Raw genomic sequence first — 61,135 nt, forward strand, 5'->3', positions numbered from 1 at the left:
TTTGGCGCATCACAAGGTCACGGTGATGGTGACGGCCGGACACCCTGCCTCGCTCCCTGCGGGCCACGGGGCTTCATGTGCGGGAACAGTAACTGTGTCAGTGGGCTACTTCAGCCTGGAGCTCGCCGGATATTAACCATCTGTGCAAACACCAAAAATGAGATGTTTTCCGGGAGGATGAATGAAAAATAAAGGATCAGGACACATTTTGCGAGAGAAAATACACCTCGGGCTGGATGGCATGATTCTGGAGAGGGGAGATTCAGACAGAAATGTTCCCACAGGCTTGTGATTGAAATGTAGGCTGAGAAGAAGCTGCACGGGCGCCTGAAATGCGCATAAGGTTCACACCCAGAGCTCCGAGGTGGAAACACGCGCAGACTGTCAGTTTATTCCCTGCAAAAGAATGAAACTAAGAGAAAACTGCAGGAAATCAGCTGTTAGAGAGGACGTCTGACTCTGTTACCTTTGTTTTTATGCACCTTGCCCTTTTCACATCCTCATGTAAGGTGTGCACTGTGTGTGTGTGTGTGTGTGTGTGTGTGTGTGTGTGTGTGTGTGTGTGTGTGTGTGTGTGTGTGTGTGTGTGAGGGGTGGAGGGTGTTCCAGAGAGAGACCTAGAGGATTTAGGATCTGATTTTCACTGCTCCACAGGAAGAGACCGTGATAACTGAAGAGGGGTGAAAAAATGGAAATAACCACCAAGGTGAGATGTGTGTGTGTGTGTGTGTGTGTGTGTGTGTGTGTGTGTGTGTGTGTGTGTGTGTGTGTGTGTGTGTGTGTGTGTGATGGATTGCTGGTTCTGTCATCTCAACCAGGCCTGTAGATTAAAAAACTGTATGGTGCAGCATGTGTGATGAATTTAATATGGGTTTATTGATGTGATGTCAATGAGGGAGTACTACCACAATAATAAAAAAATACTTGTAAAGAATCCAGAAAATATTCATTATGCAAAATGGTTCCATTGAGAGTGGTACATTTATAATATATTATTATGATATTACTACTAATCTTGACTAATCTTGTAAACAGCGTAGTAGTATTTTAAGTGCTGCCAAGAGGGAACTTCAGTGTTTGGTGAAATGCATATTTTACAGAATGATCACATGTTTTGTGTATTAAATCTTGATCAGAGACACAAATACAGCATTTGCAATGAAAAGCTTCTTATAATCCAGAGACAAAAAGATAAATAACAGCACAGTTGCAGTGGATACGAGGCCACAGGTCTCTGATGTGTCACTTTAGGTCCCAGGATATGAATATTTAAAGAGTGATATCATAAATATGACATATAATAGGTGAGCATACTATAGCTCACTTATTGATCACTACGTGTCCCTGAGGTAAATATTGTCTCTTGAATCATGACTTTTTCTTGATTCAGTGAGGATAATGCAGAGCGACGGGATTGTGAAGACATGAGCACAGCGAACAGATGTCGATGGAGTCCTCTTTCAACGCCGTAGAGCTCCGGGAGCTGCGGGGCGGAGGAAGCCGGCGAGGAGAGTCTCCGACGCCAGCCTCAGCGCCCTGGACAGTGGCCACAGCGGGCTGCGCCGGCCGGGGCTTCGAGAACGCCTCCTACCAGCAGGACGAGGAGCAGGGCCACCAACAGCAGGGGGCGCCAGTGTCCGCAGGTTGTCAACCCTCAACTTCAGGCAATGGCAAGGTGAGTTTAGTCTTTGTTTGGCGGTGACCAATTGTGTTTTATCACTGAATTTTGTTCAGCCCCCTCATCTGGTTCATCCATTTGGTCATTTGTAATGAAAGTGGCCTCGTTTTACGTTACACAGACTTAATGTACCGTTCCAGCGAAGAAAGAAGGAGAAGAAGAAGAAGAAGGAGGAGGGCAGGGCACGTCCGAAGGACTAGCATGCTAATGCTAGTAGCTAGCAACCTAAAAAATAAGCCAGCAGAAATATGATTTGACACGTAACGCTAATTCTTTACGTAACCCAGGAACAATATGAAAACAAGTGGAATTCAAACATTTTTTTGTGTGTCGTGATCAGCTTCCGGCTGAACTGAGTACTTCTTCATCACTGGAAAATGCCTCCATTGCTCATAAATGACATTCACGAGTGTTTCATGAGGAATTACCATTACTACTATCATGAGCCATAATATCGAGTTAAGCACACAGTAATTAAAGTTTGGCCACATTACGCTATAGAAACGTCTCATTTTTCTGCCTGAAGAATTGTAGCAGAGCATATTGTGTGTCGTGAACATGTAGACTGAAAACGGATTTAGTTTCAGGGGCTGATTTAACTGTCGGTTTATGTTAATATACAATAAAACATCCAAAGCCATCATTAGAAAGATAAACAAAGCACGACGGACAAGATGAACAGGACAGAAGCAGATTGTGACGCTAACGTGTCACCGACAAGCTCTCGAGGCCCAAATCGACTGAAGTCTTTATGCCACCGAAGTGGTGATTTACAACCAAAGAGGAGCACCTGAAGGGTTACACAGGGATGTCATGACATGTCAGAGGAGTCTGCGTACACAATGAGAGATTAACCTTTGGAAAAGCCTCTCACTGTGGATATTTTCATGTCTATTTAATTCTGCTGTGGTTCATTTCTCTGGAATCATTCTGTGGCACTTAACAAATGCTATTTGCAAACAAACCTTTTTTCTGTTTGCATGTTTTGTGTCTTTGGCAGCCGCTGTGGACCAGACTGTTGGCCTGATGCCACTTCACTGAGATGTTTGCTTACTTACATTATTTAAAATGTGACTGACGCTAACTGACTTGAGCTTTCACATCTCTTCTTCGTGTGTTTGTGCTTGGGTTTATTCTTGGTCATATGCTGATCTCATTTAGTCTTCTTTCAGGGTGACCAGCTGCATCAGGAGCTCCCTCCGCAGCCCTACGATGAAGAGGAGGGAGGTGGAGGGCAGGAGGATAGCCAGGACTTCACTGAGTTCAACCCCGCCGACGACCATTCTGCGGACTACGGCTTCATCTTCGCTCTGGTGTTCCTGGTGAGCGGAATCGTCCTGGTGGTCATCGCCTACACCATCCCCCGAGAGGCCAAAGTCAACCCGGACTCCGTGTCAGCCCGCCAGATGGAGAAGCTGGAGATGTACTACGCTCAGCTGGGCTCCCACCTGGACAAGTGCATCATCGCGGGCCTGGGCCTGCTGACCCTGGGGGGGATGTTCCTGTCTGTGCTGCTCATGGTGTCCATCTGCCGGGGCGAGATGTACCGACGCAGGGCGGCATTTGTTCGACCCAAGAGGACTTACGGCTCCATCAACCTGAGGATGAAGCAGCTGGCGACTGGAGAGGCAGGAGGAGGCGAAGGCGGGGATGGAGGTGAGGAGTTTTTGGTAGAACATGCAGAAATGCGGAGTAATACGCAGCCAGATCCAAGCCAGGACTCCAAATCAGAACCAGGACCAAGCAGGCGTCCTCCTCCAGCTGCTTCCTCCTCCTCTTCTTCAGCTGCCGCACATGGAGTCGACTAGCCAGTCTTTGCTGTCACTCTGCAACTGTTTTGCCTTCCTCTGAGTGAGCGCCCAGTTGCGAAATGGGGATGCAGAATGGTGCAGGTCACCCATTTGTGCTGACGGGAGAAGCACATCTTGAGCACAAGGCTCTCTGCTGGAGCGACCCAGCTTTAACCCAGCGTTTCTGGGATGGACATGATCCAAGTTTATGGGATATTTATTCTAACCAATCATAAGGGATGTATTACTCAACAAAAGAGGGCTCGACTCGGCAGAAGAAGAGAGGTAAGCCTATGCCGTTTTGGAAAAGAGCACATTTGGAGATGAATGGTTGTATATCAAAGATTACAGATCCAATATAAATTCTAGTGTGTTGATCAGAGACTGAGTTTCACAAAGAAAAGAAAGCACATGGTGTCCGACAGCCCTGGAGGTTGGTCGCCACCACGGAAAGCAAAACGAACACTTTATTTATGAAGTCCAGTGTTGATACTCGTCCATCAGGTGACCAGAAGATGTTGAACAGCCATATTTTAAACATCAAGACTCACCTTAACACAGACATCCAAAGCTGTGAATGTGACTGGCATCGGACAGGAAATGTCTTTCTGGACTGTCTAAATAAAGTATCATGGAAAGTGAGATGCTAGCTCTCGCACAAACAAACAGAGGCAACATTTTTGAAAGTAATATTTCTGGTGTGACGTTTACAGCCACCACCAGCATCATTAATATGACGGACGACAGCAGTGCAGAAGATGAAGCAGAACATAATCCTAAAGCTGACCCTCAGCAACCCGCAGGAGAGGAAATAAAAGGCAAAAGAGGATGTTCACCTTAAACCTGCATTAAGCAAAAAATGACTAAAGAACGAAAGAATGACTAAAGAACCACTGAGAACATCAAACCCTGAAGAAACTGGAGGCTCTCATGTGGTTCTCAATGCGGCCTTTTCTTCATATTATTGTGACTTTAATCTCTAAATTTTATGCCCTTTTCTCAAAAATATTGTGACACTTTCTAAATGGAAAAAATATTATTAAAATGAAAAACATTTCAATCTCGATATCATTATTTTTTTTCCAAAACGTCGCTTCATTCGTTGCTCTATTTCGAAAAATCGTTGCTAAAGAGGTTTTTAAAAGTCACCAAATCTAGAGAGAAAGTCGTGGAGCTGTGGATGTTTGGAGTTTTATTCTCCCCCTTGTGGTCAAAAATTGCTTAATGCAGCTTTAACGTTTCACATTTTGAGATATTTAGCTGTTTTACCTGATGAATGCGGCAGCGTGATCAGCCCTAACTCACCACAAAGGACGAAGGTGCACAATGAGACAGACTGTAAGGAAACACAATAAGAGAGCGGTGCAGAAGTGATATGAGTCACTGTTAAGAGGCTGACGCACATTACCCAGAAAGCATTGCAGCAGCAGTTCAAGAGCCCTCTGCACTCGCCTGATTTGATGTTGTTAGTCAGTAATCATTTCTATGCTCTGCCTGAAGTTCTTTTGTGTTTTTTCCTCCCCAATACGTCTGACTCGACAGAGATTGTGTCACTGCGTCTTGGTTGCAAATCAATTCTGTTTTCATCACAGTGGAAACGAGATGAAACGAGCGGTTTTCATCACAGGAGCGTCTCAACAACAAGGCCAAATCCATTTTTCAGCAGCTGCGTCGGGTCATTTCGTTGGAATTGCACATGTGTTTGAAGGCGATTCTCACACAGCTGGAAAATGTTTAAGTGCAAAACCGGACAAGAAAATCTGTGAAGTGAAGGTGTGAAATTCTCACCTGACAGAGTTATTCAGCGTCTTCACTGCTGGTGGCTGAATGTGAAATGTTGCTTTCAATGAACCCGTAACCATGACACACATATCCAACGTCTCGTGCTGCATCATCCAAAACTGTTGCCTCGTGTTTACTAATCAGCATTTTGTGCTAGCATCACTTTCCACAGCATCAGAGGAGTTTTTCTACCAGGCCGCAGGTGAACATCCACGATCAGCAGCTCCTTTAGAATCAGTATGAATGACATTTATCTGACATTTAAACGTCCTGAATGTTTAGTGGACAATAAAACTAGCCAGTGCTACCTGCTAGTCGTAGCCGCGGTAAGAAAACCCTACAGTGACTTTCTGGTTTCATTGAATTGAAAGTTAAAATGAACAAATCATAATAACAATAATAATAATAATAATAATAATAATTCAAAACTGCGCTTGACAGCAAATGCAGCTGAGAAAAACAAACATCAAGGTGTCTTCTGAGTCTTTTTCTATCTGACTGCAGCTTTTACTGTGGAGGAGAAGCTGGTTTGGACTGGAACGAACCTTTAGTGACACAGCGCCTGCTCATTTGTATTATATGTAAACAGATGTTATTTATGTCATGTAAGGATACAATATGCCTTAACGAGTAAACACAGACACTGTAAATTGTGTGTACGCAAATATTATTATGCTAATGTATTAAGGTCTGTGTAGTGAGGCGATTAGCCAAGGGTAATGTAGCCCCACACACACACACACACACACACACACACACACACACACACACACACACGCACATCAAAATATAGATTGTCCTCATAAGTCAGGTGTTCTCTGCGGCTCTGTACTTGTGAGAACGTCTTGATATCCATACAAACTGACACACTACTCTGAAGCTGTCTATTAAAATATGTACCACACTTTTATTTTACAGTAAAAATACTCTGTAAATACTTCACTTAGACATGTCGGATGTAGAGGACCAGCAGGAGCTAAGGCTCAGAAACCAAATACGCAACACAGGCATGCAAAATTGGAAAAACTCATCACAATCGGACCAATTTCATTCTTTCCGTTGGCAGCATAATAAACAAAGCGGCTTCTCAACGACCGTTTGACCAAAACAAAGAAAACCCAACTCTGATCAGAGAAACTGAGCCCATGATTGACAGCTGTGCTTCAGTATCGAACATTTAGATTAATTAAAGGACCAGTGTGTAAGAGTTGGTGGATCTGTTGGCAGAAATGAAATACAGCATTCATAAAAAAATAAGAATAATTGTGTTTTTCGTTACCTTAGAATGAGCCTTTATCTCTGCAGAGGGAGCAGGTCCTCTTCTTCATGTTTCTACAGGAGCCCAGAACGGACAAACCAAACACTGGTTTTAGAAAGCGCCTTTTGTGTTTTTGTCGTCTCTGCAGGTTCTTCTTCACTCTGCAGCCTCACCACTAGATGGCACTAAATCCGACACGCTGGTCTTTCTAATAACAAACAACCTGTATGAACAAATAGTAGATCTAAAGGCTGCAGCTTACAATTATTTCCATTATTGTTTAATCTAGGGCTGAATCTGATGATTTTTTTTTTCATTTCAGATTTATTGTTTGATCCATGAAATGCCAGAAAATAGTTAAATCTTTCCCAATGCTCAAGTCCATGTAGTTAAATTGCTTGTTTTGTCAGACCAACAGTCCAAAAACAGAGAAAATCAGCAAATGTCCCCATTTAAGTTGCAGGAACTGGTGAATTTCTGGCTTTTTTTGCTTTAAAAAATGACACAAACAAATACTTAATAGTTGCAGATTATTTAATTAATAAATTGACCCATCGTTGAAACGCTACTCGATTTCCAGTAAATAAAATGCAAACTGTAAATGGAAATTGATGATTTAAAGAAGATATTCCTTATATTACATTAAAAACACGTGACAGTGACAACAGACATGTCTGTTAAGATATTTAAGAAGTGTAGAGAAATCCATATTGATCAGTTCTATAATCTCTGGTGCAGCAGTGATTTTTTTAAAGACTGTCCTGTTAGTGGACATGTTCGGTCCCTGCTCCTGTCTGTCTCTGCCGAGGTGTCCTTGAGCAAAGAAAAGCCTCATCAGGCTAATGTTCGGGGTCCTGTTTGGACTTTAACGCTGACAGCTGCAGGCAGGAAGTCTGCAGTCTGCCCTCTAGTGGCCTCCTGTCCATCAGAAAGTCACATGACGTTATTTTCGAGCCACAAGGTCCACACAGATTGGCCAGATGTTTGCTGGTTGTTGCTTGCTCCACCACAGCTCCATCCAGGTTTACTCCACTTTACACAAATGTGGATTTTCTGACTCAGCAAATCCGAACCGACATGAACGAGCAGTGAATCCAAATAAGACTTTAAGGACCTGCGAGTGCTGCGTCCATGTTTTTATTCATGTCTTTTTATGCTGAGCAACAGCAGTAACACAAAGCACAGGAACATCTGGATGGAAATGCTGCTTCAGTTTTAAGAGGATGAATGCAGAGTGATGTATAACGAGCCCTGCAGGAGGATTTGCTTCAGTTTGTGCATCAGCAGTTTAAAGCGTCCAAAGCTCGAACAGTGTCTGTGATTTCAGTGTGATTGAAGCCTTGTAAGAAGGGAGAGATTTCGGTGTGAGCGAGGGAGATAAAAGGATGTGAGAGAGCTGATAGGATGCGGCGGAGATGCTGGATGACGTGAGGTGATTCTTGAAGAGATGGGTTTTCAGCTCGCGGGGGAAGACGGGGAATGACTCTGCATGAAGCTAAATATCTTCAGCGACACATTCAAGTTCACCAGAATCAAAAAGACGGGAATAAACAGCCGGGCCCGAGGTTTTAACAAGCATGAAAAAGCAATCTGACGCTGCTGCTCGTGGAGAGACGGAGAGATTAGGTCCTCATTAGTGGGGGAAACAACACAGCAGCAGAAGCAGGAGATGATAGAGGGAATGATTGTTGTTGCTGGTTGGCTTCACACAGGTTGGATGCAGAGAGCTGGAAGCAAAGAGGTTTGAAAGGGTTTTAGAGTGAGTTTAATTACACGCAGGGGCAGATGGAATCAGGTCAGGAGGAAGCAGACAGAAGGGCTGCAGATTGCTTTTGTGGAAGAACTCTGCGCTGCCTGTACAGGCCAATATAAGCCTTAAATTAAGCCTTTAGTGTCTCCAGAGGGAGCTGTCTGAAGTCTGCTGAATGTCCTCAAGTGCTGTCGTGAGTCAGTGTCGGTCTGAAGCAGATCCACAAGAATCCATCTTAGCAGGCTCGAAGTTATGCATTTGTGGCTAAACTGCAGTCTTTTTGGACCAATCAGCATCCTCTGAGGAACTACTCTCTGCGACAGGCGGCGATGTTTGTACACAAACAGCCATGGCGTCTCCCGAAGAGGTTAGAGAAGATGCTGAAAGAAGAGCAAAGAACAACACAGAAAGATGTTTTCATGAGTCCTACTGCACCACAGGTATGTCGATCCGATTGGTTGACAGTGACAGACAGAGGGTTCGTCCAATCCCCTTTCCAAACTGTTTCCAAGGACGCGTCAGGTTATCTGAAGACTATAAGTTTGAAAATGAAACAGTCAGTTGGTGTGGAGTTCGAAGGATGTGTTTACAGTCCGCTGCTCATCTGTGCTGCAGGCTGGAGGCTCCAGGCTACATTAGCTGCTACTAGCTTAGCACACCCAGGGCTGTGTTCATAAAGCTTCCCAATGCAAAGAGTTGTTGGCTCTTTAGTCCGCAGCTCGCTGAGAGGACTCTCTGAATGTTTGTGAAAACGACCCCAGAATCTCTGGCTGAACCGCCGGGGTCGAGTTGCACTGTGGGTAATGTAGGAGCCAAGTTTTAACAAGAAGAACAGTGAGTGAAATAGAAAAGATGAAATTTATTCTGATGTGCAATAACTGATCTGTGCTCCTTGAAGAATGTCCAGTATATACTATATTTATTTCAGATGAATATCAAAGGGCAGGTCAGTCACTTGTCTGAGTATGCTAAACAGTATTTCTTCATTTTATTCTGAAGCTTATTTTAAACACAAAGGCAGCTCATATGCTTTCCATGAGGGGAAGAAACACATTAAACATCTTTACTGTTTAACTGCAGTGATTTATGCTAGTTAGTGACACACTGCAAAAGAAAGTCTTCACCCTCAAAATACGATTTTTCACAGTTTTATTTCCAACCATGTTCCTGTTCCTCTGTGACGTCTTTGAATGTCAAGAGCGAATACGAGCACCTTGGCCAAAGACAGAGAAAATCAATCTTTATTCTGCCGGCAGCGCGGTGGCTCTGTTACCATAGAAAGAGTCTATTTATGTCAAGGACTGATGGTGGAGCAGTTCTCAGATGTCATGGAAAGTCCTTGTGAGGACGCGACAGAGGAGACGACGTTAGAAAAAAACCTCTGATTGTCCCCCCGATGAGGGAAATCTATAAACCAGAGGAGCCGTCGTGGGAATAAATCAGACATTTTAGCACAAATCTTGTGTTGGTGGAAGTTTTCCAAAAAGCTTTAATTCACAGCAGAGCAACATTTAGCCGAGCAGTCGGAACTTAATGCTGGAAATAATGAGGACAAAGCAGACAGACGGCCCCGCTGTGCTAAAGAGTAAAACCTCAGCATGTGAGTCAGATCTGTAAGGAGAGGAGACGCCAGAGTCCACTCATGTTCTTCACTTGTTAACATGTAAATAAGTTAGTTAGTGTGTGCGATGTGTGAATCTGAACAGGCAAATATCTGTATGACTGAACTGAGCTACAGGAATATTAGAACTGTGTTTATGGAACATTGTGATGTATATTTATAGTGTAACTATGACACATATTCACGTTAGCACAGATTCAGTGACTTACTGTGGGCTTGAGTTTCTTTTTCTCGTAGCCTCTTTTGGCTAATTGGCACCATTAAAGATGTGCCGAATCAGCTGTTAGCAGCTGCTGTTAGCAGTGTGCACACGGACGTACGGACAAGTGTGACTGAAATACTTTGATACTGAAGCAAACTCAGAAATGTGATGATTCTCAGGCGTTCTGGAGTTACAACAAGCATCTTTTTTCTAAGTGAATTTGTGGAAAATGAGTCCCTGGAAGTCGCATAGAATCTAAAAATATGTGCACCAAGTCTGTGTGTTCAGGTTTGACTGCGTGTGTCGCAGTCTGTCGGTGCTGATAAGCAGCCAAATCAGCAGCCGGACACAATGACTAACTTCCTGTCGTTTCCAGAACACCTGCATGCACCTGTCCCGTTCACCTCACGCTGTGTCCTCGCTTCACGCGCGGTCGCTCCAGTAATGAGTGTCCTCTGCATAAACGTTCCCCACAGCGAGGGGTCAGAGGTCGGAGGCTGCAGAGCGCTGTTCCCGCGACTGCTTACAATTCAGTACTTTACTCAAGGACACTTCAGCAGAGTGCAGGGTCTCGACCCAGAGTTCAGCCTCATTAATCACTACGCGTCACGCTGCTGCAGGAAATGACCAGAGAAGGTTGCCGCGCTGTGAAAACAAGCTCCAGGTAAAACATAACCTCACACACGCAGCTGTTTACACCTCAAAGCCTCCAAACCGCCCACCGAAAACAGCCAGGCTCAAAGGTCCGTCCTCCTCGCAGGCTGGAGCTGGAAGCTTCCCTTTATGTACAGATATAATATGCACAAATGTAACACACAGCAGTAGCATTTCACTCAGAGACTCAATGAATGTACAAATTAATGCTGTAACGCGCCATCGCAGCAGTGTCACGCAATATGTCACAATACCTGTCGGTCACGCGGTTCACATGTGAAACAGTTTGGCGTCGACGGTCACATGATCTCAGCGCAGCCGCCTCGGAAACACCACTGTATAAACATTCCTGCTCCTCGTTTTTATTCTGTCTTTGACAAACACAGATGAGAGATGTATATTTAACGGGGTGAAGCGATATTTCACTCAGGTGGAACATTTGAGGCTAAAGCAGAAGTCTCCAAATATTCACACAGCCGAGACATCAGGCTCTTTAATCTGTCAATTTAAAGCGGGAGACAAGTAATCTGAGACTTTATGGACCTCGACTGGTCACCAGTACTAAAGCAACAACATCTTCAGAGCGACAAATGTCTCCAGTCCAGTTCTGCCTTTATGAAGTCCATGAACTGCAGCTGGAGTTTCCTGCCCTTGCAGTCTTATTACTGTTATTAGACAATATTCAACCACACAACTGGACTGCAAGCTGCCAGTTCACCATGAAAAGTACTGGTAAGAAACCCACAGCTGAAATGATCCAGTTTGGCTGCAGCAGCTGCAATAATCAAGCTGGTATCTTTACTGGGAAATGAGATGAGGTTTTCCAGGAAATACCAGAATATAAACTCCCAGCATTCAACCTTAAACCAGTAATCATCACCAGTGTGACTTGTGTGATTTAGGCCAGTCTGCACTCTTCATTAATTCTGTATTGTGGTCTTATTGGCCCTTTAGCTTGTTAATATTTATCGATCCCAGCAGGCCGTGCAGTCTCATCTGCTCCTGTTTTAATAAATAAGTCGATATTGAGACCTTTAACCACAAATGTCCTGTTTGAGGTCACATTGCCCAAAGGCATGTGCTGGCAGCACTGTCACATTTTTCGCCTTCAAAATAAAAGCAGGAAGAAGAAAGCGACAGATGCCTCGGGGCAGTCTGTGTCAGCGGCTGACGTTTCTGACTTGAAATGCAGAATAAAACGCTTCCATCCCGGTGAAATATCGCTTTAAGAAACCAGAAACGATGGATGTTTTTAAAGTCTATGAAATGTATGAAAAGAATGAAAAAAAAAACTTTGTGGCCTCAGAAAGAAGTTGTGTGTCTGTTTGTGAATCCAAGATGTGAATCTTTTACAATCAATATATGACAATGAAAGTAATATTTAGCACAGAAAAATGGTGAATTAAAGGGATATATCATGTGTATTTTGAAGTGTTTGTCTACATTAGTTAGACTGTCAGCAGAGTTGCTATAAGGAAACTGATTTCCACTCAGCAGCAGAGAAAACAGAATTAGCATCTGTCGTTATTTTATCTAATGTACAGTGTCCATTGTGATATTATCCCTTTAATCTGAGTGAAAACCAGGGTCGCTACAATGTTATAAAGCATAATATAAATATCATAATTTGACTGAGCATCAGCTGTTGATTTTGTTGATTACTATGGGGGAAACTCGAGCAGCTTGTTTGCTTTTTCGTCCCATTTTCTCTTCACATTTTGGCTAAAATACAATATAAAAGTGGTGAAATGAGCCTGAAATGTTTGATTCAGAAGTCCCGTCTGTTCAGACTGTCCACCGGATATAAGTAAAGAACAGTACAGTAACTTGTGTACATTGTCTAACTGCAGTGTGTTGTTAAAATCACACATATCATAATTGGATATTTGTGATAATTATTCATCACCATTTTATGATGTTTTTAAAATCCTGCTCCTCTTCAGACATTCTTCTTTAAAACCATCTAATCTGAAATCAAAGAAGCAAATAAGGACGTTTGGACTTTAAATGTTCTGTAACTGAACTGAAATATGTTCTCACCATATTCTCATATGTATAAATGTGTCTTCATTTGGATAAACGGGCCCAGCTGCTCTCTTTGGTCCCCTCTCAGCTGAAAAAGTGCTGCTTGGTGTGCTTCAGGAGGCCAGTTGATCTGCATGTTATTAGTGTGTGACGCTGTAAAGGTCCGATGCCTTGTATCTGTACATACTGACGAGCTGGAAGCTGTCTGTAACGACGATGCTGATTTTTAAGTATGATTTTGTTAACGTGACCAATAAACTTTCTGTTTTGCTGTTGTTTTTAATCCAGCGTGCTGGCCGCGTGTCTGACTGCTCCCTGGTTGTTTCGCTCTGTTCAAACTCAGCTGAACCTCATTTGCATTTAAGCAGATTCACAGGTGAGGAAACATCTGGATCTGCAGCTGAGGTCAGGTAGCATCCGGTCAGGAGGAGTCCAGGAGCTCCATCAGTGAGGTGTCCTGCTGTGTTTCACCTGCTGGCTGCTCGCATGTGACCGTATCTCCTCTGTGGATTCACATGTAAGCAAACTGACTCCATGTCTCTGTTTCCCAGCTTTGCTCCTCTGTCATGGCGCTGAAGACACACCCAGACAGCAGTCATGCTAGCATCTCTGTGTAGCGTCACTGCAGTGCTTTGAACTAAATGCTAATAGCAGCATGCTAACATGCACAAAACAGCCGTGTTTACATTTATTGTGAAGTGAATATAAGTGAAAAATTGCCCCCCCCCAAAAAAAACAAACAAAAAAAAAAACAAAACATAGAAAATGTTTGCATAAACTGGTTTGGCGGGAATAAACTGGGCTAAGCAAAGTGTAATTTCATCAGAACTAGGTGTAATAAGCTACGTCATGCATGGGGATAATAAAGAGAATAGAAGAAGAACGTTTGAGAGTATTTGACCGTAAACCAAAGAAGTGGACAAATTGTACAAGTTTGACCTGATGATGGTGCTCGATGGAGGTCAGAGGGTCATCAAAGAGATGGTGGTTCATCCTGAGGTGACCACCCTGAGGAGTGCTGGTGATGTCACTGCGGACAGACGTCCTGTAATTGATCTCCAGCGTCTCCGTGTCTCCGCTACAGTACAGACGTGTCTCAAAGGTGAACATCTCTGCAGAGAGCCGACGAGATTTATTATTATACTCTGTTATCTTTGCTCTGTATGACTGTGTGTGTGTGTGTGTGTGTGGCTGCTGTAAAATGACCACAATGCTACGTGTGTGACACTGTTTTCGTGTGTGTGTGTGTGTGTGTGTGTGTGTGTGTGTGTGTGTGTGTGTGTGTGTGTGCGCGAGTTTGTTTCTCTTTTCCATAATAATATTAAAGTGTGTTTGAGGACAACAATAATCCAGTTGGGCTTAACACACACACACACACACACACACACACACACACACACACACACACAGCTGGAGGATAATACAGGTGTCCCTCTGTCCATCTGTCAGATTCATCTGTCCGTTTTTCTTTTATTTTATTCCTTTTTTTTTTATTCCTTCCTTATTCTTTTATTTTATTCTCGTCGCTCTGTCGTCTTGTTTTCATGCTTCATTTTTCTTTATTGTTCTTTTCCTTGTTCTTTCTTTATTTGCTTCCCTATCAGTCACTGAACTCCTTAAGGGTACTCTGTGTAAGAACCGCTCACCTGTCGAAGGTCATGTCAAACAGACGGGGCAGCATGTCTTCAGAGTGACGGCTAACTGTAGCCACTAGCTGCTGTTAGCCGGTTAGCTCAGTTAGCAGTGCGAACACCCAGCAACAGCACAGCATCAGCAGAGTCTCTGAACACCAACCACTGCAGACAGAAAACTTTATTTAAACAACACAAAGTGCTTCACAGGGCAGAACCAGGGCTGCTGGGTTGGTCCAGTTCGTCAAATCAGAGAATTAAGAAAAATACAAACTGAAGAGTTAAGACGTACTGGAAATAAACCAGTGTGCTCTGGTATTCATAAAGTTTTGAGAAGTGATTTAAAAGATGTCACTCACTCTGCAGCCTCCTGGACCAGACCACCTGAAACACCACAAACTGAAGGATTTTTCCCTCTTTTTTTTTTGTCTTTACTTAAATATTTGTTGTTGTTGTTGTTGTTTTTAACTTCATTTTACTTTCATTTTTTACTTTACTTTCCTTTATCTCATCTTTCTTCTCTAAATAACCGAGAGGACTGAAATTAGGTTACTTGAACTCACTTGAACCACAAAAGTCACTAATGACTAATGTTCCAGGAACCATAGAAGACCTGAGCAACCACAAACCAACATGTCCTACTGGCCCAGATATATAAAACCACCTTGATTACAGGAAAATCCACTCAAGGTTCAGCTTCATTGCCAAAACAATCCAGGATTTGACAATGAAATGCAAATCCTGACTCTTTGGTCCAGTTATGTACATGTTTACTGCATACAGAGGAAACTGTGCAGCAGTGATGCCTTCAGAGCCTCCAGGCTGTTTTTTAGACACTCTGGTAGCACATATTATTTCATGTGATGCATCTGTTGTGCCGCTGACCTTCAGATGTCTCTGAGGGCTCCCGCTGTGTGGATTTATTTTTAGTTTTTTTCTCACTCTTCTCGTCTTCAGCTTCATATCCTGTTTTCTCTCTGTTTTTGTCTCCGTCTCATTGTGATCGCTGTCAGTCCTTTGGCAGATTTAGTGCCTCCACGTCTCTCCTTGTCTCCCTCCCTCCGAGTCTTATCATTGCTTGTTTTTATTCATTATTTCTCTCGCTGTCTTTCTTTAATAAGCGCTGCTGTCCTGGTGCCACAGTCGGGGAGACAAAACGAGATCCCTGCTTCTCTTTCCACTCAGGAAAATTAGCTGCAACCACCTGCTGAACGTGAGTAAGATCAGTTCTTTTAAAGCTCCCACAGACACGTCAGCATGCCTCCGGCAGAACCTCTAATTAAGTTTGACAGGAAACATGTCAGGTGAGTCTCTCTGAGCTGCGAATTTAGATTTTCCAGAACATTATTTACATCCCCATCGCTGCCACGCATCTCACCCTCTGCCTCCCGGCGAAGTAAAACAAAAAAAATGACTGCGACTGTTTGGAAATTCAGATTGTCTTGTGCTGTGTTGTTCGATGTCCCGGAGCATAAAAAGATGTTAATGAATAAAGAACGGCTCGGCTCAGAGGCCGAGCCTGAATAAAGAGGCAGATTCCCCCGAGGAAATGAACAGAAGAGTCCGAAACGGCAGATTCACATTTCCCTCTGCGGATTTCAAAAGAAAAGCTCAGAGCAACATGTCACATCGTCTGACTTCTGATGAATAAATATCAACGTGCAGAACACGCAGAGGAGAAACGTCCCCCCTCCTGCTGGCTGTGATTAACACACATTTATCAGGTGCAATGTTGATCCTCCGTCCTGGCTTTTCTGGAAGTTGATCCAGACTCTCCGCCTCACGCTGCGACCTGAGCATCAACCACCTGTGGTGTCTGCTGCTATATTTATCCCTCAGCAGTCCCCGCGACAAAGAAAGAGAATTGGAAATGGCTTTTTGTCACCTGCCTCGAGGGAACAGAACAGCTTGTTGAGCTGAGAGTAATGAGAGGAGACATGTAAATAAAAGGAGAGAGAAGGAGGCAGGTTGGAGGAAAATAGAGGCTGTGAAAGCATTTAAGAAACGGATGCTTGAAGGGGAAGTTAGCAGCGTTCTTCTGTGGAGAACAGAAGGCAAATTTAGAGAATTAAGGCCAAGGTCAGAGACAGAAAGAGAGACGGAGTTCAGAGAAAAAAGAAAAGCAGGGATCAGAGGAAGATCAGAGAACACGAGGAAGGAGAGGAAGAACAAGAAGTGAGGAAGAAAGAAGGGAAGACAAGAGGAGGATGAATGAGGGGAACATCAGAGAAGAGAGGAGGGGAGAGTGATAGAAAGAGATGGAGAAGAGGCAGAGGGGAAGATATAGAGATGGAAATAAAGGGAGAAACAAGGAGAGGAGAAGGAGAGATGGAGGAGGGAAAGATGACAAGCAGGAAAAAAGAAGGAATGTGATGGAGGAGGTGAAGGAACACATTTAAAGGAGGAGAGGAAGGAGAAATGAGGAACGGAAAGGTGGAGGAGGAACGATGGAGGCTGAGGGTAAAGAAAGATGGAGGCGGAAGAGGAGGAGAAAAGAGAGATGGATGAGAGAGAAAGAGAAGAAGAGCTGTGGAGGACAGGGAGAGCATCTTCACTCTGATCTGAATGAGGATGAGGCCACACAGCCAACACACACCTCCAGGTTCACGCACGCACGCGCACACACACACACACGCACGCACACACACACACGTCACGTCTGATGTCCCACCCGAGTAAAAGCAGGAAAACAGACCAACAGTTAGTCAGAATCTTTTATTAGAGTTTTTTTCATCACTTGATTATTAAATCATTAACAACCCAAACGAAGAGTAAAGAATCATTTTTCAAGCTTCTCTAATGTATCCACAACAGAAATACAAGAACTTCTGATGAATAAATTACTACCAGATGCAGTTTGATGGGAACAGAAGCTGTTACCCCCCAGCTTCACAATAATAAAGCTTAAATATTTCAGAAGAGATCTTCAGATGCTGGTAAACAAGACAACATGTGAGTTAATGATGAAGGAGGACACGAGTCGGCGGATTCCAGCGCGAGCGTCTCCATCACGTCCTCAACTGTCCGAAATCAACCAGCTTTTCCTCTCATCTCCTTTGACCTCGAGACGTGTGTTATTGCAAACTGATCGGGCGACTTGCTGATCGATATGTGACACCAGCTTCACGCCAAGAGTCGGCGCTTCCACACGAGTTCTACATGAGTTATATGAAATGAAGGATTAGAAAACAAACTCTCTTGACGAACGGGATAAAAAGGCAGACATTTTATTCTCGGGCGGCTCGACCAGATCAAACCCAACGACCCTCAGAGAGGTGAAGAACTTTGCCTCTGGCTCCGATTGGCTGGAGGACAGGATGCAGCAAACAGGAAGTAGAAACGCAGGAAACACTGCTGGGTACTACATGAACATGTCATCGTAGCCGGGCGGGGGCATGTGGTCTGGATCGGGCCTGAAAGCACAGACACGTCGTCAGAGTCCAAACAGGCCAAAACCACCGGGACGGAGGAGGTTTTCTGTGTCCTCCACAACAGCTGACAGGGTTATTGTCTTTATGAAGTAAGACAGACAAACTTAAAGGAAATGCAGAGAGAGTAGAGACGTCCCGCAGTGATCATCAGAGCTCATCTGGACAGTCTGAGGACTCGTATCAGATCAAATAAATCAGATTTCTTGACTGATCTCTGCTGTCTCATCACCTCAGCCTGTCCTGCCCTGCCCTGTCCTATCCTGTCCTTTCCTGTCCTGTCCTGCACTGTCCTGCCCTGCCCTGTCCAGTCCTGTCTTGTCCTGTCTCGCCCTGTCCTCTCCTGTCCCACAGCAGGTCTCTGCAGAGCAGCATTTGACTGCACATGAGGGTTTGTGACGTGAGCTTCTGCACATCTGTCCTCTGCTGTTAGCTCAGATCAGCGTACAGAACGTTTAGCTAGCAGCTTCTCGTCTCGATTCTCCAGATAAAATGACAAACGGCGTCGGCAGCGCGTCACGCCAGCTGTCGCTAATTAACGTGAATTCTGTGTGCAGCTTGATGGGGCTGAGGCTTCAGATGAGGAATCGATTTGTACACAGAAAGATGACTATTAACAAGAACAGGACGAGCGGATGTACGAAAGCTGTCCTTTAAGAGGACACACAGAGAGGGGTGTGTGTGTGTGTGTGTGTGTGTGTGTGTGTGTGTGTGTGTGTCTCACCCTGGTCTGCGCTGTCCGATTGGTCCAAACGGGTCGAAACGAGCCCCCGGGGGAACAGCTCCGGGAGGCAGAATGTCTGGGATGCCGCTGGAGGGGTCAAAACCGGAGCGAGGATACCCCGACCTCAACGGGTCGACTATCATCCCGCCGCCGCCGCGAGACCTGAGGAGGGCGAGACGGAAAAGAGCGAAGGACATGTGAGACGGAAAAGTGCATTTTACCTCCTCTTTCCTCAAAAGCTCGGACCAGTTTAACTTAAGTTACTTGGTTTTTATTTTTGGCTTAATTAGCAGCAGTTTGACATAAAAATACATAAGAGATAACACACAACCAAAACACTTGACTTAAACTGTGTAATTCTCCATCCAGTCAGTCTTTGTGAGCGCAAACAAACGATCCATCTAACGGGCAGCCTGGTGCAGGACACTTTAATGTGGACGCTCTACTGGAGGACAATAAAACAAAAGCTGAGGCTGATGTAAGATCAGCGCTGAGCCTCAGCACAGACTCGCTTTGGTATTTTCCTCACAGCTCATCCTGAAGCTTTAAGGTTAAGAGCTTCACATTCAGGAGTCTGGACGGGCGCCAGTAATCCTCTGCTGTCGGTCTGTCGCTGCATAGACGGACCGTTTGTCCCCAAAATCCCAGATTAGAACAAAAGCACACGCTGATGCTTCAGTTCAAAGCTGAAAACGCATTTCCACAAAAACAATTTGAGGGATTTGTGACGAGGGAGAGGAGGACTCACCCGAAGGGATCCAGGTCTGCTCCACCGGCTCCGAACGGAGGAAGCATGGGGTCGGGCCTGGAACACACACACACGCACGCGCACACACACGCACGCACGCACGCACGCACACACACACACACACACACGCACACACACACACACACATTTAGAAGCTTTTCCCCCTCATGTCTTAAAATGACTTGGATGTAACTACACCTTTGCCTTCATTCAGTGGGTGTGGATCCAAACAATCTCCACCTCGACCTCCACCCACCTCTCCGCCGCCCACCTGCAGCTCGAGCGCACCTGCTCACCTTCGACTAAGGTTGTTTTCTGTTTTGCTAATGACTGTACGCTTCACGATAGCAAGTGATGATACACGAGTAATTGAGCCAAACACGTTTGAACCAGAAACCGACTGTACAGGAGAAGAAGAAGAAGAAGAAGAAGAAGAAGGAGGAGGAGGAGGAGGAGGAGGAGGAGGAGGAGAGGACTGCTTATGTCGCTCATGATAGGTCTTGTGGAATATAAAAACACCATGCAGACACATTAACAAGGTTAAGAACTCAATTGTCATTGGAGGGCGTCTTTAATTGATTACTTATTGAGCAGAAAATGAAGAGAAAACAATTCTGATTGATCGTTTACGCTTTTCTAAAACAAAATTGCTACTTTTATGAATATTTCAAGCTTCTTAAATGTGAATATTTGCTGTTTTTCTGAACTGTTGGTCAAACAAAACAATCAATTTCATATCATTTTCTAGACCAATCAGGTGACAGGGGATCATAAACAGCACCAATCCGCTGAACATTCAGACGTGAGGAGTCAGAACGATGACTGCTCTGTTTTTAGCTGAGGAACTGATGAATGTGATGTTTTTCCTGCAGAACTTTCAGCGTCACCGTTCTTTTATTGACCACACGATTCGCTGCAGAAAGATGAATCGTTAATGAAGACCCTCGTCATTTGCGGCCCTTTGATTTGATTCATTGACCCAGAATCCACACAGAGCCTTAAAATGTAACGTCAGCTCGACATTACACATCACTCGTCCCACTCGTGATCCCAGTGATCCCATTAATAATTAGGATTATTCACGGTGAGTGAATGGAGTCTGCTTCATGGAGGCAAAGGTCTCTCTGATGCCTCTGAATTATGAATCCAACCTTCAGCTGTTCTGGATCATTCCCATCCTTCCATCTTCCCTACACGCACTCTCATCTTTCCAACCTCCTCCTCCTCCTCTCTGTCTCGCTCGTCCAACGCTTCCTGCTCTTGACTCTGTTTTTGCTTTCTCATTCATTGTCTTTCTTCATCTCTTTCATTCTCTCACACTTTCTGTCTCTCGTCTCTCTCAGTTTACGTCTTTTCTCTCTCTCACATTTTGCTTCACTTTCTCTCCATCTGTCATTGTTTTGATCTCATCCTTATCTCCCTCCCTCCTCCGTCTCCCCCCTCCCTCCCCTCTCTGGGGACAACGAGGCGACAGCAGCGAGGTCGATAAAGTGCTGACATCATCTCGCATCTCATCAGATCGGGTCACAGCTAAGAGAGCGGGGGGGGTGGGTGGGGGGGCACTGCCGATGAATCTGTCCTACCACACACACACACACACACGCACACACGCACACGCACACACACACACACACACAGACACACACTGCCCTCATTCACTCTGCTGTAGTCGACCAGCAGCTCCTCTGTCTAGACTTTCTACAAGGCACAAACTCAGCACATCCAAAGTGTGTGTGTGTGTGTGTGTGTGTGTGTGTGTTTGTGTTTGGGTTACACACAGCAGCCTATATCAAAGTCACATCCTTCATTATGTTTGCTGTGTTCTTGCTGACTGCTTCGATCGACCTGACAGGTTCGCTCGTCAGGAACCGAACGGCTCGACGACGTTGCGGTGGATGGCGTGGACGATAACCGACGCAGCGTCTGGACGCCCCCACAGGAAGACGAGCGTGTTGGATTTTCTTTGCCTCCTCTCGCAGCACAGCCAAACGTTGACCAATGGGAGCACAGAACGCTCTTCACCTGAGGAAACGTCATGGTCTGTCTTCTTCTAGGCTTTTTTCAAACACAACACAGGCGGCGTCGCTCACGGCGCCATTGTTTGTTTATGTTCTTGCTCCTGGAAGTCAGTCCTGACGCTGTGCTGTGACTGGTCGGGGACCAACGTGTTGTCACTGCATGAATTTCTGACTCTACAATCGCCTGATCTGACACGGTGACCATCTGTTATCTGAACCCAGTACTGATCACATGACATTTAAAGGGACAGTCTACCCAAAAACAGAATTTCAGATTGTTTAAAACAATCATTATCGTCAGCTCTGGTTCAGCTCACCATCACACAAAGCAAAGACTCAACTGAAAAATCAGAATCCATTAAATTTTCGTCTTGCTCGATTTGGTGGCACTTGTGGTTACCACGGTAACAGCAGATGTGGTTCGACACTGCAGCAAACGGCGCCGAGCAGCTGCTTCGACGGCAGAGGTCCAGCTGGTGTTTACAGAGCAGCCAAACAAACATCGATCTGATGAACAAGTCAGCCGGCGATAATTACAACCGTGATCTGAATTCACGCTGCACGCGGCGGGACAAGTTTCCCAGAAGACAGCAGGGCACGGCGAGGTTCGTTATCACGCTGAGGCATTCTTCTTCTGCTGCTTCCTGCAGTGTTTAAAACGCTCACAAACAAGACCGAGCGCCACGTCAGCGGCACAGCGGTGCAAGCTAACATGCTAATGATAAGCAGGTTAACGTTCATTTAGCCTGTTAGCATGCTAGCATTGTGAAGTGGGGGCAGATGAGAGTGTCATTAGTTATTTAGTGTTTGATGATGAAAACAGCTGCAGATCGATTTTCTTTATCGACTGATCATTTCAGCTCTTCAGCGTTCAAACAGACTTTGGTCAAATCTGCACTTTTCAGAAGGCTCAACTTGAGTTTTCGTCACCAGATTTATTAAAATTTAATGACAGTTTGGAAGCACGTAGAAATTTCATCCTGGAAAAGCGTAACATCAGTTTTGATGCTGTGATTAAAACTTAGATACTGTTGAAAAATGTAATGAAGACTATTCAAAGCTTAGATTTATGCCAGCACACTTAACAGCTTCTAAAAAACATCCCCATCATTGGGGCTCCATGTGACCTCACCCTGGACTGTTTTTTTGGCCAAAATACGCCTGCATGAGTAACGTGACGACAGATTTTACGCATCAGATTTCCTCCGGTGTGAATGCCTGCATTCTGCACGGACGGACAGCTTCCTGTCGTCACCTACCAGTGTGGCGGCGCTCCCTGTCGGGGATTTCTGTTGGGGATGCGGAGGGGGTCGCGGTCCTCTCCTCTTCGTCTCTGCTCCTCCTCCTTCTCCCTCCGACTCCTCGGCTCTGCCCTCTGTCCTGCCGGTCTGTCCTGGGAGGGCAGCAGCTGAGTCCTCACCTTCTCTGACAAACTGTCTGCGTCCTTGAACACGCTGCAAAAAAACAGCATGTTTTTAACTTCATTTATCAGAATCGAGCGGCTCAAGCTTCTTCTTCTGTCTTCCTGTTACGGAAAACACGAAACCAAGAAGAAGAAAAAGGTATAACCGACAGGTATCAAGCGGCAAAGTTACCAGCTCTTCACCGGACTGTTTCACTTCCATCTCGAATGTCATGAAAGAACCGTTAAAGTTCCAGAAGACAAACTGGATGACTGAGTCTCGTCTCAGGAGACAATCAATGTGTGCACGACCTCCTCAAAGAACGACAGCTGTGGCACTGACAGTGTGTGAGATGTAGAATTACAAAGGTTTTAAACCAAAGGTGGGTGAACATCACTGGACATGACGCACAGACTTTAAGCTGAGAGCAGGTGGAGCTCAGCCTCCCTCTCCACTGCGCCCTGCTCCACTCTGTTTCTCCTCTGTGAATCCTGTGCTGCAGGGCCGTCAGCTGTCAGCATGAGCAGAATCTGAATGGCTTTTATCTTGGCGCCCCCCAGTGGTGACACAGACAAGAGCAAGCGTCTCCTGCCACGCTAGCAGCTCTGTGCAGCTGTGCTGGGTGACAGCACTGCTTTGAGCTACATGCTAATGTCAGCATGCTAACAAGCTCACAGAGACGATGCAAACACGCTGATGGCCCGATGAGAGAGCTGGATGAAAAATGAGAGGATCATTAATTTGTGTTGTTTCCTGAATGTTTGACATGAACGTTTGAACCAAATCTCAGGAATCCATCCAACAAAATATCACAGATATGAACCTCCATCACCCCGACTGAGATGAAGTGCACCAAGCACCAAAATCATTAGGATTCATCATGGACGTCTGCAGCAGATGTCAGATAGCAACCTGTCTGACATCTGCTGAGATGTTTCAGTTTAGACAGAAGTTGTGGATCAAGTGGTGACTTTGTTACTTCGCCACAAGCACAAGTCACATAAAAGTCACCGTTTCTCGCCTGAAAGGTGAGAAGATCCCCAACAATGTTGACCTGATGATGGCGCTGGATGAACTCAGAGGATCACTGAATATCTGCATCTAATTTCATTTAACTGTGTCCTCCTCATAGTGGCTGTAGAGGAAACATCAGAAGAGCATCAAAGTCAGTCAAACTCTTCTTCTGCAGAATCATTAACGTCTGAAGCTCCATAACAAGCCATCCAGTCTTTTCCTCTGTGGCGCTGCTAACGTGACAGCCTTCAGAAAGACGCCACGATCACAGAAAACAACTCTGCTCTTTAAAACACCCAGTTTGATGCAGCCTGCTCTCAGCTCACCACCGGACAGCAGACGCTGGTCCTCTTCAAAACGAGTCATCAAACCGTTATGAACAAACAAAGAAACGGACCAACCTGTCAAACGTGTGCAGCTGGTCAGCGTCCACGTGATCGCCGGTGTTCACCGCCAAGCCCGACACCTGCTGCGTGCTGCAGTTCTTCACGCACAAACACACAGAGAGCATTTAAAGACGAGCACAATCACAGAAACACACTCGCACAAGTTAAACATGTTCCTCAAAATAAAACAGAGGAGGCTTTCGTGTGTTTTAACACAGTTAGGATGATTTCCAGAACTAAACGTTAGCTTACTGAGCTAAAAACAACCACTGACATCTGATCTCAGCACATCACACAATCCCAGTCTACATGTTCCTCCTGATCTCTGACTTTTTGGTGAACTCTACAGGAAAGGTGAGGAAGCTTCTAACAATCTGTGAGCATTTTCTCTCTGATTCATCTCATCATTAAGGTGGTTGTCGAGCCTCCAGCGTAAAGCAAACCGACAGTGGCGACCTGCTCTCAGAACATAAGCTGGCGGAGTTCACGCTGGGTTTGTCAGCGGTGCCCACCATCACGTTGAAGATCAAGGTGGAGTCTGCGGAGATGGCTTTGAGCAGCAGCTGGGTGTCGCTGTCTTTGGCTTCATATCTCAAAGTGTACAATTCCTTGTTGCTGTTCCAGTCGGCAGGCAGCAGCTCTGACTTCTTATCAGTGCTGCGGGGCTGAAGGGAGAAAGACCCAGAAGAAAAAGACATGAGGACGAAGACGAGATCTGGACGGACACACGGGTCACTTTTACAACAGAAGACCAATAATTCTGATTATCATGAGCGACAAATCTTAGAGAACAAGGCCATCTATGACAAAGTGGAGCTACACACACACACACACACACACACACACACACACACACACACACACACACACACACACACACCAGTGACAGTTCAGTAGTCATGTGACTTTTACATCTCAGGTCACGTGACTTCTTTGAGAGTATTTCTTGAGTTCCTTCCTGTCACTTTACAGCTGATGGTGGTGCTTGAATGCACCCTTGAGTCTTCTTTTCTTTGCTTTCTTTTAAAAAAATAGTCCAGTGATTTTGATAAAACATTTAAAAACAGGAAAATGAATCCTCACAGACAAATGTCTGGACACACTCATCAGAATTTGTCCACATGTGAACCATCGCAGTGTCTTATCATGACTGGCCCCGAGTGGCAGAGCGGCAGGTTAGCTAGCTAAACATGACGTGACAGTTTTCAGAGCTCCTCATAGCGTCTTTATTTTAAAGAAAGTGCTGGTGGATTCTGCATCAGTCACGACAGCTCGTTAAAACAAAGCTAAAATATAGCCGCCAAACTATTACAGTTGTCTAGATAAGGTTCGTTACATGCAGTAACGTTAGCTGATGCTCGCTAAAGCTAAACTAAGATGCTAAACCGAGCAGGCGGCAAGTTAGCGAGGACAAAATCCGCTGGAAGAATTACTGATTTCTTCCTGAAAAGCAAAGCACAGGTCAGTTAGCTCCGTAAAAACATTTTAATCTGAACAGTCTCGATCCACTCTTCAATTCGGCTTGTGGCTGATTCACAAAGCAGCAGGTATCCGTCAGCGCAGCGTTAAACTGTTGAGTTTTTATTCTGTTAGCCGTCACATCGAACCTGCAGCTTTGTGGTCGGTCGGTGTTGGCGCTAACATCGCGTTAGAGGGTTTTAGATAGTGATTGTTTGCAAATTTAACTCACCTCGTCTCCCGACCCGATGCACCTGTATCCACTCTTTATAATGTCCCAGTGAACCAAACACACAACGGCGTCCTGAGGACAGCTAATGCTGCCAGCGACACAGGTATATAACACCTCTAAGCCTGCCATTTTCTTTAATCTAGTGACTATAGCAACATCAAGTCCGTTTCAGTCAAGAAATGAAATCGAAAGTCTTAACGGCAGCTTCACGGCGTCAGGCTCCTAGCAACACCAGCCACTTCCTGGCTGTGCCTTTCAATGTAAAAGCACCAGTGAGAGGTGGCCGTTTTGACCGACAAACAGCGCTGAGTAACAAAATATACAGTGAAAAACAAACAACAGCAACAACAACAGTATGAACACGAACCACATAAATTTAGAGACAAACAAAAAATAATAATTAAGATTATTGATTGAAAGAAGATTGGTGTAAAGCTGTTAATTCACCTTAGAAGTCATATAACAATATACGATCATAATGAAATAATAACACAACAACAACAACAACAACAACAACAACAACAATTATAATATTGAGCAAGAATGTTTTACCTCGACCTTGGAAATACAAATAAAGCTTACAGAAGTTTTCTGGTGCTTTCAACCTCATTTCAAGTCAGTCTTAATCCTTCAGGTGAAACACTGATATCATTTACTTTTTTAACAGTAACTTAAGTTTTATAAAAATGACAGCAAAAAGGCTGATTTGTCTTTGTTGATTACTGTTCGTAATTCCTCAAAACCTTTTTTTCAAAGTCAATTTCAAACTTAAGTGAATTTGTTTATTAAAATGAAAGTACCCGTAGCGGAAAACCTGTGGTGCACTGTGTCTAACTTTACAGAGTATTGTTAATTGTGTTTTGATCCGTCTCATAAAGAGTCCCGGAGTGAAAACATGCTTAAGATACATCGTTCCGCTTTCAAAAAACGTTTTCCCTTCAGAGGCTTATTGGTAAAGATACGTTTGCCGTTTCTGTCTACTGATGACAGGCGAATTTTCAGATATAGAGCAAGTTATCTACTAACAACGGAGAATGGGAAAGGAATGATTATTGTTAATAGGAAACTCTAAAAGAAGAAAAAGAGACTTATCTTTGTACAAACACTGATTTACTAATGCACATAGTGCATCAAAGAATAAAATAACCAATTAAATCAAAAACAACAACAACAACAACAACAACAACAACAACAACAACAACAACAACAACAACAACAACAACAATCCTATTGATTTTATTTTATTTCAGGTTTCAGTCAGTTTCCTTTGTAAAGATTTCCCGTCGTGCACCTCGCAGGGCGGAGAGGGCTTCCTTGTCAAGATGGCGGCTCCCTTGACACTACTTTTGATTTTAGCCGTTACAATCCGTGCAGCTCTCTACAGATCGAGTTTAGCGGACTTAATTGCGGAGAGGGTGGAGGTGGTGTCTCCGCTGACCGCCTGGAAAAGAGGTAAGCCGGGTTGTAGCACCTTTTTTGGGTCAATTTTGTCGCTGAAACGCCGCTCCGGTTGCTTCCTCACCTCGGCTCTGTTACCCGGTAATTTAAAGTCGGTAACGTCAAACCGGTTTAGCCACAAAAACCTAGCTTTGCTGTCCACGTTTAGAAAGCTCACCACCTTACCCTGCATTTAGGGGTATTTAGCAGCCCTGTTAAGTTAGCTTTGACTCGTATTTCGTTGTTTTCTAACGGAGATCCTCATTGTGTCTGTACTCCTCTAGTAATACTCCAACGCACCTCTTTAAAGCCCTGATACTTCACTCGAGTACATGCAGAGTATTTATATCGCTACAGTTCTACTGAAAATACTGCATATATTACTGTGCTGGGCTCATTTATCAGCTGACACTGTAACGTCTTCATAATAAGATCGTACATGCAGCCGTTTTCATTTGATCTGAGTCAAATGTTGAATATTGTACCTTTAACTTATACTCAGTGATGCTGATTCTTTTCTACAGTTCTCTTTATTGTCTGCTGGTTCAAGTTCAACAAACAGGAATATTAGTATTTAAAAGGAGAAGAAACAGAGGACACGCTGGGTAGACAACAAAGTTAAAAAAAGATACAAAGATAACAATAAAAATGGATCCTGTTGTCTTTGGGTCTGCAGTTTAAAATCCAACATATCAGAGTAAGAAAATGTGAAACACCTCAATCATAAGAAAAGAAATGTTTGATATAAATATGGATCCTTTGTTGGCCTTTTTAGCTCCACGCTGAAGTGAAGGTGCGGCTGTTTGTTGGTTTTCATGTGAAGGGATAGAATGACTCTGACACACAGTACATGAGACACAGTGGGTGAATTACGTGGAAACACCACAGCCCTTCGTGAATTGTCCATCGGCAGTTGTAACAGGAAGTTGCATCACTGTCGAAAGGCTCTGTGGCTGATTGCGTGCGGAGAAGAGAAACGTTATGACAGAACAGTCCAAACCTGAATAACTGCCTCTCTGTGACAGCGGTTTTTTGTTTGTTCTGCAGTGGTTGAAGGTTTGGCTCTGCTTGACTTGGGAGTCTCACCGTACTCTGGAGATGTTTTCCATGAGGTGAGAGAAGCACCTGCACCCCCCCCCCCCCCCCCCCCCAGCACACGAGAGAAGACGAGTTCATAAAAAATATTTATAAGCTCAGCTGAGTCACCTTTATTACCCTCTGACCAATAAGGTTTCAGGACTTTCTTTGCCCTCGGTTTTGCCTCCCAGGCTTCACACAGGGCGCCTACCTTGTTGGAAAAAAGGCACATTTCTGATAGAATAACCTGAATGTGTTTAGTGTAAAGTTTGTGTGAAAGCACAAAAGAAGGCTGCAGAGATGCATTTTGCTTTTCTGTTTCTGTTTCCTGCCTGTAAGTCAAATTCAAAGGAAGTGACATCACGTAAATGAGGTGGGACGATGTCAGCTGGCAGAGATTGTTTTAGCTACAGAACTTTTGATTTAAGTGCATTCATCCCTCGTTTCTTCTTTTCTCTTCAGACTCCTCTCATCATTTACCTCTTTCACTTTGTGGTGGACTACGCAGAGATAACGTTTATGGTGAGTGAGAAGACGAGGAACATCTGATTTTACAGGAAGCCAATCCAGAAGTGACATTTTGGTCTGAATGTTTGCAGCGCAGCGTGAACACCAAACATAAAGGTGATTTTTAATGTTTCAGAGGCTCAGCTGCTCATTCTGTCTTTTGTGTAGTTGGCTGACGTGGTCACTGCGGTGGCGCTCTACATGGCGGTGACGGAGTACAACAAGCAAGTGGTAAGAAAACATTAAAGTGTCTTCAAAAATACAGAGAAAATGAATCCAGATATTTCAATATTAAAGGGAATTTCAATGATCATCAGCTGCATGAGAAATGTGTTACAACCATTTTCTAAGACATGGATTCTGTCTTGAAAATGAAACTAAAACTTTGCCATTCAGTGTGTTATTTTTTTATTTTATTTTTTTTATTGAATCTTTGGTGTGTTGTGCTTGTAGTGACATATTTAATGTGCCGTTTCAGTTCAGAAAGCAGAAGTTTGCCTTGGAGGCCGACCGTTACCCCCTCGACTGTCTGGAGCTCATCAGGAGCCCCAAAGAAATGTACTACATCCCTCTGAAAGTGGCCATGTTGTAAGTACCACGCACCTCCCAGTACATTCAAACCGAGCATGTTTGTACACAGCAAACTCCCACATCTGTCAGATTATGTATGATGTGTCCCACATCTGTCAGATTGGACCTTCTACAGGCTGATCTCCTGTAGTCTGATCCAGATATATCCAGAACTGTGATCGTTGGCTGGAAGCTGAGCTGAGCGTTAGCCTGGCGGCTCAGGGGCGGCAGCGTTGGTTCAGACTGAAATATCTCCACCGCCATCAGATAAAATGTTGTGCATATATTCATGGTGCCCAGAGATGAAACGGGATGACTTCAGCAGTTTTGTTTATGAGCAAATTTGTGCGAAACTACATTCCCATCAGCCTCGGCTGCACTTTGTGATAATGACTGATTAGCGAACGTTAGCATGCTAACGCGCTAAACTACGATTGTGATCATGGTAAACATTAAACCTGCTAAACATCAACATGTTAGCATTTTCACTGTGAGCATGTTAGCATGCTGACATTAGCATTTAGCTGCTGCTAGCATGACTGTCTGTAAAAGCATCGACATTTTAGAGCTTGGTAGTATCAGAGAAGTATCAGTGAAGTTCTGTCATCACGTTTTCCTCTTCTCTCGCAGTTACCTGTTGAACCCGTTCACCATCCTGTCCTGCGTTGCCAAGTCAACCTGCGGCCTGAACAACGCTGTCATCGCCCTCTTCATCCTCGCCACAATAAAGGGTAACGTTGGATTTTAACCGCAAGCCTCACAGGAGTTTTTTGAAGGCATTTTTGGATCCATCACTGCACTTTCTGCCTGAGTGGAAGTAATACTTGAATGCATTTGTTGTCTGAAATACTTAAAATTGGTTTTCAGGCATTGTGCTGAAGCTCTTTTCCAGAGCAGCTTGAAATGAAAGCAACGATAAAAACATGCCGTGATTGTTTGATTTGAATAATTCTGTGCTTGTGTTGCAGAAAATGTCTTGCTGAGTGCCATTTTTCTGTCCTTGGCCACGTATCAGTCCATCTATCCTCTCACTCTGTGTGCTCCGGCGCTGCTGTATTTGATGCAGGTACGTTTATGTCTGAATGGATGCATGCGTCTTCAAACGGTTTGACTCACCGTCTTAAATTGCCATCTTTGTTTTTTTACTTTTTTCTGTCTCTTCCGCTTTCTGCTGTTTTCTGTCCTTTTTCTCCTTTACCGCTCGTTTGCTTTCCTCTCACCATGTCTCTCTGTCTTTCTTTAAACATGGGAACATCATTTCCTGGATGCGTACCTTTGATTAACGCCTCTCCACGTCGCTCTTCCTCCTCCCCAGCGTCAGTACATCCCGGTGAACTTTCGGCAGTTCAGCTTCTGGTGGTTCATCACTCAGTACGCCTTCATGTACCTGGGCAGCCTGTTCGTCATCGTCTGTCTCTCCTTCTTCCTGCTCGGCTCGTGGGACTACCTGCCGTCCGTCTACGGCTTCATGTGAGTGACGAACTGACAGATCGAGCCAAAGATGAAGGACACCCGTTAGGACGGAATAATATGCAAAACAAAGTGATTATTTTGAGGGAGAAAGAATTTGATGTTGAAGGTGTCGATGCAGAGGACGATGTATTCAGAAAATGTTGTTGGATGTTTCTGTGATGTTTGACTGTACAGATGAAACTGGAGAGAAAATCTGTTTTGGATGTGAGATTTTTTTTAATTGTTTAGGATCAAAGTCGAGCTAATGGAAGTCTTGACGATGTTCTTCTGACATTTTAGCTCACTAAAGTTAAAATTGATATCAGTGTATGTTTCAGTTGAAAACAACACCGTCTGTCCACCAGAGAGCGCTGACGAGCTCATTTTTTTGCATGAGATCACTGATCTTGAAGAATCAGATTCACGTCATGTGCTCGTGTTCACGTGTTTTCCTCCCTGCAGCCTCTCGGTACCCGACCTGACCCCGAACATCGGCCTCTTCTGGTATTTCTTCGCCGAGATGTTTGAGCACTTCCGCCTCTTCTTCCTCTGCGTCTTCCAGATCAATGTCTTCTTCTACACCATCCCTCTGTCCATCAAACTCAAGTGAGTCCTCTGCTTCTCTGGCGCACCATCTGGTCTTCACTTCATGCGGTTCAGAGGCTAAATTTGCTTAAAAATGTGTGTTTCAGGGAGCATCCAGTGTTTCTGATCTTCATGCAGTTAGCTGTGATCTCCATCTTTAAGTCTTACCCCACTGTGGGGGACATCGCCCTCTACATGGCCTTCCTTCCTGTCTGGAGTCACCTGCACAGATGTGAGTATTCCCTCAGCAGTCGTCATTTTGGATTTTCACCACCTGGTTTTCAGCTTTGGATGGAGGCTAACAAGCTAACGTTTAGCATGTAGCTGGTGATGTTTAGACTCCCTGATCGGAGTCTGATCCAACCTGAAAATGAGAAATTAAGAATGAACTTAAGCCATCCAGAAAGATTTTTTTGTGCTCAGCATCCATAATAAAAATAAATGTATGCTGAACACAGCAGCAGAGATGAGACACATCAGACTTGATGATGGATTGGTGTTGGAGCCTGAAGGGAATCTGTGTCTTCTGCCAGTCAGATTTTTCACGTCCACACACTGATTATCACTTGCAGCGAAATGCTCACACTGTCGAGGCCGGCTGTCATAAAGGAGAGCAGCTTTTTCACACTCGCAGGCTGAGAAGAACAGGAGAGAACAGATCGGCTTCATTTTATCCAACACGAATCCATTAAAATGTTGTTTTTACACAGATCTGATGTCAAAGTGAAGCAGGAGATGATGAAGTTCAGTGGTCAGTTTTGAGTGTCGGGCAAGTGGAAATGACGGCCCCCTGGTGGCTGCAGATGGAACAACAGGCCACCAGTGAAACCATTAAAATTCATCCTCTTGGAGCTGAGGATGTGTGCAGCAGCGCATTTCACAGCAGTCCATCTAACAGTTGTTGAGATATTTCAGCCAAAGAATGTGACAAACAGGCTGAGGTTTAAATGTTGCATTGAAATGAAATTTATTATCATCTGTGACAGTTTCTTTTGATGCAACAAGGTATTAAACATGAATTTCAGGCTGTACGTGTTGATACAAGCCGTCTCTGTCCTGGTTTCTCTCTTCGTTCAGTCCTGAGGAACATCTTCCTGGTGTCCTGCGTCCTGCTGGCCTGCTCGGCTCTGTTTCCCGTCCTCTGGCACCTCTGGATCTACGCCGGCAGCGCCAACTCCAACTTCTACTACGCCATAACGCTGCTGTTCAACGTGGCACAGGTAGGATGGTCTGGACAGCGGGGGTTTGTTCGTGGCTCTTTTTGGCTGCAGACATTGTGAACACTGAATGAGGTTCAGTCTCAGGATCCTGGTCTTATTCATGCTGGCTCATGTCTTACTGGGACACTTTTAGCCTTTTTGCTAACACTGAAGCAGCTCGGGAGCTCACTAAGACAAGAAATAGTCCAAAATGAGAGTGAAATTACTCAAATTCCTCCTCTCAGTCACACAGTGAAGAGTGCATCAGTATCTAACGCTTGTTTCCCTTCAGATTCTGCTGGTGTCTGATTATTTCTACGCTTTCTTGAGGAGGGAACACCATCTCAGCTACGGACTCTACCTGAAGAGGAAGGACGGCTCCGAGGCGACACTCGTCCTCAAATAAAACGCGCTCGTATACGTTGGCCGCCCGGCCGGCAGCCTCCACCAGGAGAGAACCTGCCGAGGCCTCGCTCAACCTCACTGGGAACAAACACAAACTGAGGAGGATAAAAGACTCCCGGAGCCTTTCTGCTCCTCAGACAGAACATTAGCACACGTGCAGAAAGTGTGTCTGGTACAACGTCATATGCAAACTGTAAGTCACAACATACTACATGACGGACGCGTGCGGAGGCGGGCTGCAGGAACCTGCTTCCTGCCATGTGAAGCAAACAGCTTAACATCTTTTTACTTTTTCCTCTGGAGGACTCTTATTTTGAAGCCTCACTCTACCAGAAAGCTGCGCCTGCGAGGGTGGGTTTTATTTTGAAGCCTTCTTCCTCCTGACAGCCGCTCTAGAAGGCTTTTATTTTGTTCATCCTGCAGCTCTGTCCTGCAGAGCTTTTATTTTGAAGCACCGCTTCTCATCCAGCTTTTTTTTTTTTTCTGGAAGGAAATGCCACTCTGGTGGGGGAGGATGTCGAAGCCTTGTTCCTCTTTAAACACCAAAAGAAAACTGCCTCTGATTGGATAATTCCTGATATCCAGCTCATGTTTTGTGTTGTTTCATGTTTTCCTGATCACTTACTTCCTGTTTGCCTTTCACCCGATTTTCACACAATCTGCTCTTTAGTGAACAAACTCCAGATCATCAGTGTTGCATCTCATCTCCAGTGAAAACCAGTCGAACCGATACTAACCTCATCTGCGGTGTGTGAGAAATTAACTGGATCTGTGATCAGACGGTTCCCACGACCACCTGATCGAGAGCAAATCCAACAAAGACAACAGTGAATGTGTTTGAACGAGTGCTTGAGTTCAGGATCTGTGTGGAGAGGAAAGCTGCGCGTCAGAGTTAAAGCTAAGATCACGTTTTTAATCCCCGACAAAGGACACAATTCCAGCTAGAAATCAAAGTTTGGCCTCATCGTGTGCCACCAAATGAATCACCAACAGATAAAGTTTCATGTTTGTCTTTATGTCTGCGTGCATGACCTTATTGTTAAATTAAGATTAAATGTTTAAAATGAATCATTCCCCGACCAGAAACCTGTCAAAGTGTTTCTGAGTCCACGAGGTTACTCGTCAAACTCAGTGCTCTCATGTAAAGGACTTAGCTTAGCTTAGCATAAAGATCAGTAACTTCCTGGATTATCTGATGATTGCCTGGCAACTTCTTCTTGTTTTTACTCTGTGGTGCATTGTGTTAATCAGTGAGTTTTATTATCTTTGGATCACAGCCAGGCTAGCTGTTTCCAGTCTTTATGCTAAGCTAAGCTAACCAACTGCTCATCTGAGAGTGGTGTCAGTCTCCACAGTTGAACAGCTCAGTGTACTCAGCGTGTCGCAGATCTGCTCTGCGCTGACTCTCCAGTCTGTGCTACGTGCTAACCATCACGCTTCACTGTTTCAGCTGTTAGCATACACAAAGTCAACAAACTGTTTTATGCTAACAGGAGACGATGTGATACATGCATCATCTCACTGTTAAACTTCAGACACAGAGAGCAGGTCTGTTTTAAGATTGAATATTTCATTGTTTTGTTCTCCTCCTGTGCTCCTCCATTTCCTTTTTGCACTGCATTGTGGGGGAATTGTGTCCATCAACAGCACTCAAAAATGAAAATACTGCATTCTGACTTTTTGAGTGTACAGTATGACCACACTACATATTTGATGTGTAGTGAGGAATTGGGACGCACCCCCATTTGTGTGTTTTGTGTTTTTCCATTTGATTCTCTTTGTCTTTAATCTGGAATCCTGAAATGATGACGGTAATGGAGAGTTTCATGCTAACAAACATTTGTGCCCTGTGCTTAAAACCCTTAAAATCAGCCTTAAACAGCCTCGCGAGTGTTGGGACACTTTGACTTTATTTAATAAGATGAAGTCCACAGATGAATGTCTTTGTTTCATCGCTGGTTTCTTTTGGCCTCCCAGTGAAAATAATGATGGAAGCATCAACAACTGTCAAAACCAAGAGCCACTGATTGAACTTCAACCTCAGCGGCTAAAAATGAGCAAAAACATTTATGATTTAAACTGGTTTTCGTGTGAAATGACACTAAAATCTGTGACAAAGCGGCGAAAACATCTGAAACTGGCGATACAAGTCGGTTCAGCTGCTTTCTCCAATGTGATCCACGTTTTTTAAACCGTTGTCATTTTGAGACTAATGAGTGAAAATCAATTTGTGATATTTATTTATTTGCTGCACTACAGAGATTTAATTTTTTTTTTCCAGAAAAAGGAGGAGCTCCTGTCTTGTTTTGATACTGTGTAAATGAATGTATTTTGTTTTGTGAAGATATTAAAATGCAGAGTGTGAAAGGGACGATGTTATCTAATGATTATTAAACTTGAGGTGTTGGTTTCACCTGTCTGTCTTTAATTGTCAGCTCTGATGTGTGTGTGTGTGTGTGTGTGTGTGTGTGTGTGTGTGTGTGTGTATGTGTGTGTGTGCGTGCGTGCGTGCGTGTGGGAGGTTGTGATGAATCATAATTTACATGTTTTCCCTCTGGGTTGGTTTATGCTTTGTCCAACCAAAACGCAGAGCTCAAACAGCTGTAGGTTAGATTAGTCAGAAAACCGCTTTTAGTGTAAAGCGTCGAACATCTCCTGCAGTCACATGCTGAAACATTTCATTACGTTACTGCCAAGAGAAAATATATTCATGCTTTTGTAAATTAAATTTAAAACTTTCAATGTTTTCTGCCTTTTTTATGGAAATTAAATACACGCGTTCAGACTTTGTAATACTTGCGGTCATCCTGTGGAAAACAATGTGAGTAAAATGATCAGTACATGGTTGTTTAAACTGGAGCGCACCCATTCGTTTTTACTTGTACTCCTGTACTGCCAAGGTGATGTTTAAAACTTAAGAATTTAAAGTTATCAGTCACGTGCAGATGTGGACTATTTATTATTAAATAACATATTATTATTCTAAAGTTTATACAGACACAGATCATGTATGTTGTTCTTGAAATGTGGCTTTATTGGTGAAAAAGAAAGAAAAACAAGAGAAACTAAACATTTTGGGACGCGGCCGGCAGTTTCTTTCAGTACTTGAACGCGGCCAAATATTCCCGGGAAAAAAATAATACGTCAAAAACCCCGCCCCTGCTCTAACGCTCAGAGAAGGGTGAGTTTGTTTTATATCACGGTGCGTCCCGCCGTCACTCACAGGCGTCAGCACCTATAGATCAATTGTCTCCACCCACCGGCGGAACGAGCCTTCCTGCGGGTCTAAATCAAACCAAACGTTAAGCACATTAAGACCCCACCCCTGTTAAACGAAGCAGCCAATAAGAAGACAAAACGTCAGTGGCAATTTTAAATATTCATCACTTTTCGCGGGCTTTGAGTATCACGTGGTCGTTTCGCGCGAAAAGCGACTCCCGGCAGGAAGAAGAAGTTTCTTTCCAGGACGCAGAGCAGAGCAGACGCGGAACAATGGCGGTGAGTTAAAGCTGTTAAAACGGATAAAATGTCTCGTTGGCGGGTTTCGCGTGTCAGCTGAAGGAGGAAGAAATTAAACTCCGCACATGTTTGTTTGCAGTTTGACTTTCCTGTTTGACTTGAACGCTGAATCACAGCTCTGACTGAACTTCACCATTAAAACGCCTTTAAAGTCAAACCTGCGCTGAACTGGAGGCATTAACGTTCATTTGGTTTCTGCTCACATGATCAATGATCATATTGTTGTTGTTGTTGTTGTTGTTGTTGTCTTTGTGTTCTTCCTGTAGAAAAACATTCTTGCCATGTGGCTCTTTGTTAGCCCCTGGCTGTAGATAAAGCGTCAGACATTAACTCTACAGATTAACGGACAAATCATCTGTAAAAGCCTTAAAACTAAGAAGCTCTCTTTCCTCCTCCTCCTTCCTGTGATGTTGTTATTTTCAAAGTGCTTCATTTTAACCTCGTGTCCACCAGCTGCCACTCGTGTCTTCGTGTCCTGCGTCTCTCTCAGTCATGGTGGCTGTTGACATGGCAGTAGATTATATTTTATGATGCATTATAAGATGCAGTCAGAGGAAATTAAGGGTTTTTCGAGCATCTGGTAGCTTTAAATTCAATTTGAAGACAAACTCGTCCTCTGCTGAATGTCCATTTCAGGCTTTGTTGTCCCATGTGGGAGTTTAGTTTGCAGCCTGGAGAGAAGAGACGCAACAAAGCAGGTTTTTAAAAAGGGAGATGTGACTTAAAACAAGGTAGAAACTGTTAAAATGATGAGTGAAAACAGGTTAAGGAGTGCAAACTAATTAGAGTGCATTTACTTACTCCACAGGCTAAAAGCAATGTTTGAATATACCACGATGTGAAAAAATACACTTACAAGTACTGCAGTCGAAGTGTTACTTGGAAATAAAGAAGTAAAAGCTCCTATAATGCAGCTCAGCTTCAGTGTTATATTATTGGATTATTTTTTTATCTTTATGAATGTTATATTTACATTTTGACAGACACAGTATTTCCCATGACAGTGGGCTGTGATGGAAAGTAGAAATACAGGTCAGACTCTGTGTACTAGTACTGCAAGTCAAGTAGATGACATGTCCTTTGAATGTGTGCTGTGGACAGGATTCCTCCGAGTCGTACCACATGGCCACCAGCCCCAGCCGAGCCTCCCGGAGGGGCGACCCGACCTCCAGCCCCGGGCGAGACCTGCCGCCCTTCGAGGACGAGTCTGAGGGGCTGCTGGGGGACAGTCAGCTGCCCGGAGAGGAGGAGGACGGAGAGGAGCTGATCGGGGACGGGATGGAGAGGTGAGGACGAGGGTGGGTTTGTTCAAATGCTGATTCGCTTTTGTTAAAGTTTTGGGGGCCTGATGAGTCGTTTTCTCCCCCGTCTCTGCTCAGGGATTACGTAGCCATCCCGGCCCTGGATCAGTACGAGGCGGAGGGTTTGGACCTGGATGACGAGGATCTGTCGGAGCTGTCGCCCGGAGCCCGGGCCGCCGCCGAGGAGGCCATGAGGAGGAGGGACAGGGAGCAGGGCATCAGTGGCCGGCTGAGGAGAGGACTGCTGTACGGTGAGGAGGGCGTGGAAGCACGGCGCCGTCACTGTAGTTTATCAGCCCAGAGGTGACGAGGGAGCTTAACGGGAGTGTTAGTTTGTGATTATTCCCCAAACAGAAGTAAGACAAAGAAAACTGAGTTTCAAAATCCATAAATATGATTTTTTTTTACACGTTGAGCTTGATATTGTTTCACTTGTGTTTGAGTTCATAAAAAAAACAGATGTTAGACAGATGTGCTGCAGGACAGGAGGTGCGATGGGAGGCGTCTGACGTCATTTGATTTAATTTTGTTGGACCGCAGACAGCGAAGACGAGGACGACGAGCGCCCGGCGGCTCGGCGGAGGCGATTGGCTGAGCGGGCAGCGGAGGGCGTCGCAGACGGAGAGGAAGAGGAGATGATCGAGAGCATCGAGAACTTGGAGGACATGAAGGTTGGAATGCTGCCGCTGCAGCACTGGGAGCGAGGGGGCGTGCAGAGGTGGGACTGGTGCTCCTCCAGCTGTGGGTCTGACCGTTTTTCCCGCTCCGCAGGGCCACACCGTCAGGGAGTGGGTGTCCATGGTGGCGCCCCGGCTGGAGATCCACAACCGCTTCAAGAACTTCCTGCGGACCCACGTCGACGAAAACGGCCACAACGTCTTCAAGGAGAAGATCAGCGACATGTGCAAAGGTAGCTCAGCTGAACGCACACACGCACACACGCACACACACACACACACACACACACACACACACACACACACACACACACACACACACACACACACACACACACACACACACACACGAGTGGAACTGATCGGTGGCTTTAAACGGATGAACTTACATCCCGTCGTGTCCTTGCAGAGAATAAAGAGAGTCTGGTTGTCAACTATGAAGACCTCGCAGCCAGAGAGCATGTTTTGGCCTATTTCCTACCAGAGGCCCCGGCTGAGATGCTGAAGGTGAGTGAGCTTCAGTTGTTTCATCCTGATGAGTTTGAGGCTGCCGTCACACCAGACAAAGTCTGGGATGTGTAGGTGACCTAAATCGACCCGTAAAAGCCAGCCTGTGTGTGTGTGCACCAACATGGCGTCTGTGTCCTGTCAGGTTTTTGATGAAGCAGCCAAAGAAGTGGTGCTGGCCATGTACCCGAAATACGACCGCATCGCCCACGAGATCCACGTCCGCATCAGCAACCTGCCGTTGGTCGAGGACATCCGCTCACTCAGGTAGTGTTTTACTTTTCCCGCCTCTGTCTGCTCGGCATCAGTCCTGGAGGAGGGATCCTCGCGAATGCTGCGTTCAAGTCACTTGGGATTGATGGTAGAGACATGAACGACTACCCACTGATTACAGAGTCAGCCATGTGAGCGCTGATGCTCGGTATTATTTTCAAACAATATTTCCTCTAAATTTGGCTTTAATTGCTTTGAAATGTGCAGTTTGACTGATGTGAGACATCATAGTTTTATCCCAGATTTAATTCGAACTTGGATGTTCTATGGTGGAAACTCATAATAACAATAGCTCTGATGTGACTTGAACGCAGCACAAGATTTGTTGTTTTTCTTCCCTGCCATGTTTTTCTTAATGTGACTGAGGATCTGACGGTTGATGGCATCGTGCGTTCTGCAGATTGTGAAATCTAATAATTGGAGATGTGGAATTTGTGGGTTACATAAATAAAACTGACTTCCTGTGAAGCGTAAACACAAACACGGCATGAATCATCTTCTGCTGAGAGCAAAGCAGACATCTGGATCGATGGGAGCAGATGGAAGAGTAAATAATGCATGATGAGTTCAAGGTCCACAAACAGCAATAAACACAAGAGAGATTGAACTTGCTGCTTAAACTGAAAATGAATAAAATGAAGCAGCGATTCAAAGAGCTGCAGCTTCATCTGCAGCTTTCTGCTCTTTCAAACTCTTCTTCCTCTTCTTCTGTCCTCCTCAGGCAGCTCCACCTGAACCAGCTGATCCGGACCAGCGGCGTGGTGAGCAGCTGCACCGGCGTCCTCCCTCAGCTCGGCATGGTCAAGTACAACTGTAACAAGTGTAACTTCGTGCTGGGACCCTTCTTCCAGTCCCAGAACCAGGAGGTGAAGCCGGGCTCCTGTCCTGAGTGTCAGTCTCAGGGCCCCTTCGAGATCAACATGGAGGAGGTGAGCAGGAGGTGTTGGTTTGCTGATTTCTCCTGCAGTTCTCTTCATCGTCTTTGTCGCCGTGTATTAACCAATCATCTCCCTCCTGCAGACTGTATACCAGAACTACCAGCGAATCACTATCCAGGAAAGCCCTGGTAAGGTTGCCGCCGGCCGCCTCCCACGCTCGAAAGACGCCATCCTCCTGGCCGACCTGGTGGACGGCTGCAAGCCTGGAGACGAGATCGTGAGTGGACCTAAGAACTGATCCACTTTTAGGACGACACTCGCCGCATACATTTACATACAACGCTTACGTGATGTTTTCTTTCCTCTCAGGAGCTGACAGGCATCTACCACAACAACTACGACGGCTCTCTGAACGTCTCTAACGGCTTCCCGGTGTTCGCCACGGTGATCCTGGCCAACCACATCACCCGCAGAGACGAGGGCGTCGCCGTGGCCGAGCTGACCGACGAAGACGTCAAAGCCATCGTCGCCCTGTCCAAGGACGAACGCATCGGAGAGAGGGTGAGGCGGGGTTAGAGTCAGCCTCTGATGGGGTCAGACCTGTTTTAGGTGACGATGATGATGATGATGAGTTACCGCCACAGATGTTTGCCAACTCGCTCTCTGTTGTATCTGCAGATCTTTGCCAGCATGGCGCCGTCCATCTATGGTCACGAGGACATCAAGAGAGCCCTGGCGCTGTCGCTGTTCGGAGGAGAGCCCAAAAATCCAGGTAAGCGAGACGGCTTCCGTCCAAACGTGTGCGCGTCCTCCCGCTCGTCCCGTCACTCAGCGGCTGTTTGCTCTGTCGTCCAGGTGGGAAACACAAGGTGCGTGGAGACATCAACGTGCTGCTGTGTGGAGACCCGGGAACCGCCAAGTCCCAGTTCCTCAAGTACGTATCAGCCAATGCACGAAGAGATCCAAAGATCAAGAGGTGGAAACGATGTAGACACGCGTGTGTGCATGAGCGAATGTTTTCTGAACATGTTTTTTTATTTCGACATTGAAGGAATAATGACTCATCTTGGGAAATTCTCTGTTTTCCTGAGATGTAAATGTGATACCAGTCTTGTATCTATATGATTATATATGATGCCAGCGATCTTTTAGCCTGGCATCCTCCCAATGACAGTAAGACTGCACAAAATGTCCTACACACAACGTCCACGATCACAGAAACATGTCGTTTTTACATTCCTGTTTATGATTTAACAACAGAGCCAGGCTAGCGGTTTCCCCCTGTTTCCAGTCTTTGTGCTAAGCTAAGCTAACCGGGCGCTGGTTTCATATTTGCTGTACAGACACGAGAGTGGAATCAGTCTTCTCGTCTCAGTTGGAATGAAACTTAGTCCTGTTGGATTTTTGTGTGCAGGTACGTGGAGAAGGTGGCGAGTCGTGCCGTGTTCACCACGGGTCAGGGGGCCTCCGCCGTCGGTCTGACCGCTTACGTCCAGAGACACCCAGTGAGCCGCGAGTGGACGCTGGAGGCCGGAGCGCTGGTGCTCGCCGACCGCGGGGTCTGTCTGATCGACGAGTTCGACAAGGTGAGCCGAGACGTGACTGGATGTGAAACACACTCGTTCGCTGTCATAATAAACTAACATGTGACGGCACCGTGTCCTCCAGATGAATGACGCAGACAGGACGAGCATCCACGAGGCCATGGAGCAGCAGAGCATCTCCATCTCCAAAGCCGGCATCGTCACCTCGCTGCAGGCCAGATGCACCGTCATCGCTGCCTCAAACCCCATTGGTACGAAAACACTCGCCTGTTTGGAATCAAGCTAATTCACTAATATCACTGCAGCGTGGCAAAGCTTTAGACAGTATGGTGCGTTCAAGTGCAGCTCTGACTTTAGAGTTGACTGCTGATTCACATGAAACTTTTAACAAACATCATGCTCTTTCCTAATATCCTAGTATTAGCCTCATATTGATTTTATTATTCATCATACGAACGACTTATTCTGCACGAACTCATTCTACAACCACAAGGCCAGTCGCTAAGAGCTTTCCCTCAATAAACTCCTGACCGATGCTTATTGATATTAAGGAAGGTCGATGTTGGACATGAATTACAATCTTAATAACCAACCTTGACCGTGAACACCCTCAGAATGAGGCATTAATCAATAAGGCATCGCTTGTTCGCTCGCAGGCGGCAGGTACGACCCCTCCCTGACCTTCGCCGAGAACGTGGACCTGACGGAGCCCATCGTGTCCCGTTTTGATGTGCTGTGTGTTGTCCGAGACACCGTCGACCCTGTGCAGGTACACACACACACACACACCTTCGTACCTTTCTTTTCTGTCTGTGGCAGGTAAAGAACTGCTTGCCTGCCAGCTGATGCTCGATGTAAATGAGTTTTTTCTTGTAATTGCTGTATGACTGCGTCCAAATGATTGTCAATCAGACCTGATCATGTTTTGGTTCTAAAGTTTGCTGATAAATGTGAATCTTATCACCTTTAGTACCAAATTTATTCAGTCCATACCAATCTTTCCCTGACGTGTTCGCAGAGGTCTTTGAACGCCACACAGACGCGGCTCAATAAGCTGAGAGGGAAGTTATTCTGAATCTGGCTTGTGATTGGTTCTTCTTCCAAACAGGATGAGATGCTGGCGCGCTTCGTGGTCGGCTCGCACATCAAGCATCACCCTAGCAACAGGGAAGGGGGCGTGGCCTTAGAGGAAATGGTTCTGCCCAACACGTCTGACGTGCCGCCGATTCCCCAGGAACTCATGAGGAAGTACATCATCTACGCCAAAGAGCGGGTACGAACTCGCGCTCTTAACGTCCTCGCAAACCCTCAACGGTTCACTGAGTTTTCATGTTTGTCGTTTGTGTTTTTGTTACCAAAATGTTGTAGCGCCTGTGGTTTTAAACGTTTTTTAAATCACCTAGCATCATGTATGAGTCAGGAAGTATTTTAACAGATCAAGAGGCAACAAATGGCTTCACGTTGATGGAAAGAAAAGTTCTGCACGTCTTTGGTTCAAAAAAGGAGGCTAACGCTCATAAATATAATAACTTATTTCTTGTGCCTGCAGGTTCATCCCAAACTGAACCAGATGGACCAGGACAAGGTGGCTCGCATCTACAGCGACCTCCGCAAAGAGTCGATGGTGAGCCCCCCGAACCTTTCGCTGTCGCTTGTTTAGAAATCTACAGGAGGTGAAATAATAAGTGAAACGATGCCATTCAAGGTCCAAATTCATTAAAACGACTGTAGTGTGAGAAGTGCTTTGCTGCTGCTTTGAATGGTAGTTTGGACTTGAATGAACAATCAGCCGTGTTGCTTTTGGTCTCAGGCCACAGGAAGCATCCCCATCACAGTTCGTCACATCGAGTCCATGATCCGCATGGCGGAGGCTCATGCCAAGATGCACCTGAGGGACTACGTGCTGGAGGACGACGTCAACATGGCCATCAGGGTCATGCTGGAGAGCTTCATCGACACACAGAAGTTCAGTGTCATGAGGAGCATGAGGAAGGTGTGTGACTGCCGCCGGACTCTCTGCTTAAACGCCATCAGAGTGAAGTTGAACAGTCGCCGATGCTTCCTGGTTTCATGCTTTTTTAAGTCAGTGTGTGTGTTTCCGTCCAGACGTTTGCTCGCTACCTGGCCTTCCGCAGGGACAACAACGAGCTACTGCTCTTCATCCTGAAGCAGCTGGTGGCCGAGCAGGTCACGTACCAAAGGAACCGATACGGAGTCCAGAGCGACGCCATCGAGGTGCCCGAGAAAGACCTGCAGGACAAGGTAACAACATCGTGCTAACAGGCTAAATGCTACATGTCTCTAAGATATTGTCCCACCTCTGCCGTCCTCTGAGAAAAGATTTCAAGCTCTAATCACCTCCTTTTGTGCGTGTCCTCCTTCATCCTTCTCCTCCTCCTCCAGGCGAGACAGATCAACATCCACAACCTGACGGCCTTTTACGACAGCGACCTCTTCCGCTCGAACAAGTTCAGCCACGACGGGAAGAAGAAACTGATCCTGCAGCAGTTCTGAGAACCTCACTGCCCATTCCTCCTTATCCTCCTCCTCCTTATCCTGCTCCTCCTCCTCCTTATCCTGCTCCTCCTGCTCCTGCTCCTGTAAAATGCTTCATAAACTCCATTTAAAGTCCCAAAATGGGTCACTGGGGGGACAACGTGCAGGCTTCCATCGTGTTGGACTCCAGGGTGGGGCGGCGTTGCCTTTAGGTCTGAGCTGATGCCTGAAGGACTTTTTTTTTATTCAACATGTATGAAATTGTTCCTCTGGAGGAGGCAGGCTGTGATAGATGGTGTGAGTGGGAAACACACAGCAGTGAAACTCCACAGAAATGTTTGTGTTGGAGCTTTAAATGCTGGAAAAAGCAGCAGTGAGAAAGTGTGGATCCTTCACAGGATGGTGAAACGGGCTCTGATCAGAGGTTCAGCTCGTGTTCGTCGCTGTGTTTTGCTGCGTCACCACAGAATGTTCTTCCCGCTGCGTTCGTCTGTTTCTGCGCTCAGGTGAGGCTGATTGTAAATAAATGTACATGTTTAAGTCCGTGTTGAAGAAACGGGATTCCTCGTTTCACTTAAACTCACCTGATTCCTGTTTCCAGCTGTTCAGACGGAGGACGTTTCACTCACTGACTCTAGATTTTTGTATTTCAAGCTGGAACTTAGCCTCCGTTCATCAGGGCAGATAATTAAAAGACAAAGTACTTAAAGAGGTTAAAATAATGTTTGATGTTTCTACTGTTGGAAGTCACTTGATGTTGGACTGTAGGTTTGTTTTGATATTAAACTTGTCATTGTTAAACGTGTCTTTTGTCTTTGAATATTTTTTTAGCATAATGTGGGACGTAATCTTTGCTTTAATCTTGCAGCTATGGAGCAGAGCTAATGTGAAGCTAATTTGATATACTTTATATATCGACTAGCTTTTGAATTTCCCCTCAGGATCAGTTAAGACTAATCTTAATCTGTAATAACACATTAAGTAATTGTTAATTTCGTATCAATCTGAATATGAAATGTAGCCTAGCTTGTCACTAAGTTGTCAAAATAAGTATAGTGGAGTTAAAACTATAGTATTTTCCTTTGTAATGCAGTGGAGCAAAAGTAAAAAAGTAGCATAAATACTCAAAAGTACAAATACTTAAAGGCACCACTTCACTTAGTAGTGAAGATTAAACATGCTAAACATTAAAATGATGATGAGCTAAATGTTAGCATTTAGCTAAAGCACCCTTACAAGGCCTCAGATTGGCCATTTAACTTAAAGGTTTACAGGAAAACTAAAAACCTGAATGTTAATATATGCCAAAGTATATTTAAATTTATTTTCTCCAGCATATGCTGTTCCTGTGCCAGGTTTCTTCGCCCCAGCGGTTGTCTGTTTTTTTTTTTTTTGTTTTTTTTGTATTGTTTAGTATTTCAAGTGGAGAACAAAACTATGTCCGAGGGGCACCTGAACGCCTCAGCTGGAAACCCGATCAGCAGTGGCGACATCTAGCGGCCACCCGCGGCAACGACAAGCAGCTGCCGGGCGGTAACTTCCAGCGTCGGTGGTGCAGCGGAGCAGATCTGGTCTGACCGCAGCTCTGTCCGCACACACAGCCTCTCTGTCTGCCTGCCTGCCTGCCTGCCTGCCTGCCTGTCTGTCTGTCTGTACGGACACCGCAGACAGCTGGTCCGTGAGCCCGCACTCAGGCAGCACCGACAGCCATGAGCACGGCGTTTTCCTGACGGCCTCCATTCTCATCAAGAGCGCATCTGCAGCTGAAATCTGTGTGATCTGTCCATTCAGAGCGAGGAGGAGGAGGGGAGGGATGCTGAGCACTGCAGCAGACATGCCGGGCCCGCTCCACATCACACTGATTGGTGAGTCTTTTTATATTCCCGTCTGTTTAATTCAGCCAGCCATGGCCGCAAGCAGCCCCGGCCAGCCAGAGGATACACCTATTTTACTACAACAGCACAAGCCCCTGCAGGAAATACTCACCAGACGAGTCGTAGGAGACTTTGAAAACATCACACATGAAGATAAAATCAGCGTAAAGTCGCCACACACACGTTTCAGCTCCCCGTAAGAGCGTCAGTGTGGATTACTGCAGGTGTTAGTGATAACATAATGAGTCAGGGTGTAACCAGCAGCATGAACGCAGTCTGTTTTAATGAACCGTTCAGGTTAAATTCTGCAAAGTGGATGCACAGACAGGCAGTGTGTGGGAGGCGCGCAGTGCACTTAAATCAGCAGACACACACTGCAGTGTCTGACACATACACACACACACACACACACACACCAGGACCTGCTGCTGAGCACGAGACATGCATGAAGAATAGTCATCATCACCAGCACACAAAGTTGGTGTGATGAAGACTGCCTGCAGTTTTGTGTTGTCATGAATGATATTAAGACATTTGTTTTTTTGAATTCTTCATTTTGTGATGGACTAAAACAAAGCTTTGTGTTGATGAGCTGCAGAAGCATCAGCTGACTGCAAAACAATAAACAATCAGTCAATTATCACAATTCTGGCTGCAGCTCAGCTTGTTTCATTGTCAAATTATCTTCTCATCATTCTCTCAATTGATTGTTTTGCCATCAAAATGTAGTACAATCGGAACAAATCAGTGTTTTCAGACCGCTTGTTTTGTTCAACCGTCAGTCAAAAACCCCCCAAATATATTCAGTTTGCAATCACGTGATGGAGAAAAGCATCAAATCCACTCAATTTTTCTTGAGAAATCACTAAAACCAAAACTGATGCTGATTCATTTTCAGTCGATTGACCAGTGGATTAATAGTTTCAGCCCTAACAGATCATCAGCAGCAGCTCAGGCTCTGCCTTCACATGAAGCTCCAGCAGTTTCTCTGCTTGTTTTCGTGGCTCTTTGATGGTGCAGCTTTCTCTGAGGCTCTTTCTGGTGAATTATGGGGCTTCAGCTCTGTGAAGTAAACAGCTTTGGTGCTACGGGCTGGTTATCGAGTTTAAACTCTGCATTTTCGCTCTTGGAAGTAGAGTTTCTCCTCATCTTTTTGATCCTGATGATAAAACGTTTTGGAGAACTCGTCCTGCCTCGGGCTGCGTTTCCTGCTCGATTAAGAACGAGGACACTGTGAGGGAGAGGATGGCCAGCTCTCAGTCGGGGTGAAGGGGATTTGGGGGAGGATTCCAGCCAAACGTAAGCTGATGTGGGGGGTGTTAAAGCATGGAGAGAGGGGGCTTTAGGGGACACCCCTCCTCCATGACATGCTGCACTGTAGAGGAAATTAAAGCGAGGACTGAGAGGGACAAAACTGTTTGTGGACAACCAGATTTAATTGATCGTGTGCACTGACACTGAAGGCTTTCTGCAGTGTTTATGGAAACTTACATCCACTCTAAGACTGTTTTTAATAAGCTATGACCATAAACACAGACCCAGCCCCACGGACCAGCCTCACATACTCATTACAGAGCCGAAGACAGATTCTGCCTTCAGATGAAACGGTGCGACCACACTGTTTGACATGGAAAGTTGACTTTTTGGTTTCATGAAACAGCCCACACAGAACACACGTGGTCAGATATTCACCAGTGAAAGAATCGGATTCAATCCAACATCAGAGATCGGACGCGCAGAAAAATACAGAATAAAACAAGACATGAACAGCAAAGGAAACAACATGCTACTGGTTTAAGTTAAGAAAATTATTTCAGTGTCATGCTAGGACCAAACAAAATGTAGACGAAAGAAGATACTATTAAAAAATGTCAATTGTAACTTGTGAAAATCGAGTCTTAAACACGACAACACTAAATAAGGTTTATGAATGATAAAGGAAGACAGTGTGAACTATAAAATCGCTTTGTGATTGCTAAAATCTCCAAAAAACAGCTCTTGACCTTGGTGTCCTTGATGCGAGCTAATGAATAACAGCTTAACAAGTGCTGGATATTATCCTGCTAATGGCTAGCTAGTAACATTTAGCCTGGTAGCTAGTGTCAGCATTTTAGCATGCTCCCTAACAGTATGTGATGTTTAGCACCATGTTAACATGCTACCACTGGATGCTAACGCTACCATTAGCATACTATATTAGCATTAAAATCCAGGTGAAATTGCAGTTATAGTAACTTTTGCTTCTGTACTGTCGTGTTTTACGTCAGATTAATTAGCTTCTCAGCCTCATTTACTGCGTTTTTGCGTGATAACCAAACAAATACCTCACCGTGGTATTACTCTGCTAGCTACTTTGACCCGCAAGCTAACGAAGGCAAGGGCCAATTTGGTCCCATTGAATCAATCCACTGCAAACATTTCTGTGTAAGCAGGGTGCAGGATGAGTCATCAGAAATATTTTAATGATTCAAGGGAAAAAAAGGAGGTTTCGACACAGAAAATGCTTTATAGCTAAAAGGTACTTTTTATTCCAGAGCTAATTAAACATCAGTGTGTGTTCCCAGCTTTCCCTTCCATTTTCAGTTTCTTTGGGGAGGAAGGATTCTTCTTCTACGTCTGTGATCTTTGGTTCAATGTGGTTTGATGAACTTTGGAGGGTATCTCCCCCCGAGCACCTGCTCATACTCCCCCGGGTGGCACTCGGCCGCCTCGTTTAGCTCGGCACGGTGCTTATCTGTGATAAGCTGATAAGGCCAACTCAGCCATTCAGTCCCTGCGGCTGGATGGACTCCGGAAGATTTTTCTGAAGTAATTACGCTGCGAAGTTGCTTTTGTAGACAAAAATGTCAAGGTCAGTGTGCAGTGGTGGAAGTGGAGTGTGCAGTAGAAGACAGGTGGGCTTTAATGTGTTTTTAATAGTTTTTGGACAACATCCAAGTCAGTGGTGGAAGAAGTAAACTGTGTACAGTGTAGAAATACTCTGCATGTACATATTCACTTTTTTCACTACTTTATTCATCTTAATCCCCATTAATAAATCGTAATTTACTGGTTTATTCTTTTTTAGAATAATAATCAGAAACTAGAAACTATAAAACTGAAGCTGTCAGAGAAATATGGTGAAATAGAAGTATGAAGTTGGAGAACATGGAAATACTCGACAAGTTCCTTGAAAGTACAGAACTTGAACAAATGTTGATGATTATGAAAAGATAAAATAACATCTGTTTTACTGCAGTTTCTGCAGTTTTGTGAAAGCAGTATCAGATGATACTGATCAGCTGATGCAGGGAAATATCTGCCTCGTTAGCTGATGAGAGTGAACCAAAATAATTAGCTGAAAGACGCAAAAACGCTCTGCAGAGCTGCAGTCAGGCGATGGAGCTCTGTGTGTTTCACGTCACACATTGTAAATGCAGAAATACTGATGCATGTGGTGGTATTTCACCAGCAGTGCGTTAGCTGTACTGTACGGTCTCCAGAAATATACCTCTTGGGTGTAAGGCGCAATGACGCCGCGTCAGGAAGCTTTAAAAAGTGAGGTGAAAGCTCAATGAGCACAAACAGCAAATTCAGAACCCTCTTTGGGCTTTATGGACTCTGGAAGTGCCAACATTGTCTTCTTCAGCCAAACCCTGAGACATCAGTGGAGTTGATCGCACTGCCTGTCTCATTATCTGTAGTCTCCCATAATAAACACACACACACTCACTGAGGCTCAGCTTCTCAGCTTCTGGCGCTCTTTTTGCTTCTTGGATTGTTGGGAATGCAAACACACATTTAATTAAGGTGCAGTTCTGTCAGCACTGCGCTGACTTTGGGAAGGATGGAGGCATTAAAACAACTGCAGCACTTCTCCACCCTCATCCGTCTCTCTGCCCGTCCTCCTGTTCATCCCTCCATCCTCTGTCTGTCTCTGCTCTCTGGACCGAGCGCTTTTTAAAGGTGAACTAAAAGTCTAAAAGTGTTCGGTATGAAAGACTGACTTTCATAGCCACTGGCTGGCTAGCATACTGACACGTCCTGTCAGTGCTGGAAGTCCCACAGCTTATGACTTTTGCCTGTGATTCATTGGTTTGCAACAGCCTTGACAACGATTGATTGACTCACATGCAGACAAATCAGTGTTGGATTCAGAAACGTGGTGCATTGTGTGTGTCAGGAGACAATGATTGACAGAACATGATGAACGTCCATCTAAACACTGAAAACAGGTCTAATATTATATTATTATCTTAATTGCTTTGAAAACCAGGGGATCTTAATGTTTTACAGGTATTTTTGCCGTGACTCAGGACATCCAGCTAGAAACTGGGACGTCCTGGACAAAGTGGGACACCTGGTCTGTAGCCATGCTAGCAGCTCTGTGAGACTTTACTGCAGAGCTTTGAGCTAAATGCTAATGTCAGCATGCTAACACAATGACTGAACTAACATGCTGATATTTACCAGGGGAAATGTTAACCTTGTTCAGCATGTCAGTTTAATGTGTTACCATGCTAGCATCGACTGATTAGCACTAAACACGAGCACATCTCTCACAGTACAGTTAGCATCTGTTCCTTTGGCCTCAGATCCATCAAGATGTCACCGTGGCAACATAATAACATAACAGTCCATCCTTTTGTGGTCTGCAGAGGCTTCCATAGATCACACAGTATAGCTGCACCTTAATGATAAAGTGCCGTTAGAATTGCAACTCGATATTTCTCTTGAGTGCTCTCGTACGTGATGAAGTAATCGCTGCTGGCGTGGAGGACTTGATGTCAGCATGCTTTCCATCCGTTCTATAACTGCAGTTTTAGAAAGTTCCAGTGGCGACGAGCGTCTCATGAACAGATATTACAAGAATAAAAGTCTGTTTTTACAGTGTTTCTGCCAGTTTGCTGTGAGTTTTCACTATTGCTGTGTCACTGGTTTGACTGGAGTCAGTTGACGGATTGGTATGAAATATGCTTTATGTTGCAGGTCAGATTGTAGTTTTGTTCTGTATTTTGGTTTATTATCAAATAACCTATAACATAGCGTGCTAGCACACTAGAGTAACAGCGGCTGAACACCAGCCTTTTAGCATTGTTACTGTTAGCATGCTGACATTAGCATTTAGCTGGAAGCTGCGCCTCAGTACAGCTGCACAGACCTGCATGAGTCTGTCGACTTTCTTATCAATGAACCATTTTTAGGAGGTTCCTGACTTGGAAGCAGCAGTCAGCTCAGCTACTTAACTCTGCTTTTCCTTCTTTTGGGAAGTCAGCAGGAAGGATCTGTGTCATCTAAGACTGCAGGGCTTTGTGCTGACGGAGGGCTTAACATGCTACAGACGCATTTGAGACATGTTGGCTATGATATCGTAATCTGCTCAGTCAGCCCCTGAGGTCAGACAGCCATCTGTGGTCCCAGACAGAGAGCACTATGGGATGCATGACGGGCACTGCAGTGAGGATTCTGTTCCAGCTGATGGGGATTAGTGATGGATGGATGAACGTATAGATGGATAGGAGTGAGCGAATGGATGAAGATGCAGTATAAAAATGTGCAGAAATCAAACGAATGGCTGGTTGGATGAACTCATGAAAGAGCAGCTACAGGGATGAGGAGGTGGATGAGAAGCCACGGATGAATCACTGAACTCCCGAATGAGTTAACGACACGATTAGCAAATGAAGAAATGAATGAGAGAATTAATGACAAACAGATGAGCGAGGAGAGAAATTGAAAGACAAAATAAAAGTGCTCGTTTCCCCTCCGTGCAGTGACTTTCTGAGGACGGCGGAGGAAATAAAACCACTTGCAATGTATAATGCAGAGAACGAGTGCTCTCATCTCTGTTCTCTCTCAGGGCCGTTGTTCTTTAAAGCGAGCTGACGGACAAAAAACACATTCAGTCTGTACAGGAAATAAATTAAAGTGACTCGATCTGCCGATCCACTCGGGTCTGTTTAACCTCTTCTCTTCATTTGACTCATTTTTATGAGACGCTTTTGGGTAATTATGTCCCATTATGCAGTCAAGGTTCCCAAACTGACCCTCTTCAGTTTTCAGCCTCCATCATTTGTCTGTCGGGAAATAAACCATGTTGAAGGTAAATTAGAAATCAACCATTTCTTTCTTTACTTATTTAAATAACATTAAACACTTACATCAGTGCACAGCTACATGACCAAAAACTATTTATTAAAGGTTTATGTAAGTGGTTAAAGAGCTACCCTTAACTCAACGGCTTAATAAACTATGTATTATGTAAATGTATATAAGTTTTGGATGTTTTCAGTTGGTTTGCTTTCATTTTATTTACCTTGTTGAATTCGAAAACCTCTAATATCCCTCAGCAGATCAATAAGATTTCATTTCAGACTAAAAAATTCCCCCAGAACAGAATATTTTTTGATGTAATAAGACACAGGGGTGCACAGCAACATCATCCTCAGACTCTTTTTTCTCTCTTTGCATAGCTCTTCTGGCCAGCTGTGATGCCTTCAGACTGGGTCCATCCCAGCGTACCATACCCCTCAGTCCTCCGGTGGCGCATCTATTCCAGGATGAAGGCCCAGCCCAGCCACGCTCCATCCAGGAATTAGTCAGAACCAGACGCCACTCAGGCCAAGAGTTAGTGCGAGCCCAGCCTCATTTGGTTCACGACATGGGCTGGCCAGAGATCCATGAAACATCCCGTTCCCAGGCCAAGGCGGACTCTGCTAACTCCTCTCAGTTAAACCCGCCATCATCTGCCAGTCAGGATATAGCCAGGGCCCGCGCTGCTGTGGATGAAAACCTAGATGTGGAAGATGAGATGGAGGTGAGGAGTTTAAGCTGATGTCATGTTCTGGGTTAAACTTTATTTGCAAACAACAGTGCTGTGTGCAAAAGCCTGTTTGAGTCTGTATGGAAGCAAACGAGAGCTGTAATAATTTATAATCTTGTGAAGTTAAAAATGTCTTCTCACTGATGATCAATCAGACCAAGCAAACATGTCTCTCCTTCCAGCGTATGGTTCATCTGGCTGTTCCCCAGGAGGCAGAAAGCTACAGGGGGCACCCAGTGTCCGCTGACCCAGAGAAGGAGCTCCTCAGTGGGCCCGGAGCTGGCGATGCCTCCCTGGAGACCTCCGGCTTCTATGGAACGGACATGGAGGACAGAGACAGAGGAGAGGAGGGAGGAGAGGACCGGGAAAGAAGAGGGGGAGAGGACGAGTGGGAGAGAGACGCAGGGGAGGACAGAGGGAGGAGAGGGGGAGACGGCAGAGGAGAGGAAGAGGAAAGGGGAGGAAGAAGAGTCAAAGAAGACGTCCACATCCTGGACGCGTTAGACGCCAACCACACAACCCCAGATCTGGACTCTCTGATTGGTTAGTATGAATAAACTTCCCCACAGATCCAAATCAGAAGAGGTGACGATACAAGCAACTGCAGGATAACTGGTCAAAAATAACCTTAGGGACGCCATTATTGGTTTCTCCAGACTGAAATGTCTCAACGGCCATTGGATGGATTGACTTATATTAACTTTGATGATCAGTTCTCACATTTCTGTTCATCTGATACTTTGGTTTGTGACTCTCTCCATCAGCCTCGGCTGCACTTTGTGTTTAGGCTAATTAGAAAATTTGCTAGCATGCAAAGATGGTGAACAACATTATATCTGCTAAACTTCAGCACGTTACCACTGACCTGCATCGAGCTGCTGAAAAGCTGTCTGTGGTTCGTTACCCAACATGCAGCCTGGTCTTCAGTAGAATTCAATGCACAGTGAGTAGTGTGTGGGAATCCACTTTGCTGGACGCAGCTGCGCATTTCATAACAATATCACCTTTCAACCATCACTCTTTGAGTGCAAATGCGAGCTTGTGTGCTCTCTAATGGATCCAGTAGAGGCTTGTTTTTGATTTGATTTACTGTTGCTAAATTTGTTAGCGAGAGAACAGTTTGTTCAGAGTCGATTTTCTTTTTCATTTTCTTATGACAGATGTGAGAAAGGATCTGCTTTCCTGGCTGCACAATTCATTTTTCCTTATTTATTTGTCCTATTCACAGCTGGGTGGACTTCCACTCATGTACTAGCACAATGTAAAGATTTTGTACATTTAAGAAAGACATACATTAATTATGTTGTTAACGGTCTCCTGGGAGTCTTTCAAACAAGCACGCTGTCAAAACCTCCTGATAACTGTGGAAAGAGGAATGGCTGGCGAGAGGTTTACTCACGAGACGTCCGCACACAGACACGTGTTTCTGACATGTCTCTTTGTGTCACGCAGGCTACAGTCCGTCCTTCCACTCCTCCAGCTCGCAGCAGCCCAGCGTCTCCAGCCCGGCTGAGGTGCATGATTCTGGGCTGCAGGAGCATCGTGCGTCCCCGGTCCTGGAGGTGAGGACAGATAAAAGATGCTCTGATATGCAAACTGATGCCATGATTCTCGTGCCATTAATGTGGAAAAACAACGTCTGCATGCAACCCCTTCATTACTGTGCAAATGGTTCGTTTCTTCTGTCGTGGCTGAAGGTTACAGCTGGTGGTGCATTGAAAGGTGGAGGACACAAATCATCATCATACTGAAACCTGGTGGAGTCTTTGTCTGGACATCAGAGGACATCAGAATAGTTTATAATCACATAGAAATCAGTTTTAAAGTAGAAACTAATGTTACGCATTTACAAATTCCTATTTGTCAATAAGTTGAATATAACCTTTATTTACAGGAGCCCTGTTTTACAAGTGTGCTGAGCTCACATTAGCTATGCAGCAAAGCATCAAACACAGTGCAGTGAGTACTTCTACTGCGAGTACAACACCATGAATGCCTGCGAGGAGAGACTGACTCAAGACTCTTTCCGTGATTGGCTGAAAGGTGGATCACTGCTGCGCTGGAGTGTGAAGGCAGCATGAAAAAGAGAAATCGCCAGCTGCAGCTTTAATTGGATGGCAGTCCATCAGATGTAATCCAGAGCTCACCTACTAACCCTGCACTGAATACCTTAATTAGTCTTTAACTGCTTTATGTGATTACTGGCGGCCTGGTCGACCGGCGGATAGGCATAAGTGACTAAGCAAACTTCACCAACCAGAAAGTCACGCTCACAGACGTTTCCCTGAGGACAGCATGGCGAGATATGAAGGTGATTTAGATGAATGTTATCCACTCAGAGCTCCTCTCATCTGATTTATGGCGGCCGACTGTCAGGGGACACTGTTCAGAAACATATTAGAGTTGGGGACAAAAATAGGCTTTTGGAATGTGAGAGGAACATCGCCTCCCTCAGCCCTCGGTGGGAATTACACCTTCAACAGCATCTGTTAATTTGAGTGTCTTCCTGTAATTTGATGTCTATCACACAGTTGGGTCCCTTAGAAAGAGAGCTGTGGGAGGCAGAGGGGGAGGAAGATGGTCATTCCAGTGGCGATGGAGTCCTTCACTCCTCCATCTCCACAAACAGCACCATGTCTACTGCTGCTTCTACTTTGACTGCTGCTGGAGGACACCCTGTGGGGACCGCCACCCCTGAGACGGACACAGGCACAGACTTTGGACTGCTGGGAAGTTACGCAAAAGGTACACGAATGAAAAATGTATTGATAGCTAGTAGTAGATAGCTAGTTTGATCCGGGTTCCTGTTCCTGTTCTGTTGGATGGATGCTTGGTTTTACATAATGAAGTGCATTTGAACAGTGATGCGTTCACTGACAGTTGTACAAACTGAAGTGCATTTGAACAGTGATGCGTTCACTCACTGTTGTTCATTCTGTGTGCATTAGAACGATGATGCGTTCACTGACTGTTGTACGTACTGATGCGCCTTTGAATGGTGACGCCTTCACTTACTATTGTACAAACTGAAGTGCATTTAAACAGTGATGCGTTCACTTACTGAACAAACTACACTGACAGTGATTGTGAAACGTTGAACTGCACAGAGTGAAGTGCTGTTTTCGAGTTAACATTACATCAGAAAAATGCTAAAATAAAGCTGAAGGGCATCAGCTGCTTTTGTTTTACATCTGGTTTGTTGCTGCAGAGGAGAGACAGAATGAAGAGATGGAGAGGGAGAGGGAGGAGGAAGAGGAGGAGGAGGAGGAGGAGGAGGAAGAAGATACTGGTCTGGCACACAAAGGCATATTTACCCAGAATCCCACTGTACCAGAGGTTGGCATGGCTCCCAGCAGAGAGCCCCTGCAGCCCATTGTGGAGGAAGAGGAGGAGCTGGAACAGGGAGAACATGAGTTAAAAGGTGAGAAACACCACGTTATTACATGTGTTGCATAAACCCCTCCCCCAAACAGTGATTGTCCAATCAAAGCTGAGCAACTGTAACTATGCACAGCAGTGCGTAAACATGTCTACGCCACTTAAACACATCACAAAAAGACAGAATCGGGCACACAGTATTTAACCAGGTTTTCTTGAAAACACAAAACAAATGCACATAAAAAATATACTTACACAAAAGTGGATTTTTCAAAACAGGCTCTCGTCGCCATGAACGTCTCGCCTCGTCTGTCCAACGCTGAAAGAAAGCTGAAGTCACTGAATGTCTGTAAAGTTCAGGTGTTGAACTGCAGAACCTGATTTATTTGACGGCAACTGAAGCAATATGAACATGATGAAACACAAGAAATTAGTGCGACAAATAGATTAAACTGTGTGTTTGTCTGCTCTAACGTAAGCTGCAATCATGAGCATGTCCTGTTAATTAGCTTATTAGCTACACACAGTGGTAACCTAGCATTACAAAGCGTATCATTAACTACCTGAATTAGTTTGTGGGGTTACCTGTTACATTGAAAAAAAGCCCTGTTCACGACTAGAACATCAAGGAAATGAAGGGCCAGCTGTCTCAAAAATGAGTTTTGATGGTAAATCACTGTAAACTGCAGCGATAGATGTGAAAGTTTGACGGGCGTAGCAGCACTAACTGGGGGAGGGGCTATGTGAGCAGTAAAATGAATAAATGCATTATGAATTAATTCTTTCTGTATGTACTAAAGGGGTTAGACTGGGTGGCAGAAGTGAAGAGGTGGCGGAGGAGAAATGGGGAAAGATGGAGAAAGAGGAAACAAGAATCAGGCACATCATCCCGCTCACCACAGATCCCACCATCGGCTTCACCGAGCCCTCCAGGAACTGGATGGAAACGACCACGTCCTTGATCCCGGTTCGTTCGTTCACCTGCAACCTCTCTTAAAGAGTTGTTCAAAAAGAACGATTCAGGACAAAGACAGGACGAGTCTGAATCTTTCTGCAGTCTGACGTTTGTTCGATATTCATGACTGTTCTAACTCTGAATCTTCCAGGTAGTGTGTGTAGACTGGAGCGAGCTGGTCGGACGAGGCTACGTCGTCCTCAACATGACGCAAAACTTGAACTGTGTAAGTACGAGGATGCAGTATTCACATTAAAGGTGCTGCATTTAGCATGTTAGCATGCCACAGGATTTATTTGTGTTCACTGTGTGCGGTTGGTTTGTGATTTTTAGCTGAGGAACTTCATACGGTTATGTTGTAAATGTGCTTCAAGAATCAAGAAAATAAGAAGTTCATACTCATGAATTCATACTTCTGATAGTTAGCTGTTGTTTCTTAATCAGTGTCTGTCAGCTGTCAGGTGGCCTGGACAAAGATGGAGGACAGGTGGACATAGACAGAGGACAGGTGGACATTAGGGCTGCAACTAACGATTATTTTAATAATTGATTAATCGATTGATTATTTTTTCGATGAATCGGATAAAAAACACATTTTTAATTTCCGCCTCTTTATTCAGGAATAGAATATTTTGACCGACTGATTGCAGTATTAGAGGCTAGATGACATCAGTTAGACTAGATAACATAAGTTAGCTAATGCTAGCGTTACATACCCACAATACACTAAACAAAAATCTACATTTTATTTATATGAATGAATACATGAACCATACATGAAATGCATTTATTAAGATGAATCGATTTATTTTACTGGCTTCCAAGTAAATAGTGCCGGACAGTCTTGAGTGCATTACAGATTGCTAAAATTACCCATAATACATCTGGCTGTTTGACAGTCTTTGACCAGCAGGGGGGGTTTGTGTGCACATGAAGCCTTGAGAAATGAACCTTTTTGTGAACTTTTTGGCTAGAAGGCTTCAAGAAGCTTCCTCTCGCCATCACTAGCTCGCTCTGTTCAACTCGCTCTGCAGGTGGAGGTTTTTTTTTCAGTCAGCCAGCGTTGACAAAGCTCTGCAGGTGAAGTACTCGGCTCCGCAACATGATGAGTGGTGCATAAATTGCGTGACACAACGAATGGATAATGAAATTCGTTGCCAACGCTGTTAATGTTAGATTTTATTGATTCGTTGTTGCAGCCCTTGTGGACACAGATGGAGGGCGGGTGGAGACAAAGAGATGATTTCTGTGTCAGCTGTAAACACTTTAGATGTGTTTGGATGTAGCTTTGTACAAACCAGTACAAGCACACCTCTTCCTTAAGACAGCCATGGTCCCCTCTGACAGACAGACAGACAGACAGACAGACAGACAGACAGACAGACAGACAGACAGACAGACAGACAGACCTGCTGTGTTTGTGTGTGTGTTAGTGAGGGAGGAAGGACCCTCACCACCACCGTGTGTGTGTGTGTGTGTGTGTGTGTGTGTGTGTGACAGGAGGAGTTTCGTGTCGATCAGGGCGTACGGTTGTTGAAGATCATGGCACGAGTGTTTGCTCGAAGAATGAACAGCCCAGAGGGATCGTGGGTACTCTACCTCAGCAAGCCGACACACCAGCAACACCAGCTGCTGATGAACGTGGCGTCTGAGCACGGTACACACACACACACACACACACACACACACACACACACACACACACACACACTCTTCAAGGTAGCTACAGGCTGGATGTGACTGTGCTAACGTTGCTCCATGTGTGTTGTGTCTTCCAGGAGTGATAGGCACCAAGGATGTGCTGGGCATGCTGGGAGAGATCAGGAAAAGTTTGATTAAGGTACAATAACGTCTTTAAATGTCTCCATATGTTACAGCATGGGAAACTTACAGCTTAAAGCATCTTTAATTCATTCCTTCTCTCAAAGAAAAGACATACAGCTTCTTTCCTTTGAATTATTTTTAGAAAACTGAGCAAAATTTGTGCTGACTTAAGGTCACAGTTGGAAATATTGGTCGCAGTTGATCGGTCCATGTGTCATCTGGAAAACTGAAAGAGGGGCCAGAACTTCTTGTTTCTGTTTTTTTTTAAGGCATCAAAGAAGCAACATAACTTTGTTTTCCTGTTTTCATATTGCAGCAGGTAATAAAATAAAAAAAACAGAAAGCGTGATGTTTGTGACTTCCAGTTTTGTAGACTTTACATCTCAAATATGAGCTGTTGTCTGAGTAAATGTACATAATTACAATAAATTCCTTTATGAGTTATGATGATCATTTTGATAAAGCACTTTGCACTTGAAAATGTGTGTTTTGTTTTGTTTTGTTTTGTTTTGTGTTTTTTTGATGAGAAACGTGTCCATGTTTGTGCTCATGTCCAGTGAAGCTGCTCGTGTGTGTTTGCTTCATCAGGTGGGCATCCAGAACTACAGCGCGGCCAGTAGTTGCCAGTTCCGGCCGAGTCAAACGCGCAGCGACTACGGCAAACTGTTCGTGGTTCTGGTGATCATCGGCTCCGTCTGCATGGTCATCATCACATCTGGATTCATATACATCTGCTGGCAAAGACGACTGCCTGCAACTAAGACCACGGTACGCGAACACGCAGCAGAGCAGGGCAGTGCGGTCACACACAGGTGTGTAAAACAAACGCACCTGTAATTCTTCGCTTCTCTTCTACCTCGCAGTTCCGCGCTGAGGAGCTTCACTTTGTGGAGAACGGTTGCCACGATAACCCCATGCTGGACGTGGCCAACGACAGTCAGCCAGAGATGCAGGAGAAGAAGCCGAGCACCAATGGGCTTGCAGGGGGAGGAGAAGGAGGCGGGCAGGACAACAATCGCTGGCAGGTGATTGGATGGCTGATGGAAAAAAAGATGGTTGGATGAGTAAATAAATAAATAAATAATAATAATAATAATAATAATAATAATAATAATAATAATAATAATAATAATAATAATAATAATAATAATAATATGAGTCCTAGCAGTCCTGGTGGTGGTTTGGAAAAGCTTGAAAAGTTTCGTGGTAACCAATCGGCTGTCTGGAAGCTTTAATCTGCCCGGCAACAGCATGAAGCCTCTCATCCTTTTTTCAGGTGTTTGTCAATCAAGCAGCCACCGAGGAGGAGGAAGAGGAGCAGGACACGCACCTCTGATGGACGAAGAGGAGGAAGAGACAGGTTGTGAAGGAAGGGCTCTTTGATAGACAGATGCTAAGTCGAGCCGAGGGGGAAGAAGAGGAAGATGACGGTAGATAAACGAGGAGGAAGAATACAAAGTGTTTGGTGGAGAGAGGAGAATAAAGAAAGGAGAGGAGGAGGAGGAGGAGGAGGAGAAAGAAGTGGCAGATGGGAGGGATAGAGGTGTAGTCCAGTCAGAGCTAAGCTAGGATTGAGGAGCAAAGCAGGAGGAGTCACTGGCATCATCACTGGAGTAAATGTCTCTTATGACGTCCACCTTTTGAGACAAAGTTGGACTTCTGAGTCTCTGACAGAGCTTAATTTCTCTGCCTGATGTTTTAACGTCATCACTGCATCTGTTCAGCGTGCCTTATTCTTTTAGCTTTCAACGCTTTGGTTGCTCGAGACAAATCAAACATGAAACCAGCATCATTTCATGGTAAAAAGCTCCTTTTCCCACCTTTAATGTTTGAATGTAAAGACTGAAAGCTAGAGTTAGCAGTTACTGCGCAAATTAGCATTTTAAATCCAAAACGTGATGAGCTTACAAACAAAAATGTGCTATGTCGGATATAAAACTATGCAGCAGTAGTTAAATTGAGCTCTGTTTCACCCATTTACAGCACAGTGATAAAATCCCATTTATGTATTAACACAATAATTATCCAATATTATAATAAATGATAATATAACGCTTTTATCACGCACTTTTT

The 61,135-nt window shown here is 44.8% G+C and overlaps 5 protein-coding genes across 6 annotated transcripts in view; 4 read left to right on the forward strand and 1 right to left on the reverse strand.

The window, feature by feature from the left end:
• The window catches only part of tmem74b (transmembrane protein 74B), a 6,540-nt gene extending 542 nt beyond the window's left edge, over positions 1–5,998 (forward strand). Inside the window, exons 2-4 of one of the 2 annotated variants that reach the window (XM_070959129.1) lie at positions 655–706; positions 1,391–1,675; positions 2,851–5,998. In XM_070959129.1, the coding sequence (XP_070815230.1) occupies positions 1,442–1,675; positions 2,851–3,486 (870 nt within the window). In that variant the 5' untranslated portion in view covers positions 655–706; positions 1,391–1,441 and the 3' untranslated portion in view covers positions 3,487–5,998. The remainder of the gene's footprint in view (positions 1–654; positions 707–1,390; positions 1,676–2,850) is intronic. The other variant, XM_070959130.1, reaches the window with a different exon arrangement.
• An 11,095-nt stretch (positions 5,999–17,093) lies between these two features.
• Positions 17,094–26,031, reverse strand: psmf1 (proteasome inhibitor subunit 1). The gene is made up of 7 exons (XM_070958835.1): positions 25,803–26,031; positions 24,625–24,777; positions 24,128–24,210; positions 22,569–22,763; positions 19,292–19,348; positions 18,544–18,705; positions 17,094–17,804 (listed from the first exon to the last, which is right to left on the reverse strand). The coding sequence occupies exons 1-7, from the start codon at positions 25,929–25,931 to the stop codon at positions 17,753–17,755; spliced, it is 831 nt and encodes a 276-aa protein (XP_070814936.1). The 5' UTR covers positions 25,932–26,031; the 3' UTR covers positions 17,094–17,752.
• Positions 26,032–27,093: 1,062 nt separating this feature from the next.
• pigu (phosphatidylinositol glycan anchor biosynthesis, class U) lies at positions 27,094–35,447 on the forward strand. The gene is made up of 12 exons (XM_070959981.1): positions 27,094–27,254; positions 28,287–28,351; positions 28,779–28,838; positions 28,992–29,054; positions 29,302–29,411; positions 30,024–30,124; positions 30,362–30,459; positions 30,709–30,863; positions 31,308–31,451; positions 31,538–31,662; positions 32,508–32,650; positions 32,922–35,447. Exons 1-12 carry the CDS (start codon positions 27,125–27,127, stop codon positions 33,033–33,035), a joined length of 1,308 nt encoding a protein of 435 aa, XP_070816082.1. The 5' UTR covers positions 27,094–27,124; the 3' UTR covers positions 33,036–35,447.
• A 1,030-nt stretch (positions 35,448–36,477) lies between these two features.
• Positions 36,478–44,878, forward strand: mcm2 (minichromosome maintenance complex component 2). The gene is made up of 20 exons (XM_070959061.1): positions 36,478–36,532; positions 37,655–37,839; positions 37,933–38,105; positions 38,395–38,525; positions 38,626–38,764; positions 38,941–39,038; positions 39,184–39,305; positions 40,033–40,240; positions 40,332–40,466; positions 40,559–40,750; positions 40,868–40,961; positions 41,045–41,123; positions 41,604–41,775; positions 41,858–41,984; positions 42,390–42,502; positions 42,842–43,006; positions 43,283–43,357; positions 43,544–43,726; positions 43,840–43,995; positions 44,137–44,878. Exons 1-20 carry the CDS (start codon positions 36,527–36,529, stop codon positions 44,245–44,247), a joined length of 2,664 nt encoding a protein of 887 aa, XP_070815162.1. The 5' UTR covers positions 36,478–36,526; the 3' UTR covers positions 44,248–44,878.
• An 853-nt stretch (positions 44,879–45,731) lies between these two features.
• Positions 45,732–60,547, forward strand: podxl2 (podocalyxin-like 2). The gene is made up of 13 exons (XM_070959706.1): positions 45,732–46,094; positions 52,556–52,899; positions 53,088–53,448; positions 54,358–54,467; positions 55,437–55,650; positions 56,114–56,326; positions 57,084–57,250; positions 57,390–57,464; positions 58,739–58,895; positions 59,017–59,078; positions 59,651–59,830; positions 59,926–60,087; positions 60,339–60,547. Exons 1-13 carry the CDS (start codon positions 46,043–46,045, stop codon positions 60,396–60,398), a joined length of 2,157 nt encoding a protein of 718 aa, XP_070815807.1. The 5' UTR covers positions 45,732–46,042; the 3' UTR covers positions 60,399–60,547.
• Positions 60,548–61,135: the final 588 nt, after the last annotated feature.

Source organism: Chaetodon trifascialis, chromosome 3 (genome assembly GCF_039877785.1).
Source record: "Chaetodon trifascialis isolate fChaTrf1 chromosome 3, fChaTrf1.hap1, whole genome shotgun sequence".
In the NCBI taxonomy this organism is placed as follows: Eukaryota; Metazoa; Chordata; class Actinopteri; order Chaetodontiformes; family Chaetodontidae; genus Chaetodon; species Chaetodon trifascialis.

Excerpts from the sequence above, each read along its gene's own strand:
- pigu (XM_070959981.1), top strand. The coding sequence starts at position 27,125 with ATGGCGGCTCCCTTGACACTACTTTTGATTTTAGCCGTTACAATCCGT. Across the intron at positions 29,055-29,301 it reads CGGAGTACAACAAGCAAGTG|TTCAGAAAGCAGAAGTTTGC; the intron begins GTAAGAAAACAT and ends GTGCCGTTTCAG. Across the intron at positions 31,452-31,537 it reads CCTCTGTCCATCAAACTCAA|GGAGCATCCAGTGTTTCTGA; the intron begins GTGAGTCCTCTG and ends TGTGTGTTTCAG.
- psmf1 (XM_070958835.1), bottom strand. The coding sequence starts at position 25,931 with ATGGCAGGCTTAGAGGTGTTATATACCTGTGTCGCTGGCAGCATTAGC. Across the intron at positions 24,778-25,802 it reads GCATCGGGTCGGGAGACGAG|CCCCGCAGCACTGATAAGAA; the intron begins GTGAGTTAAATT and ends TTCTCCCTTCAG. Across the intron at positions 24,211-24,624 it reads CCTTGATCTTCAACGTGATG|AACTGCAGCACGCAGCAGGT; the intron begins GTGGGCACCGCT and ends TTGTGCGTGAAG.
- mcm2 (XM_070959061.1), top strand. Across the intron at positions 42,503-42,841 it reads ACACCGTCGACCCTGTGCAG|GATGAGATGCTGGCGCGCTT; the intron begins GTACACACACAC and ends TCTTCCAAACAG. Across the intron at positions 43,358-43,543 it reads ACCTCCGCAAAGAGTCGATG|GCCACAGGAAGCATCCCCAT; the intron begins GTGAGCCCCCCG and ends TTTTGGTCTCAG.
- podxl2 (XM_070959706.1), top strand. The coding sequence starts at position 46,043 with ATGCTGAGCACTGCAGCAGACATGCCGGGCCCGCTCCACATCACACTG. Across the intron at positions 54,468-55,436 it reads GTGCGTCCCCGGTCCTGGAG|TTGGGTCCCTTAGAAAGAGA; the intron begins GTGAGGACAGAT and ends TCTATCACACAG. Across the intron at positions 57,465-58,738 it reads TGACGCAAAACTTGAACTGT|GAGGAGTTTCGTGTCGATCA; the intron begins GTAAGTACGAGG and ends TGTGTGTGACAG.